Raw genomic sequence first — 66,986 nt, forward strand, 5'->3', positions numbered from 1 at the left:
TCAACTTGTTTTTTTTATGTGAGGAATAACAAGCTAAGTAATTCTATTATTAATACCTGCATTAATTTTCTAGATTTCCTGTAGTTTATTTGATATACATTATTAAGCATTCATCTAATTTAACGATTTTTTTATCGTTTGGAATTTATATCGAAATGTAGAAACTTATCGGTTACATGTATTGATAAAGTTTTATTTTAAATGAAAAGCTGTTCAACCAAGTTGAAAATATGAAATGTAAATTAAATTATTAGTAAATTGAAAAAATTACATACCTAAAATTCGAAATAAAACAATGAAATACTAAAGATATTAAGAAATATCATTACATACATATATTTTCATATGAATATTCAGCGTATACATTTAATACCAACGTGACATTAATGCATGAGCATGCAGCAACATGAGTGAACATGGGGCAATAAATGGTCTAACTCCATTAGCATGCAGCAACATGAGTGAACATGGGGCAATAAATGGTATAACTCCATTAGCATGCAGCAACATGAATGAGCACATGAAGCAGTTAATGGTCTAACTCCATTAGCATGCAGCAACATGAGCGAGCACATGGAGCAGTAAATGGTCTAACTCCATTAGCATGCAGCAACATGAGCGAGCACATGGAGCAGTTAATGGTCTAACTCCATTAGCATGCAGCAACATGAGCAGGGAGACCGTAAGCCGTTACTCATCTCTGTCATAACTTTTAAACCTCGAGTTTTAGTTTAAATTTACAGTTCAAGATTCTTCTCCTTATTTATAAAGATGAAAATCTTCATAATGCGTTTTAATAAGCATAATTTTAAAAATAAAATTCATAATTATGCATTTTAATAAGCATAATTTACGAACTTTTCTTACGTTATTTGTGCAACGGTGAAAAGCATCGCAGTCTTTGCAGCAAAAACTATTCGAATATTAAACCTTAATTTATATAATACAAATGTAAATTTAATTAGATAACCTAAATTATCTTTGCTAAGACTAGATGCATTGATGATATAGTTCAAATTAAACTCCAACATTAGTGAACTATAAGGAATATTTTCGTAAATTTATACCTCATACCAAATCTTTTCGAAAATACGACATTCCTTTTAAATTATGATAGTATAATTGTTGTATTTTATTATTATATTATTTTATTTTTATTCTGAATATGAAAATATGAGCAGGATTATTGTACGAAAAGCCACCATCCGAAAATCAGGATTTTAAAAAGCGGGAGTTCCGGTTGACAATTCTGTGAATAAAAAAATAATTCCTGTTCCGGTTAACATAGTTCTGTGATATATATACAATTCCGAAATTTAATATATAATTTCGAAAGTTACTTCGGAACAAGAAGCTGCAATCGGGAAAAATATTCATAAAGATACCGAAAATTGGAAGACATTCGTGTTACAATTGAAATATAAAAGACATTTGAAATGTATATTATATTTGAATGTATAATTACATTTCAAATTTGATTAAAATTTATAATTTGGACCCGTTGTTCTAGATGGTTATCATGTAGTCATCAATTGGTGAATGAATATTCATTTATTCATGAATATTCATTAAACTATTCGATTCTGATGATTGATGGCAGACCAGATGCACTGATGGCAGACCAGATGCATTGATGGCAGACCAGATGCATTGATGGCGGACCAGATGCATTGATGGCAGACCAGATGCATTGATGGCAGACCAGATGCATTGATGGCAGACCAGATGCAACAGATGCACTGATGGCAGACCAGATGCACTGATGGCAGACCAGATGCACTGATGGCAGACCAGATGCCATCGATTAATGCCTGATCAGTCCTGCCATTCAGTGGCATGTCTGTTGCTCACACAAGGGAGCTGTTCAACCTCGAGGCGAGGGCTGTTGTGTTGAATATTTGGGCGATTTATCGGCGGCCATCGTTGTTGAAATATTTGTTCGATTTACCGGCGGCCATCGTTGTTATAATATTTGGTCGATTTATCGGCAGCTATCTTTGCTGGAATATATGGGCGATTTATTGGCGGCCATCAAATTTAGTTGATTTATCGGCTGCCATCTATGTTAAATATTTGGGCGATTTATCGGCGGCCATCATTGTTTGAATATTTGGTTGATTCTTCGGCGGCCATCGTTGTTGAAATATCTGGTCGATTTATCGGCGCCCATCTGTATCAAAATATTTGGTAGATTCATCGGCGACCATCGATGTTAAAATATTTGTTTGATTTTTCGGCGGTCATCGTTATTAAAATATTTGGACGATTTATCGGCGGCCATTTTTAACTACGGTGACAATTAATAACAATAGGTGCAAGTGGTGTAACAACAGATACGCGCGTTCTAGAAAAACAGCCACAACGATAAATGTGTGTGCAATGTGTACCAATTGTTATAGAATAGAATAGAATACAAGTGTCGGCGTATATATGTTTATGATCACACATTATGCCACACATCACACATGTCATCACACATAATGCCACACATCACAACACACATCATACATGTCATCACACAATATGCCACACATCACACATGTCATCACACAATATGCCACACATCATACATGTCATCACACAATATGCCACACATCACACATAAAATCACACAATATGCCACACATCATACATGTCATCACACATTATGCCACACATCCCACATGTCATCACACATTATGCCACACATCACACATGTCTTCACACATTATACCACACATCACACATGTCATCACACATTATGCCGCACATCACACATGTCATCACACATTATGCCACACATCATACATGTCATCACACATTATGCCATACATCACACATGTCATCACACATTATGCCACACATCACACATGTCATCACACAATATGCCACACATCCCACATGTCATCACACAATATGCCACACATCACACATGTCATCACACATCACACATCACCACCCTCGTGTGAAGCCTGTATATGTGTGTATAAATATGTATACATCCGGCTGGCTGGGTGCCAAATTCACAAGCATGCGCTTGTTGGTGCCTGTGTGCTTCTGTGTGTTCTGTGTGTTGTGTGGTGCTGTGTGTTGTGTGGTGCTGTGTGTTGTGTGCTGCTGTGTGTTGTGTGGTGCTGTGTGTTGTGTGGTGCTGTGTGTTGTGTAGTGCTGTGTGTTGTGTTGTGCTGTGTGTTGTGTGGTGCTGTGTGTTGTGTGGTGCTGTGTGTTGTGTGGTGCTGTGTGTTGTGTGGTGCTGTGTGTTGTGTGATGCTGTGTATTGTGTAGTGCTATGTGTTGTGTGGTGCTGTGTGTTGTATGGTGCTGTGTGTTTGTGTTACTACTTCGTATAGTGTATAGTATACAAGCACCAGCCTGATCAATTAATTATCTTCTCAGAGTTGCGAAATTAAAAAATTTTCATTTAAATCTTTGATATGCTAAGCTAAGATATTCTCTAATTACTGCGTGCTTTAAATTATCATTGCGTATTTAAATTAATATATCGGAGAGCATATGGAATAAAATTTGTATTAATATAATCATATTATCAGGGGATTATAATATAATCCTGCATTGATATTTCCCATTGTGTAGGCATTATAAATTGTTCAATTATTATTTATTACAAATGTATTTTTTTAAGTATTTGCTTTGTTTTTTGCAGGTCTAATGTTGCTGAAGGAGAACCTGGAGACAAAGAAGCTGGCTCCTCAAAACCAAAGAAAAATAAATTCAAAATTAAAGTTAAAAAGAAAACTTCAAAAGAAAATACAAATTCAGGCTCAAAAGATGGAAATAATAAATCCGGAACAAATAATATGGGATGTTCAGAAAACTCTGAAAATTTACCAAATGAAAGTAACGATGAAATGCAGGAAAAAGAAGAAAAAGACGAAATTACTAGAAAAGAGAAAATTACAATTTTAAATCCCGGTGATCAACTTACATTTATTGACGAAGAAACTGAGAGTAATAAAGGCACTCTGGGTACTCAAGATCGAGGGCTAGGTAACTTTAATAAGAATCAGGGCACTCTTTCAAACTTAAACTCAGTTTCGGTTACGTTCAGTGACGAAGAAACTGGTCCTCAAGTTCCATCGTCCACTGTAGGTACTTCTGGTACTCAACTGTACGCCCAGTCTACTGCTGCGTCCACTGAAGGTACTTCTGGTACTCAACTGTACGCCCAGTCTACTGCTACGTCCACTTTAGGTACTTCTGGTACTCAACTGTACGTCCAGTCTACTGCTACGTCTGAAGGTACTTCTGGTACTCAACTGTACGCCCAGTCTACTGCTACGTCCACTTTAGGTACTTCTGGTACTCAACTGTACGTCCAGTCTACTGCTACGTCCACTGTAGGTACTTCTGGTACTCAACTGTACGCCCAGTCTACTGCTACGTCCACTGTAGGTACTTCTGGTACTCAACTGTACGCCCAGTCTACTGGTACGTCAACTGTAGGTACTTCTGGTACTCAACTGTACGTCCAGTCTACTGGTACGCCCACTGAAAGTACTGTTGGCACTCAAGATCCAGGAAATTCGCTAGATACTCGGGGTACGGTTCCAAATTTAAATTCAGTATTAAAGAACGTTCCAGAAGGTCCGCAGGGTTCGTCGGCATATGATCAAAGAGATAGCGTAATGTTCCAGGAAATATACGCTGAACAATGGTGGGATGCTGTATCTACGAACGCTGAAAACAAACTTGGAAACTCTGAACGAAAATGCGTAAAAGATTTCAACATTAATCAGCCTACTCCCGATGAGCCGCAAATCGATTATCAGAAACGGTCCGAAGAAAAAGGAATTGTTGCTAACAATCAGCCATCTTTGTTCAAAATGGCTGTTCTCGGCAATGGCCAGCCTAAAATTCAAGGGGAAGTGATATTAGAAAATAATTCAGAAAATGTACAAACTGGGAACGATGCTACAAGTGAAGATTTGCCTCGACCATCTTCCAGAAACATTATCCAAGTTAACGGAAAAGTTCCTGAACACGGACTCCATTTGTCTAGTCAAGTTCACAGTGAGTCTGATTCTTCAGAAAATTTCCAGGATCTTATTAAAGATCTGGACGAAATTTTACCGAAAGTAAATGCAACCATGAACGAAAAATCTGGACATGAAAATTCAATCCGGGGACACTCTCCTGGCTTCAGAGATTCTTTTCATGCTGTTTGCGTGAACAATGAAGGGAAACCGAATTCAATGAATGAAAATATTAGCACAATTGAGGAAAATGCAGACAAAAAGAAATCCAATCAAAATGATATTACTCCCAAGGTGTCATCGAATATGTCTGCTTCGGAGAAAGCGAGAGCTTGGGTTAAAAGCTACGACGAATCCGAGAAGATCGTATCAGATCATGTGTATCACCTGAATGGAATGTCCCGCTCCCGTTCTGAAGAGAAATTAAACGAATCCGAGGGATGTTGGGCCCATAATAAAAATGAAATTGTACTCAATTCGCACCAGGAATCGATCGGCAAGGTACTCAAATCAAATACTTCTAATAGAGAATCCGGGCTTCTTAACTCACAATCGGAAAAGCTAAGTTCCGCAACCTTCGTACCTTCAAAAAATGCGGACGATCCGTTGAAATTAGCCCAACAAGAGAGCTTGGAAAAAACATTAAACACTACCGTTTTGAAGCCGGAATATTCTGGGAATCATAATGATTTAAAAGCAATCCCTCCGACGGCCGAAGAGAATCTAAATTCAGAATTACCCAACCACAACGCGCAGCACGTTGAAAATATTTCACCTAAATTGAATAATGCTACTGAAGTTACAGTCATTCCCTCCATTTCAGTTCAAGCTATTCGCAATGCAGAACTTAAAAAGAAAGACGCAAAAGATGAAATTGCAAACATTATTGAAGAATTTGAAGACTATATGGAGAATGTGAAAGGTAAAAACAACGTTGATTTAATAGACGACGGGAACACGATGAGTCGACAAACGAGTGACAGCGTTCAAGATGAGGCTTGCATCGTCATGGACGAAGAAGAAACCACATCCCAGTACAATTTTGGTAACGGTGGTGTTGAAAACGAGCCTGAAGAACCATGCGAAACTATTTCACAAACTGAAACTGATAAAAAACTTAAAAGGAAGTCAACTGGTATGAATATTTCAGAGTCTATAAAATCTTTCGCCGGATCTCTGTTTTCAGATTCAAAAAAAGAACAATCGTCGCATGGAAATTGTCGTTATGAGAAAAAGAAATCGAAGCTTAAGGTTAAAGATATAATAGTGAATAAATTCTCCGGTTTCAGAGGCAGTAAAGAAAACTTGTACAATGATAAGAGAAAAGGTCCACTTTTGCCAGCTCCAAAGATAGTGATCACTGGCAGCAGCTTCGAGTATCTCCCTGAAGCGGATGGTGAACATACAAGTAAGGAAACTATGGAGGCTACAGGCATCCATGAAGCCTGTGATAGTGAATCAAAGGTCTTTGATTATCAACCGAAAGCCTCTGATTGTGAATCAAAAGCCTTTGATAAAGAACCAAAAGCCTTTGATTGTCAACCCAAAGCCTATGATTGCGAACCGAAAGCCTTCGATTGTGAACCAAAAGCCTTCGATTGTGAACCAAAAGCCTTTGATTGTGAATCACTAGATAAACAATTACTTGAACCAAAAATTAACAGGAAGGAAATTTTACCTGATTTCTCTAAAATTGCCGATGTAGACTCACAAAGAACAGTTGACGATCGCTCAACGTACGTGTTTGAGTCTCTGCCTGACCGCGATGACGGTGCGGAATCCAATTTCGGCGAAACAGATCGTGGAGACGAGGATGCCACAGTTTACTTCAGCATTCGAACGAACGGAATTCGGTCAAAATCTAACTCTTTTTCTGCTGATGAAGAAGATATTGACCTTTTGCGTAAGGTTGGTATCATTAAAACCGATGCTGAAGAAAAAGCTTTAAGAAGGTTAGCATCTGGCCACGTAAGAACAAACGATTCATTGACAGTGAGTGGAAATGAGTCTTCAATGTCCTCGAATCAGTCAGAAATCGATGACCGAAGCGTTTTAGTTGATGATTCTTGTGATACACTACAAAATAACTCACCTTCTTTAACACTCACTGGTACTCCAATAATGTCATCTATAACAGGAAGACATAGTCCAAATAATGACATGAATTCCACTGGTCAACAAAATCCGGATGCATCAGAGCTTGAGGTGAAAACTACACTATCTCAGAACGAGTCCGATAATATTGTTTCCAGAGATTTTGTTCCTTCGGTAGATTCACATGAAAGAGAAGTTACCCGTGATGACAACACCCCGAAACCTGTGCCGCGGGCCAGAAAGAGTAAAACATCAGGTCCGTCTAAGACTTTAGCTTCGTCCTCTTTGGACATTGTCTCGAACGAAAGAAGAGGTTCTCCGAACACATCGAAAGAGTCTTCCACAACGAAACTTCCAGAAAATAGTGTTGAAACTAACCATGCAGCAACTCCAGACAGTAATGAAATTGTTGGAACGCCTAACGTTGCTCTTAGGCGATCGCCTGAAAAAAGAAATGAGTATTTCGAAGCTAGAATTCCGAAACAATCGGATTATCTCCTTGACCCTTCAACCGGTGAACATATTTATTGTGAAATAGGTGATTTTGAAAGCCCTATTCCAAAACCTAAGCCTCGAGAGAGAAAAAACAAAAAGACAGTAACTATCCAAGAATCTGCTTACACTACATCGATAAATGGAGGAAAAGATATGCTTCAGAGAAGTCATTCTACTCAACCAGACTCTGATCGTTCAGCATCAGTGACTTCCAGCCAGAAATCAATTCCCGTTTGGATGCAAAATCGTAGCCCCATACCTAACCCGAGGAGGCAGAAGCCAGCATCCTTACAGTGCATCCCGGCAGTCGTGAACGGAGTTCCTGAACAACATCGACCAAACTTAACACTTAAAGGATCCGATCCTTTATCTTGGGAGGGGGAAAACTTCTACGAGGGAAAAGCTGCGTCAATAGCATACGGTATCTCCTCTCATCATGGTTCACCTATAATTGCATCAAAATCAGAACAAATCAAAACACCACTTCAAGCTGGAGCCAACGGAACTAATGTACAAAAAATCCCTGAACGTGTCCTGACTAAAGAACATCTCAGAACTGCCAAAGACAGAACGGGTTATACGACAACCCCTAGCAACCCTTTTGAGGTGAGCACCACACCAAGCAACCCCTTTGAGGTAAGTACAACACCGAACAACCCTTTTGAAGCGAGTACAACAGCGAACAACCCTTTTGAAGTGAGTTCAACACCAAGCAACCCTCACGAGGCAAGTTCAACATCAAGCCGCCCGCATGTTTCCAGTTCTGTAACGAAGGATCCTCATTCGAGCTCAAGGCTGGACAGCCATGCTACAGAATGTGACATTAGTCGAGATGGCAGTTCTTTTGAAGAGGATTACAGTCAATTGCCTGGTCAAAAGCCGGCTAGGAGACGGAGGAAAAGCAACGTGACTGATGCCGGTGTCGGTCGGGCGAAGTCTGCTGGTGAAAAAGAAGCGGGTTCTGTTTCACTCACAGAGAAGGTAAAGTTATGATATATGTATAACCTTTCGATACTTAACCTATTCTAGAAATGAGATTTTTTCCATAAAAATTTCAACTTTTCTTTGAAATTATTGACCATCACTTCTCTCTCTTGATACAATTTACCGCTAGAAAATCATAGTTATTAATTTCAACTCCTCTGGCATTCTTCGTGGAGCATTTTATCAAAATTTTTGGAAAACTTGTCGAATTATAATTATTTTATACATCAAGCATATTAACCATTTTGAGAGTGTGTTTCAAATCTATCTCATAAATTAAAAATTATTTCATACAATTCCGATTAGAAATTCAATGTAAGATAAAATTGCAACTACTGTTTCTACTGAACAAGTCTCCATCTAATTAATAACTATTTGATTTTCCCATAGATGGTTTCTTTCAATATTTATTTGCATATTAAATATATAGTTTCAATACCTATTACATTTTACATTTACTTTTTGTATTATATTAATAAAATATGTATTATAATATTAAAAACCAGTAAATTTATAATTTTATAATTCAAAATTTATATTCAGCTCGAAATTATCTTATTACCAGTAAATTGAAAAAATTTTTAATTTAAAATTTACATTCAGCTCGAAGTTATCTCATTACCATGAAATTCTTTGAACGCTCAGAAATTCGTGTTACCATGTCAACGTGAGATTACTTCGTGATACAAACCTGTAAATAGTACATGTACATTACACAATTTCAATTCAATTTGGAATTAAATCTGCCACATGGATTTTTTCAATGGTCGAAAGTTCGGTTTCAAACTAATGTTTTCCGAAAAAAAACCTTGGCAGGTGGTTAAAATTTATTTGAAGTTTTCCTATTTTCAATAATATAACTTACTATTGTACCTGATTTTATCCAATAAGACAATATTCCGAGGTAAGTAATAATATTTAGCTATTTTCTAATTTCTATTTTAAATATTATTACATAATATTCTATCTATTATTAGATATTCTATTAAATATCTATTTTAAATATTATTAAATTAACATTATTGTATTATAACATAAAATCTTAACATGCATCGGCAGTACTATTAACTCAATTCTCACTGCATTAAATCACGGTTTAGGATACCTAGGATACCAGATCCTAAACAAATAGTTTAACTGCTCTAGGAATATGAGGATATCCTGCAGCTGGCAGCAACCGCATTGCGAAACGATGCCACATGCCACTAGACGTTCAATTAATATGACCTCGACACTCAATTAGTATGAGTGTTTATGTAATAACTGTCCACGCGTTTATAAGGCAGTAAACATGATGGCTTTGTTACATCTTTAAATGTGATAATAAAAGATATAAATTGTTGCTGGAATTGAGGTTATTAAGCATTGCTGTTTTTGTAGAGATGCTCTTATTATATAATTTAAGTCATAAGTACACGACTGTAATATTATTAATATATAATATAACAGTCGTATGTGGTAGAACATCGTGAGCCGAACTGAACGTGATTCTTCCTAAAGTTATACTTACAAATATTGTTTGAAATACAACGTACTATATTTAAATACTTAATGCTACATGTATATCAATAATTTACATACAAAAGTTATATACATATCTTACAGCATTGATGGTAATAAGTTTGGAACTACCATGCTTCACACAAAAAATTTTATTAGCGGATAAAATTGGGTTCGTTGTAGGGGAATACATATATATTAATGTTCTTATACGCCATTGTTTCGTACGTGGGTTGTTTTTACGATTAGATAATAACTGTGTATAATAATCCATGATACGATTAGATAATAACTGTATAATAATCCATGCAATAGGCGGATTATTTTCATGATCCGAAGATAATTGCATGAAGTCATTGCAAAAAGTAAGAAATTACGTAGCAGTTCGATAAAGTTTGTCGGTACTGTTTTAAAAATTTTATACCCAATACAAAATGATTTATTACATTTATTTATTAGACTCCGTATATGTATAAAGTTGTTTTTTAGCTTCAATGTTCAGTCAAAGAATCAAACAGAACTGGTTTTACATATTGGCCACGCTTTGTTGATGATTTGTTGACAATTTTTATATGAATTGCTGCTTTCTTATAAAAAAAATAAACTTTAAGAAATATATTACAATTGGATCTATTTGCATATTTCAGTTTATTATTATTTGAGCTATAATGCTCCCCATTAATCATTTAAGTAAGACGTAATCTGTTTTGCGAATATTTTTACTTATTTCAATTGTAAGGAAAAAAATTAAAAATAAAAAATGTACAATACTAAAAATTTATAAGAATTTTGCCTCGTTCGAGAATTCTGCCTTATACGTGTATAGCAGTTATTATTTTACCCGTCCGTTCATAATTATGATTTGAAAATAATTTTAGAAATTATTACGTAATTGAATTCGCACGTTGAAATGATCAACTTGGGCCGGATTATTATTTAAACTGATAGATAAAATTGAGTTCGGAAATATACTTCACCATCTGACCATTTCTAGACCGCGAAACTACTTGACCATTTGTAGACGTAGACATTTGACTAACTGCATACGTAGAGACAATTGACCATTTGACTATTTAACCCTAAATTGACGTAGGGACCATTTGACCATTTGTAAGCTTATAACCATTTAGCGACCAGCTAACGTGCGAGTGCAAAATACTACATTGCATCTATATCATTAAGCTGAAATGTATTGATTGAAAAAAAATTCACACATTGAAAATTTATTCTTTGAAAAAGAACATGACAAGCGACAAAACCGAACCGGGCATAACACAGCCTGGAATTAAAGCCAATGTATTTGTTCAATTGGACACATGAGCTTCAAATGTAAGCAAAAATCGCCCTTATTAAAGGCGACAGATATGTACAGCTAGACAATATAAGGCTAGATACCATCAGACAATTTATATACCTAAAGACCATTTGACCATTTGTATGCGCAGAAACTATTTCACAATTAGTATACCTAGAAACTAATCGACAGTTTGTATGAGTATGCCTATAGACCAACTATTTGGCTATTTATAGGCGTAGACCACTTTTAGAGGTATATACCATTAAACCATTTGACAATTCGACCCTATGACCATTCATAAACGTAAAGATTATTTGGCACTGAGACCATTTAACCATTTTTAGACGTAGAGAGCCTTAAACCGTTTGGCCATTCAACCATTTGACCATTTGTAAACGCAGACATCATTTAGCCATTTCTAGAAAAAGAATTAAAGACCGTTTAACCATTAGTAGCCTACAGGCCATTTACTAGTATACCTCGAGACCATTTAACTAGCCTGCCAAGAGACCATTTCACTAGTCTGCCTAGAGACCATTCAACTAGTCTCCCTAGAGGCCATTTAACTAGGCTGCCTCGAGACCATTTAACTAGTCAGTCTAGAGACCGACTAATTTGTCTGCTTCGAGACCATTTAACTAGTCTGCCTCGAGACCATTTAACTAGTCTGCCTCGAGACCATTTAACTAGTCAGCCTCGAGACCATTTAACTAGTCTGCCTCGAGACCATTTAAGTAGTCTTCCTAGAGGCCATTTAATTAGTCTGCCTCAAGACCATTCAACTAGTATGTCTCAAGATCATTTTAGTCTGCCTCAAGACCATTTAACAAGTCTGCCTCAAGACCATTTAACTAGTCTGCCTCAAGACCATTTAACTAGTCTGCCTCAAGACCATTTAACTAGTCTGCCTCAAGACCATTTAACTAGTCTGCCTCGAGACCATTTAACTAGTCTGCCTCGAGACCATTTAACTAGTCTGCCTCGAGACCATTTAACTAGTCTGCCTCGAGACCATTTAACTAGTCTGCCTCGAGACCACTTAACTAGTCTGCCTAGAGACCATTTAACTAGTCTGCCTAGAGACCATTTAACTAGTCTGCCTCAAGACCATTTAACTAGTCAGCCTAGAGACCGACTAACTAGTCTGCCTGGAGACCGACTAACTAGTCTGCATGGAGACCGACTAACTAGTCTGCATGGAGACCGACTAACTAGTTTGCCTAGAGACCATGTAACTAGCCTGCCTAGAGACCCTAGTCTGCCTCGAGACCATTTAAATAGTCTGCTTCAAGACCATTTAACTAGTCTGCCTAGAGACCATTTAACTAGTCTGCCTCAAGACCATTTAACTAGTTTACCTCGAGACCGCCTAACTGTTTCCTGGAAGCTACCACAGCTCGCGAGCCTGGACAGCATAGCAGTGTAATGCTGGTTATGCCCAGGGCAGCGTGTGTGTGTGTGGGTACGGGCATCTCATTCATGTGTTCATGAATGAAAATGATCAAAAACACCCTGTGATTTTGCTATTTATATGATGGTTATATTTAACTTTGTTAAAAACTTTTAGTAAGTAGGTAAAAACCTACTACCTACCTACATTTTAGTAGGTTTAAACTTGGTTACAAACTTATTGTGATTGGGTACGTTCATTTCATTAATGTATTCGTGAATAAAAATTATCAAAAACTAAGTGAATAAGTAATATTTGATAATGGTTTCATTTAAATTTTACTATTATTGATGAAAAATACTTGAATTAGTGATGTGTAGCTCGGTAGCACGAAACGTGTGTAAATGTGATGAATTTAAAGACTTGGTGTTAAAATTCCGTGCTAGAATTTGTATTAATTAATTAACCTCAAATCGATTAACCTTCGAAATATATGTAAAACATTTATAAGCTTTAAGTACCATATTTTCCAGAATTAACAAGCTAATCTTTTTTTTCCGCTGTCTTGTCAAGTGTACATCAATTTAAAGCCAACCGCTGCCATGACCTTGAAAAAAATTCCTTAGTTTCTAGAGCTCAAGCAAGCGATCTAGGCATTACCAAGCTGAACATTTCTGTTGAACAATAATTATATAATATATATTTCTTGAGAAATGGATACGGATCAAGTTCTATTGAAGAGAAGAGCTGCAGTTAAGAAGGGGAAAACCAGACAGGAAGAACAGCGATGCGATGTCGCTGAAGCAACGTTCTGTGGTGACCTTGAACCGCAGCACAGACTGTGGTCAACCTGCGTGACTGCTAGCTCTGCCTGCTCTGCCAGCTCTGCCAGCTCTGGGAGCTCTGCCAGCTCTGCAAACTCTGTAAACTCTGCAATCTCTGCCATTTCTGCCAGCACTGATAGCTGTGTAAACTCAGTCAGCACTGTCAGCACTGCAAGCTTTGTAAACTCTGTCAGCTCTGTAAAATCTGCCAGCTCTGCCAGCACTGTAAACTCCGCCAACTTTACAAATTCTGCCAGCTCTGAAAGCTCTGCCTTCTCCGAAATTGCAGGGAAAAGAACTTCTCTGTATCCAATACTGGACGAGCAATTTGACGAGCAAGCTCTGAACCCAGAAGAATTGTCAGGAAACGAAACCCCGAAAATAGCACCTGAAAAACCTTTGATAAATTCCAACAGAAGTCATCTCGGTACCAATACGCGTTCAGACCAAATTATTTCACTCGCAGATCAGCCAAATAACAAAAATAACATCAATGTTGAAATTCAGCAAGGCTACGTGTCGAATATTGAAGCTGATTGCGAAAGAAAAACTCTGCAGTTTGCAGACGTGACGTACGGTGAGGTACCGCAAGCTCTAGGCGACCTGCGCAGTGCACCGCCCCAGGCCACGCTAGACCTTGAGGGCTCCATGACGCCTGGGACCGACTGCAGCTCAGCACGCGTTTCCCAAGGACACCTTCATCTAGGAGTTCCAAGGGATGATCTAGGAGTTCTAGGAGCAAATTTAGGAGTCCTAGGGGCTGTAAGGGCAAATCAAGGGGTTCTAGGAGCAGATTTAGGAGTCCTAGGGGCTGTAACGGCTGATCAAGGGGTTCTAGGAGCAGATTTAGGAGTCCTAGGGGCTGTAGGTCATCCAGGGCTTCTAGGAGCTGATCTAGGGGCTGTAGGGGCTGATCTAGGGGCTGTAGGGGCTGATCTAGGTGTTACAGGTGCTGATATAGGGGTTAATCAAGGAGAAATCGTAGGTAAACGTGAATATAAGGCGCAGTCAAGGAACACCGATGAAGCGATCGATCCATATTTTAATCGCGAGAAATACAATAAAGACGATCAAGTGCTCACTGATTATAGTAGTCAGAAGATATACGATCGCGGCAATCATGAGATAGAGGATCGTGAGGGCCAAGGGATCTACAAACATGACAATCAGGAAGAAATTAATCCTACCAATATAGGAGCAGTCCATATCCTGCTAGGTCGCGTTGGTGGAGATAATTTTGTCGGCAACGCAGACTTAAATTCTGGGACATACCTCGCTTCAGAGGAAACCTTAAATGGTGTCTATTTCCCTACTGGTGATGACCTGAAATCTAGGGAAATTAATGCATTTGATTATGTAAAGAAACGCGGCATTTTTGATCGATCAAACCCCCTAGAGTCTGGAAAATATACGACAAACGACCTCCACCTCATGTCAATCACGCAAATTTCAAATCAAAATGAGGATACAGGTTCCACTGGACCTGTTGAATATCAACGAAGTTTGAATTCTGTTATCGAAAATTCGGATTTAGGCAAAAATGAAGAAATCTTTGAACCCGTTGGCTCCGCCTCCGTGGCAGAGGAGAATGCCCCCTCGGCGGTTATTGGACTTAACGAGGCTGAATGGAGTTACATTAGGCGGAGGGCGATGAGGGTAGTTCCCAAGTCTGGTGGAGTGAGGGGTGACTACGCAGAGGGTAGGAGTGGTATTGAGGTGGTCGGTGGAGAGGCTGGTTGTTCAGTGAATCAGTTGGACGGTGGACATACTGGTGGTTCAGTGGATCAGGTGGCCGGTGGACAGACTGGTGGTTCAGTGGACCAGGTGGCCGGTGGACAGACTGGTGATTCAGCGGACAAGGTGGTCGGTGGACAAACTGGTGGTGCAGTGGACCAAGTTGTGCCTTTTAATGTTGAAGAAGAAAAGTTGAGACGATCAGAAAACGAAGAAATTGCTGAAAATATTTCGTGTTTGGACGCGAGTGTCACTGGCTACAAAAAAGGATTCCAAGAAACAAATGATAACAAATTTGATGACACGCTTGAAAAATCCCCCAAAAACTTAAAATATTTTACAAAATGTGAAGATTCAACTGGGGAACAACGTGACCTCATTGCCCCTAAAATTGTAGTTTGTAAACAAAGAAGCAAGTCTTTGGAAAATATTTCTTCGAAAATGAAAATCGAAAACAAGCTCGTCGGACGCCCGCCTAGTGGCATAGGCACGATCGAAGATCCGTTAGGCTCTGAATATTCGCAAAAAATCAATTCGGAAAAAGAAGATTCAAATTTCCCAAAATCGCAATCCCAAGGCAATTTATTTTCATATTTTCATCGAAAATTTTCAAATACTACGAATCCAAACATCGAATCATCTCAGCCGTTTTCATCCAGCGCGGAATCTTTTCAAATTCCTGGTCTTTCAAACGAATACGAATTTGTGAAACCCAGAAAATTCTTCTACTTACCCACTGAATCCGTGGATGAAAGCGAGAACCAAAATTCATTTTCAACGGATGACACCAGAAATTATTTATACCCAAATATAAATTTCGAAGCAGAACGTGCTGCTATTGGTCAGATTCCAGCCAATAGGAATGACCAGAAATATGATGATCAAAAAACGTCCGTCTCGTCGCCGATGGCGTTGTTCTTCAATAAATTGGTTAAAGATGCAGATATTATGCGAGACGCCATATTTGATTCCACTTCTTCAGAACAACGATTAATTGATGAGCTATCGGCAGAAGAGGTGAGTATAGATTAAAGTTTAAATCGATCTTTAATTTAAATACTTTATTTTAGTTTATCTAAGTTATATTCAAAATATATTCGATACGCCTATGCATGTACTGTGTAAGAAAAATTTGAATATAAAATGGCGAAACAAACTCAAATAATTGCGTAAAGTGTGCCAAATTTTAAGGAGTGTATTCACACGCCCATGAATTAATTCAAATAGAAGATTTTCAAGTAATATTGTATGGGATTACCGTATAACATAATCATTTCATTCGTAATTTAAATCAGGAAATCTACAATGCAGTGTTGTGGGCTCATTGTTAATATAAATACCAGACGCTCTATAGCATTCCTCAACTGTATAGTCGACAACTGCAATGCTATTCCTACCTGATACAACCTGCAATGTTATTCCTACCTGATATAAGCTGCAATGTTATTCCTACCTGATACAACCTATAATGTTATTCTTACCTGAAGTGTTTATTAGTCATCAGCTCATGCTGAAAAAAACTTATATTCATTTAAACCTAATTTTACCCTTGAAAATTTGCCACAGAAATTCGAAAATTGCCAATTAAGTTGGAAATTGAGATAACTATATATTGCCTTCTCAGAAAATTAAGATAATTGTTAATTACATATCGTATTTGTAATAACCTTGGGGAATCGGCTAGCGAAGTTGGAACGAGTTTTGAAAATTTGATTCACTTGTATACGTTTGTGAAGAAATTTCATGTTCACCTTTGTTTTTTTCAGCTCGAATAAAGGCATTCATTGTTGGTTTAACCCTTTTTATACTCTCGAATTTTACACCGTTATAATCGTATCGAGTTAAGTACAAATAGTTTAGGCGAGTTTTTATTATATATTTGTTATATCTGAAAAAAAAAATTATAACAGAAACGGCAGATTTTTTATGTAAGAAAAGGCTGATATTTTTATCAGGTGGACTTTTCTTATCAAATTTTTTTCTCGAAAAAAGGCAAATAATTCTAATCATTTATAGAATAATCAAAAACTCTGTCTTGTTGACAAGTTATTTATTATTATCGTTTCTATCGTTATTTATTGCCGGTTATTTTACGTCACAAAAAGCGCCCTCTGACGCACCGTTATTTTACGTCACATAAAAGAGCCTTGTGACGCACCGTTATTTTACGTCACATAAAAGAGCCTTGTGACGCACCGTTATTTTACGTCACATAAAAGAGCCTTGTGACGCACCGTTATTTTACGTCACATAAAAAAGCCTTGTGACGCACCGTTATTTTACGTCACATAAAAGAGCCTTGTGACGCACCGTTATTTTACGTCACATAAAAGAGCCTTGTGACGCACCGTTATTTTACGTCACATAAAAAAGCCTTGTGACGCACCGTTATTTTACGTCACATAAAAGAGCCTTGTGACGCACCGTTATTTTACGTCACATAAAAGAGNTGCTCTGACAGACCAAATCAGTGCTCTGACAGACCAAATCAATGCTCTGACAGACCAACTCAATGCTCTCACAGACCAAATCAATGCTCTGGCAGACCAAATCAGTGCTCTGACAGACCAAATCACTGCTCTGACAGACCAACTCAATGCTCTCACAGACCAAATCAATGCTCTGACAGACCAAATCAATGCTCTGACAGACCAAATCAGTGCTCTGGCAGACCAAATCACTGCTCTGACAGACCAAATCAGTGCTCTGGCAGACAAAGAAAACTTAAGTTGCCGTGACCATAGCCGCCCAAACTTTGATGTTTTCCCGCTACTTTAAAGGTCATGTGATGTCAGCAACACGATCGGATGGCAACACCGAGGATGCGCTCTATATGGCAACACTGCTTGACAAATGTCAAGAGCTTTAATCCGGCAACGTTTATTATATTATATGATTATATATTATTTATATATTTATATATATTATAACAATTATAATAATATAATTTATTTAAACGGGGAAATATATTAAAAAATAATTATTTTCTAAGTGCATTTAATTAGTTATTAAAGTTAAATGGCAAGAACTCGAATCCGGCAACGTTATAATTATAATAATATAATTTATTTAAAAGGGGAGATAAATCAATTTGTAATTATTTTCAAAGTGCATTTAATTAGTTATTAAAGTTAAATGTCAAGAACTTGAATCCGGCAACAATTATAATTATAACAATATAATTTATTTAAACGGGGAAATATATTAATATAGGATTATTTTCTAAATGTGTTTAATTATTTATTAAAGTATAATGGCAAGAACTTGAATCGGGCAACGTTATAATTATAATAATATAATTTATTTAAACGGACAAATAAAATAATTTATTTATATTTTCTAGGTGCACTTAATCATTGATTGGTGTGATTTATAAATGATGATGATTGAATAAAAGTTATATGAATAAATATATATTAATATATTAATATATATTTATCTTGACTAACTCGGGGATAGTCCCGGGTTAGATAATGTTAAGGATACAGTATGAGAAATAAGTGCGATATTGTCTAAATAACGGTCATCAATTAACAATTTTTACCTTTTTACAATTTTACAATAACAATTTTTTACCTTTTTTGATAATCTTGACCCAGTTTGACACGGCATAAGAGCGTATCAGTGCTACCTACAGAAAGCAAGTCACTATTTGGACAATGAGACTCATAAATCCTTGAGTGTAGACCTGGAGGATGAGCGCCAGATAAGCTATAAATAAATAAATATAAATTAAAGCAAACACATAGAATAGATATATGAATATATAAATATAGATATATAAATGTATCTATCGAATTGATTACTGGTAAGGAAAAAATGCATAAAATATATCCCTTTAGAACATTTTTTTGTTTCACTAACGCGTCATCTTTCAAATTTTGGCATATCATGAACTAGAAAAAAAATTTCCCTTGATTTAAAAAAAATCGCCTTTTCACTAATATTAATTTCGTGCGGTGAACAATATCTACTTACTGATGCATTATCAATATCTATAGACTACAGATATAGATAACGCATTTATATAATAATATAGTTATTGTTATCTATATATAGATAACAATATTTATTTATCAATGCTCTATTATTTATTTAATAGCATCACAATTGGGGAAGCTTCGACAAGTCCTTTCACTATCACATGTCACGCTTGCGTGCGTATCATTTCACTATCACATGTCACGCTTGCGTGCGTATCATTTCACTATCACATGTCACGCTTGCGTATCTTTTCACTATCACATATCACGCTTGCGTATCTTTTCACTATCACGCGCCGCGCGTGCGTATCTTTTCACTATCACATGCCACGCTTGCGTGCGTATCTTTTCACTATCACATGTCACGCTTGCGTGCGTATCTTCTCACTATCACGCACCACGCTTGCGTTCGTATCTTTTCACTATCACATGCCGTGCTTACGTTCGTATCTTTTCACTATCACTTGCCACTTATCTCTACCGGACGGAATAGATTCTCGAGCGCCTAGCGTTATCGACGTTGCTTGTTAACGTTGTGAAATTTTTTTATCGCGCGGGTTTTTTCCGTTTTATGTTTTTTTTCATTTTATACGTACAATTTTGCTTTCGGCGAATTTTAGCGTTTACGTTTGTTGAAAATTTGTGGTCTTTCTTTTTATAACTCTTTGAAATTTTTACAATGCAACTTCATCGATGCTATGTAAAAAATAAGGTTGGGTGTCGATAGATTTAGTTCTGTGATCGTTATATATTTAAAATTGTGTTTGTTATACTGTTATACGTATTTTAAGTTATAAATTTTACTTGTTATATAAAATATATTATTATATATCAGTCAACACAGTCTCAAAGTCAGCAAGGATCTTAAATCAGCCCATGCTAGAATTCAACACGGTGTCCGGAAGTCAACTTGCAGCAGAATTCAACAAGGTCCTAAAATCAACTGAACTCTGATATCAACACAGGTGCAAAGTCAACACAGATGCAAACTCAACACAGGTGCAAAGTCAACACAGGTGCAAAGTCAACACAGGTGCAAAGTCGACACAGGTGTAAACTCAACACAGGTGCAGATTCAACACAGGTGCAAAGTCAACACAGGTGCAAAGTCAACAGGGTGCAAAGTCAACACAGGTGCAGATTCAACACAGGTGCAAAGTCAACATAGGTGCAAAGTCAACACAGGTGCAAAGTCAACACAGGTACAAAGTCAACGCAGGTGCAAACTCAACACAGGTGCAAAGTCAACACAGGTGCACACTCAACACAGGTGCAAATTCAACACGGGTACAAATTCAACACAGTTGCAAAGTCGACACAGGTGTAAACTCAACACAGGTGCAGATTCAACACGGGTACAAATTCAACACAGGTGCAAAGTCGACACAGGTGCAAAGTCGACACAGGTACAAAGTCAACACAGGTGCTAACTCAACAAAAGTGCAAAGTCAACACAGGTGCAAAGTCAACACAGGTGCAAATTCAACACAGGTACAAAGTCAACACAGGTGCAAAGTCAACACAGGTACAAAGTCAACACAGGTGCAAATTCAACACAGGTACAAAGGCAACACAGGTGCAAAGTCAACACAAGTACAAATTCAACACAGGTACAAAGTCAACACAGGTGCAGATTCAACACAGGCTTGAGTTTCACACGACGCTGAGGGTCGATAGCAACGAGGGGAGGCAGGGAGGCCTGATCGATGCCCTCGGCCAGTCCCTCACTCGAGGGTAATGTCAGCGCCCTGAGGGCTGGTCCATGAAATATCCCCTCTTTCAATTAATAAATAAATGGTATTTTGATATTCTCAAGTAATTATAATCAGTAATGTATATTGAAAACTATATATTTATAATATATCTGACGGTGGTAATATACATAACACAGTATTATATTACCCTCTTTCAATTAACAAATAAATACCATTATATTCTCAATTAATTATAATCAGTAATATATATTGAAAACTATAGATTCATAATATAACTGACGGTGGTAATATACATAACACAGTATTATATTAATTTGAATTGTAAATTATAGAATGATAATTATATTCATTATTATGAATATAATTCATAAACTGATTCGTTATATAATTCACATATATATATATATATATCAGTTTAATCTATTTGTTAATTTCTAAGTTATTAGAATCGAATACCTGCCGTTGCCTGTCCATTTATACGTCAATGACCGAACAAGATGTTTTCTGAACTTCTGTTTAATTTCACGACATACCTCAAACCTGTCGGTTATATTTAAAACTCGGATTATATACATGATACTTTTATGCACCATACATGAATGATACTTTAATACATCTTATTCAAATGATAATTTAATGCAACTTATTCAAATGATACTTTAATGCAACTTACCCAAGTGATACTGTAATGCACTATATTAAAAGGATACTTCAATTCATCGTAGTCATATGATACATTAATGCACCATATTTGATCGATACTTCAATGCACCATATTCAAACGATTAAACATAAATTATTATACTTACACTACTACATATTCCTGAGGATGCAGACAAGTATTCTCTAACAACCCTTGTAATTATAGGGACGTTTTCATCACAATTAGTCTCAGTAGCTCGCGAGCTTCGGTGGCGTGCGGTGTGTGGCGCTCCCGGCGGCGCTTGTTTATTTTTGTATCGAACGAGGCAGGAAATAGATTTTTTTTACGGTTCTGGGAGGTTGTTGTTAGCGTGCAACATTCCGTGAACTTGTTCTGACGAACTTAAATTCCCAGCAATTTCCGATTTGTTTTGATCTTTTCTTTGTTTAATATTTGTCATATTATCTGTATGGTTATTAAATATTGTTAAGATTTGTATGTGACAAAGAAAGAAAACTTGTTTTTTTTTTAATTCTCAGCAACTTCCGATTTGTTTTGACCTTTTCTTTGTTTAATATTTGTCATATTATTGTATGATATTAGATTTTGTTAAGATTTATATGTGTCAAAGTAAAAAAATTTAATGATTATTAACAATAATCATTTAGCATTTTTATAATTTATAGTCTAAATTTAATTATTTACTCACGGAATAAGAAACAAAATATTATAACTCAATGCTTATTTTCTTAATTAGATCGTGCTCTTAACACTAGATTCGTACAATTAATTAATTGTATGTTTCCCCTTCTTTTCAATCTATTAAAAACCTAAAAATTTATCGTTCGTCTCCTTTCATCAGAAATTTGATTTCAAATCAGATATTATCCTAATTTCATATACTTTTATTAATTTTAATTTGATTACTTTTAATTGAAATTTTACATTTTGATTGCAGATGTTGCCGCATCGTGCGGAACATTTTTTGTAAATTCCAGCTGAATTTTAATTATTTATGTTCAATTTTATGTTTAATTAAAATAAAGTAAAATTATATTAATTGAAAGTAGCATTTAAAATTAAAACTTCTTATTTATATGAATTTCGTATAATTAATGTTAAAATCTTTTAATTAAACATTAAAATCTCTAAATAATTTTGACAAATTTTGTTTATTAGTTTTTGATTAGTTCAGGCCGTTTATCGCTTATGTAGTCGTCTTATACTGTTTTATTTAGTTTCAATTGAACGTTTAATTAAATTTTAATTTGTATAATAAAAGTTAGTTCAATTGTAATTAGTTCTTAAGTTATCTACATTTTATTTACTTTTATATTCGTAAAATTTCCTAAAAATTCTACAAAGAAATTCACTTCAATTATATTTTTCTTGCATCATCTTATGAAGAAATTTAAGTTGAAGGTTGAACTTAATTTTATCTTTCCGAGACCATCATTTACTATAATTTAAATTACTGTAAATTTTGATTTTATTTTACCTTAGATAAAATAGTAATGACACGTCGTCAAAAATTAGCATTAGCCATTAGGTATTAATTAAAAAATCACAAAATTTTTCATTAAAATATAATATAATTATAAATATAATTTTTCAGTTACTGTACGAGTGAATGTCATCCTAGACCGAGCAGGCATTGCGTGTTGACTTCATATGTCATTTGATACTAGTTACAGGTCTTTTAATACTAGTTACAGGTCATTTGATACTAGTTACAGGTCATTTGATACTAGTTACAGGTCATTTGATACTAGTTACAGGTCATTACATGACTCACTTGTGACGTCAAATCTCTTATGACGCCGCCCGTAGCATGGATACGTAGTTAGCATCTGGGCGTCAGAGTGATTTAACGCCCCAAGTGAGTCATGCTTGAAATTTAATGGGTCAGTATGACCCACAAATGGGGCAAGTGAGTCGAAAAAGTGCATCGATTTTCGGACGCGGTTGACTCATCAAAGCGGGTCATCCAGACCCACCCATTTCTCTCAGTGTACCTAATAAATTGGTTTGTCGTCTTGTTATTTTAATAGACAATATTTGATGAATTAATGAAAAAATCAACCTCGAATTATTAATCTTAAGTTTTTTCTAAGATAGGAAATTAGTTAAACAAAACTTTTTCATGAAATGAATAGGTATTTTTTAATATCAGTACATATATTATATACATATTTGAGTAACTGTGACCTTTTAGATTTTGTTCATATATCTCAATGCCAAAGTTTAAAATGAAGCAACGTGTAATGAATACATAATTGTATAACTAATGCAATACATTTTATCAAATGTCTAAATGAATCGGTTTATAACATTAACTTTACGTTTAATATTTAAAAGTTTTATTAATATTTACGTATTTTACAGATAATATCATCTGTAACTGCGTATACTTTTAAAAACGCTGAATTTTTATAGATAACGATACAATTTACATAATATCTTTCAAATAAAATACCAATTGTCTAAATAACAGCATCATTCATAGAATAACTTAGATTTAATATGCATTTTATTGCTATATAAAATTATTTCTCCAAAGAAAATAATTATTTAGATAAAACATGACGTCGATTCTTGCTGAAGCTGCGTTACGAGTAGAAACATGCATTTTCAAAGACATTTCTGGAATCGCGATACCCGAAAATTTGAACGATCAAGAATTAGGTGAGAAAAATATTCCTGAAATCGAGACAGAAATTCCTGTTGAAAATAATCGAGTCAATTGTGAAAACAATGACAATGCCGGTGATACTAACATCAATAATAATGATATTATTAATGAAAATGATGACATCAATAAAAGCGATACTAAAATCAACAACAATGACATCATTAATGAAAATGATGACAACATTAATAACAGCGACACTATCATCAACAATAATGATGCAAACATCAACAACGGCGATAATAACGTTGATGATGAAGACCCCAATATCATCCACAGCGTTGAAACCGATGATATCAACATCGAAAACAACAGCAATAACAATGAAGGCAACAACACATCCGGCGTTTACGCGCTGCTGCGATGGATTAGAAAAACTTCAGACGATAAACATACGATAAATAACGACGAAATAACCATGACGGACGATAAACAAGCAGAGTTTATCGTGCAAAACAACCTTGAAGTTTTCGACGAAGTTCAAAGTTTAGAACAAAAAGAACTTGACAGGCTACGAGAACTTGAGGAATTAGAACGTGTCAGGGTGAGTTCAGGGCAAACAAGTTCTGATGGAGTTCTACCAGAACTTTAACTAATTTCTAGTTCATCTCTAGAACTAAAATAAATCTAGAGTTCATGTATATATTTATTATAAATTCATCTAGGCATTAGTAATATGAATTCATCTATGCATTAGTGACAGGAATTCATCTAGACATTAATTATGAATTAATCTGGGCATTAGTTATAGAAATTCATCTAGGCATTAGTTATAGGAATTCATCTGGACATTAATTATGAATTCATCTAGGTATTAGTTATATGAATTCATCTAGGCAAACGTTATAGGAATTTATCTAGACATTATGTATGAATTAATCCTATATCAAATAAGTGTCATTTTGCGGCTATGTGTTTAATTAAAGTTCCAATAGAACGTCAAGTGAGTGTGAGCGTTAAAAAATTTATTTGTGAAAAGGTTTAGCGAGCCTGAGGTTGTAATTTTGTAAAAATTAATTCTCGTGTACGAAATTTTTAGAAATGACAGTAAATGCATATTAATAATGTAGTAAATAATGTAATCAGAATAAAATGGAACGGTAATGGCAGCATTACGTGAAAAATCGGCAATTCGTGTACATTGTTCATTTCAATTAATTTTACAATGCTGTTGTTATTGAAGATTATTTCTAACGGAAATTACAGAAGCGAAATTGTATTAGAGCACTCAGATATTGGCAGAAATGAAAAAGACGTTGTCATTATAGCGATGTACTTTTTGCTCTTGTATGGGTTAAGTTGACACAGTTTGGCCCGGTAATAGGGCGTATCAGTGCTACGCGTCCGCGCTCAGGTCACGCTGTGGGAAAGAAAGTGTGTCAAGATTTGGATAATGTGACACATCTATTTTAGTGGATCTATTATTCATTTTCGCGGTTCTATCATTCATTTCAATGTTTACTCACCTTTTTAAATTCAATCGACTAACGAGTCACGCGGCTAAGGACTCCAAAAACTAGTATATCATACTATTTGTAAATATTGTTTGTTGAAAAGCAATTTATCTTCAGAAAAGAAAGCATGCCGGGTTAATTGAGTGGATTTTAGGTCGCGCTTTTGAACCTCCGCTGCTGAAGGAGGAAAATCGAAAGACTTTCTCTTCCGCATCCGCTGCTTTTGTGGCGCCCGAGTTTTGAAATTGAGATTAATCGCTACGGGATTTCACTTGAATTTTATACTTTTACTTTAATTTAATAAGCGATTTCAATTGAAATTATTTGAGGATTTTAATTTACTAGGTGATTTCACTTAACTTATTTGGGAATTTTACTTGAAATTTTTTAAGTTTTTACATTTCTACTTGAATCTACTAGGTGATTTTACTTAAATTTACCAGGTGATTTCACTTGAATTTACCAGATGATTTCACTTGAATTTACTAGGTGATTTTACATGAATTTACTATGCGATTTTCCTTATATTTACTATGAGATTTTACTTTGATTTATTAGGTGATTTGACTTGAATTTACCAAGTGATTTCACTTTAATTTACTAGGTTATTTTACTTGAATATATATTAAAATTTTACTCGATTTTACTAGGTGATTTTACTTGAATTTATTTGAGGATTTCAATTGAATTTGCTAGGTGATATCATTTGAATTTATTTGAGGACGTTACTAAAATTTACTAGGTGATTTCAGTTAATTTATTTTGTAGTTTTACTTGAAATTACCAGGTGACTTTACATGAATTTTTAGAGGATTTTACTTTACTTTACTATGGGATTTCAATTGAATTTTCTAGGTAATTTTACTTGAATTTGCTAGGTAATTTCATTTAAATTTATCATATGATTTTACTTTAATTTACTAGGTGATTTCACTTCAATTTTTTTGAGGATTTCACTTGAATTTACTAGGTGATTTCTGTTGAATTCACTTGGTTACATTAATTAAATTTATTTGGTTACTTCAATTAATTTAATTTTGCGATTTCACTTAAACTTCGTTTACTTCAAGATTTCATTTAGTTGATGCACGTTATATGTTCTTTCCAGTTACGTCTAAATATGTACTTGAATTCACGATGATTTAAATAAATGATTGGTAGAGTATAATTGTATGCGATTAATGTTTTAATAACGTGTATATTATAATTATATATAATTAGTATATAATTTTAATTGTTGCATAATTCATTTTAGTTACAATTAATTACTTAATTATAATTGCGTAATTCAGGCATTACCTACTGAGTAATTATAATTAATTATTCAATTATAATGAATAATGTAATTAATATGTAATAATAATATATTATAACATCTGTTATAATGTATAATGCCCTCTGTAGTAAATTAATTGGAAAGATTCTGCGATTCCACTTAATATCATAGCAACGTTTGCTGTGTAATTTAACGCACTTTATTATATTCAGTTGTATAGTTCAAATTGTTTATTTTAAATTGTAATTGTTACGTGTGATTGTTTGGCTTGAAACATTTCCTGCACTTTATTATATATTTAGTATGTATAAATAGCTTGATTTTTATAATTATTCAGCAATGCATGGTAACATTTATTCATTTAAAGTGAATGATGAACTTAACATATTTGGCTTTGCATTGCTGGGCTATGCTTATCAAAAGAATACATTCGTAACTTTCATTTTTTCCAAATCATTACTCTAAATTATATTATTACATTATACGTTAATACTATATATTTCGTTATTAATAATACTCCAGTCTAAATATTTTCCATCAATACAATTTACACTCAGAGAAATGAGTGAGATTTGTTCAAATATCGATGCACTTTTTGGCCCTTGCGTGGGTCATCCAGACCCACTTTGATCCGTCAGAAGGCGTATCAGTGCTACTTGCAGGAAGTTTGTCACTATTTCGACAATACTACCCATTAAATTTTCTGAGTTCATCTTAATAAGCAGTATATAAAATTTAATGCAATTTTATTATTATATAAATTAAAATGTATTTTACGTGACATGAAATTATATACAATTATACAGGGTGTTTCAGAATTAAGTAACCCTTTTAATTTGTTAATAAATAAAAAACTAAGAACGTTATGAAGTTGAAACTTGTTTTATTTAAAAGAAGAACATTTTTATGGTAATATTGTATCCTAGTTTTTAAATATAATATCTTTTAAATACTTTTAAATAAAACAAGTTTCAACTTCATAACGTTCTTAGTTTTTATTTATTAACAAATTAAAAGGGTTACTTAATTCTGAAACACCCTGTATTATTATATAAATATAAAGGTGTTATACATTGTATAAAATTATATTATATCGTCCGCATTTATTTATCAATCCGTATTATCATAATCAATATTTTTAATGAGTGTAATTTGTGTTTTATATTAATATCTATAATATTTAATATGTATAGGTATAGGTATATAATTATATATTTTTCTATAATATATAATAATCATTGGTGTGGTTGTGGCGGGCAGAGCCTGGCGCTGCTGGCGGACGTGGCGGGTGGCGTCCACCACCTGGCGGGCAAGACGCCCGCCGCCAGCTGGCTGCTCCACACCACCTGCATCGTCGGTATGGCGGGTGAGTGGCGGGCGGTGGGGTGGCGGGTGAGTGGCGGGCGGCGGGGTGAGGGTGAGTGGCGGGCAGCGGGGTGGCGGGTGAGTGGCGGGCAGCGGGGTGGCGGGTGAGTGGCGGGCGGCGGGGTGGCGGGTGAGTGGCGGGCGGCGGGGTGGCGGGTGAGAGGCGGGCGGCGGGGTAGAGGGTGAGTGGTGATGAGTGTTCTTGTGATGATGGATACGGCGGGGTGAGGGTGAGTGGCGGGCAGCAGGGTGGCGGGTGAGTGGCGGGCGGCGGGGTGGCGGGTGAGAGGCGGGCGGCGGGGTAGAGGGTGAGTGGTGATGAGTGTTCTTGTGATGATGGATGATGTTTCGAGTGCCGGATGTGATGAGGGACTGAGAATGAGGGTATTGGGTGTTTGTATGGATGAAGGGGAGAATATAATTTTGGGTGAAATTAATAATGAATTTAGGTGAAATTGATGATTAATTTGGATTATATTAATGATGAATTTAAGTGAAACTAATGATGAATTTGGTAAATTAAAGGTAAATATGCGGAAAATTGAGGATGAAATTGGGTGAAATTGATGTTGAATTTGGGTAAAATTAATGGTAAATTTGGGGAAAATTGAGGATGAATTTGGGTAAAATTAATGGTTAATGTGGGGACAATTGATGATGAATTTGGGGAAATTGATGATGAACTTCTCCGCTTATAAACATAGCTTCTGATGATGAAAGGAATTCCAAAAATTAAAAAAAATCCAAGGATTACGAAATTATAGATATTCTCTGACTAAAATTCTCTGATTTTAATGTTCCTATAAATTCAACCTTAAAATGTACATAAAAATAAAATTACTTCATACATAAATTTCCGTAATTGGGTAACCACATGGAAATTTTAACATATCTATATATGAAAATTTACTTTGAACCCAAATAAAGTCGGAAAAAACGTTAATTTCTAAAAGATATTTTTTCATACATTTTTGAATATAGTATTAAAGTTTTATTTTGTTGAATCGCAAAAAATTTAGTAAGAACATTCAGTTTTTTAATTAATATTAATTTTTTCATCATAAGGAAAAAAATCAACTTATTTCAACAGAAGGAGAAAAAAGTGCGGAAAATGGAACAACGTCACCAACGGAGGTGAAATTTTCCGACGTTTTAGCAGAGCTGAAAAAAGTTTTTGACGTCGATGAAGAAACGCTGCAGGAATGCCTGAAAAATGCGCAGGTTGTGAAGGTACGTACGAAATTTGAATTTAGTCAAATAGACATAAAAAATTATTATTTATTATGAATTTATTCAGCTCATTCTAAATTTCGTGGCTAGCATCGCGAAACATATATATGAGAACATATAAACATATGTATGAGAAGACATAAGCGTGTATATGAGAACATATAAACTTATATACCAGAACTTATAAACATATATGTGAGAACATGTAGAAAAGAAATATATTCTGCAGGTATGAAAAATCTGCAACTCTTGGGTGTTACTTCTAGCACATCGAAAAATTCCAGTTTTAAACATAAATCTTTATTAATAATTTTTGAATTATTAATCAATATTTTTGTAGCACTAAGCAGTGTTTAGGAAATTTTTTTTATGTAAGCAGCTAGGTATTTTTAATTGCAATTTTAGTACGTCAGTTACACGCGATTCACTTAATTTGTTGAGTAGAACACCGTGATCTGTGAACTTCATTTTTTCTATAAATTTCATACAAATTAACTGGTAATGTAAATAAAATATTAATAGGAACTTTTTCAGTTACGCAGCAGCAAAATATAAAGCATAAATAATTTCGATTCCATAATTGCAAAAATTATGGAATTGATGAATTATTTTTTTTATTATATTTAAAAATTAACATTTATCATGATTGCAATAATACAATGCGATGACAGGTAATAAAGTGGCTATTTCTAAATTATTCAAAAGGTCTGATTCTTCTGATAGCAATAATTATAATTTTTTTAACCTTTAGCTAAATAGAAACAATGCATACAATGAATTTATCGTTTCCAATCTTAAAATTTATTTAACTTGGAATTAAACTCCAACCAATCGTCGAACTTAGCTTCAACCTTGTATTTTTTTAATCATGTTGCATCTTCTCGACTAATCATACATTCCTATTTACAAAAAATATTCAATAATTTGGTTGTACCTTAGCTTCTTCGTATCAAAGTTAAACTTTCTAGTATTTATCACTCGATTATTTTTAATTATCATCGTGCTTTTAGATTTCAGTATTGAACTTTAATTATCAAATTACCAAATTCCTCGTTCCAGAGTTGATTAAAGTACGTAGAATTATTTCCTAGATGGGAATTTAATATACTTCAGACCAAAATTCTAACTGAACTAAAAATTTCCGTTCCTTTAATCTTCAACTCAAACTTGATTTGGTGTCAAAATATCACTTGGTTTCGGTCCTGATTTTGAAATGCAATTGTTTCTCGCGTCACAAACATGCAATTTGATTCATTATTTATATATTCAGGCATCCAGGAAGATCCGTTTGCACCTATAGCGTAACAAACGCACAATTTAATTTAAAACGTTATTCATTTCAGGACCTTAAAGATCCGTTTGCTCGAAGCGCCAGAAATACTGGATTAAATTTAGTCTCCTTTTTATTCTGGCATCTATGGAGATCCGTTTACATCTAGCGTCACAAAACGTGATAGGATTTAATCTTCCTAGAATTCCTAGATCCGAGATCTGTTCGTCAAAATCAAGCAATTTATTCAAAATTGAAGTCCTATCTGGACCCTCGAAGATCTGTTTGCACCGAGCGTCTTAAAACGGGATTAAATTTAATTTTTTTTTATTTTAGCATCTATAGAGATCCATTTATATGTAGCGTCACAAATCGTGATAAGATTTAATCTTCCTAGATCTGAGATCATTTCGTCATAACCAAGCAATTTATTCAAAATTTAATTCTTTCCTGGATCCGCGAAGTTCCGTTTGCAACGAGCGTCTTAAAACGTGATAGGATATAATCGTCCTAGAATTTCTAGATCTGAGATCTGTTAGTCAAAATCAAGCAATTTTATTCCCAATTTAATGCGTTCCCGGACCCGCCAAGATCCGCTTAGTTGCACCGAGCGTCAGCACAAGGCAATTTTATTCAAAATGTAATTCCTTTCTGGATCCGTTTGCACCGAGCGTCAAAATCATGAAATTTTATTCAAAATTCGATTCGTTCCCGGACCCGCGAATATCCGTTTAATTGCACCGAGCGTCAGCACCAATCAATTTTATTCAAAATTTAATTCGTTTCTGGATCCGTTAGCACAGAGCGTCAAAACCCTGAAATTTTATTCAAAATTCAATTCGTTCCCGGACCCGCGAAGATCCATTTACATCTAGCGTCAGCACCAATAAATATAATTCAAAATTTAATTCGTTCCTGGATCCGTTTGCACCAAACATCAGAAACACATGCCTATAGGATGCACGAGGATCGTGTTCATGCATCAAGTTGCCCACGCGATGTTTGTGTGTTTGTTACAAGACACGAGCCGCTGTCGGCGCTATGTTTGTGCTCGTTTGCTCACATAAATGAAGCTCATTAACCTAACTACTTAATGGAAACACGATCACTGGGATTTGTAACTTCATTATAGAGACTGGCTCCACGTTAGACAGACCAGAGATTCTTTAGAGATACTTGCACTCCCATTAGAAAGACTGGTACCCTATTAAAGAGACCGATACCCCCATTACAGAGGCTGGTACCCCATTAAAGAGACTGGTGCCCCATTAAACTGGTTGGTACCTCATTAGAATACTGGCACCCCATTAGACAGACCGGTATCCCATTAAAAAGACTGGTACCCCATTAAAGAGACTGGTACCCATTAAACTGGCTGGTACCTCATTAAAGAGACCTGTACCCATTAAACTGGCTGGTACCTCATTAGAATACTGGCACCCCATTAGACAGACTGTACTCCAATGAAAAGACTGGTAGTGCTCTAAAAGTGTTCTTATTGCATTAAAGTTACTCATTGTCTATTTAAAAGACTCCTATCCCATTCGCAATAGATCACGTTATTTATGAACACATTATTATGAACACAAATATTTTCTTTGATCAATATTTATAATTACTTTCATAAATCAAAATATATCAATACAAATTACTGACCCCCCTCCCCCCCAGGCCCCAGAAGTGGTTCTCCGCCTCCACATCCTCGAGGCGAAGGATCTCAAGATGAAGAGCGTCTCAGGTTAGTATATGAGGCCAGGAAAAGAGGCTCTTTAATTAACGCCCTTACTTGCCAACGCCCATGGCATTTGCATCTTTTTTCGGCATCTTTAAAACTCTTTTTGACGCATTTACATTGCTTTTTACGCCTTCGCACCTTTTTTCGGTGCCTTTACATCGCTTTTTGAAGCTTTCACATCGCTTTTCGGGGCCTTTAAAACTCTTTTTGACGCATTTACATCGCTATCTGACGCCTTTACATCGCTTTTTGACGCCTTTACGTTGCTTTTTGACGCCTTTACATCTCTTTTCGGCGCCTTTACATCTCTTTTCGGTGCCTTTACATCTCTTTTTGGCGCCTTTACATCTCTTTTCGGTGCCTTTACTTCTCTTTTCGGTGCCTTTACATCTCTTTTTGGTGCCTTTACATCTCTTTTTGACGCCTTGATATCTCTTTTTAACGCCTTTACATCTCTTTTCGGCGCTTTTACACCTCTTTACGGCGCCTCTACATCTCTTTTCGGTGCCTCTACATCTCTTTTCGGTGCCTTTACACCTCTTTTCGGCGCCTCTACATCTCTTTTCGGTGCCTCTACATCTCTTTTCGGCGCCTTTGCATCTCTTTTTAACGCCTTGATATCTCTTTTAAACGCCTTTACATCTCTTTTTACGCCTTTGCAACTCCTTTCGGTGCCATTAAAACTCTTTTTGCCGCATTTACATCACTTTTTGATGCCTTTTCATCTCTTTTCGACGTCTTTATATCTCATTTCGACGCCTTTATATCTCTTTTTAACGCCTTTATATATATTTTCGACGCCTTAATATCTCTTTTTAACGCCTTTATATATCTTTTTGACGCCTTTATATCTCTCTTTAACTCCTTTATAACTCTTTTCGACGCCTTTTCATCTCTTTTCGACGCCTTTTCCTTATAATTGAGATATTATTATACTGCTTCAAGTGAACGGACTCAAGCAATAGGTATTAATAATAAAATCTCACTTTATCATCCGTCATATTCATACTCAAGTAGTGAAAATAAGTAAAATTATTTATCCTTGCAAATAAATTTAAGTGCATGAGAAAATTTATTGGTTAAATGGCGAGACAAAATTTTTTATTTATTATAAACAAAATTATAAGACTTTTTAAATAACTTATATTAGAATTAACACAACATATAAATGAGTGGGACTTTGTCAAAATAATGATCTAATTTTTATCCCCTTGTGGGTCATCCTGACTCAGTTTGGCCCCACAAAAGGGCTTACTAGTCCCACTTTCAGTGAGTGCATCAATATTTAGACAATATATAAGTAAGTATGTACAATATATACGTAATAAGTATATAAGTGAGTGCATCACTATTTAGACAATTTTTAAGTAAGTAAGTATATACAATATATACGAAATAAGTATATACTTGAGTGCATCAATATTTGGACAATTTGATGCTTTATTTTTCTGAGTGCCTGTTTAGCCACCCCGCCCCTCAGATGAGCCTCAGCGCAGCCCACGCTAAAAGAAGGCTTTGTATATCAGACCATCAATAGACCCTTCAGACATGCTGCTTAGACCCTTCAGACATGCTGCTTAGATCCCTCAGACATGCTGCTTAGACCCCTCAGATATGCTGCTTAGACCCCTCAGACATGCTGCTTAGACCCTTCAGACCTGCTGCTTAGACCCCTCAGACATGCTGCTTAGACCCCTCAGACCTGCTGCTTAGACCCCTCAGACATGCTGCTTAGACCCCTCAGACATGCTGCTATTACTTTCCTACATAATTATTTCTCTTCTTACTTTCCTTCATTATTATTAATCCTGTTATTTTCCTACATTATTATTTATCCTGTTACTTTCTCACATAATTTTTTTCCTGTCACTTTCCTACATAATTATTTATCCTGTTATTTTCCTACATAATTATTTATCACGTTACTTTCCTACATCTTTATTTATCCTGTTACTTTTCTACATAATTATTTATCCTGTTCCTTTCCTACATAATTATTTATCCTGTTACTCTCCTACATAATTATTTATCCCGTTATTTCCTACATGATTATTTTTCCTGTTACTTTCCTACGTAATTATTTATCCAATTACTTTTCTACACAATTATTTATCCTATTACTTTCCTACATAATTATTAATCCTGTTACTTTCCTACATAATTATCTATCCTATTTCTTTCCTACATAACTATTTATCCTGCTACTTTTCTTCATTATTAATAATCCATCCTTGCAGGATCGACCAACCCGTACGTGACGGCCAGTCTGTCCCACAGCAGCCACAGGACCCGCCTCCTCCACCAGACCCGGTGTCCCAAGTGGGACCAGCGCTTTGACATGTGAGACCGCGACCGGGGACTAGATAAATAGGCGGTCTAATGAGATAAATATGTTATAAATAAATTAACGAATAAATGGTTTACTCCCTAAATGGTAATAAATAATGGGAGTGGTCTCTATTTCGGCCCTCTAAATGTTCATAAACAATAGGAGTGGTCCCTATTTCGGGACACGGATATTAGTGAGTCAACTATGGACCACTCCCTATAATTGGTGATAAATAATGGGAGTGGTCTGTATTTCGAGACATGGATATTAGAGGGTCAATTATGGAATTGATGAGTCAATTATGGACCACTCCCTAAATGTTCCTTAATAATTGGAGTGGTTTCTATTTCGGGACATGAATTTTAGTTAGCCAATTATGGACTTAATGAGGGGATTTAGCGGAACAAAAATGCTTGTGGGTCACTAATGGATCAAGTCAGGCATTATAAAAAGTCTTAAGTGCCTAAGGGGAATTATTGGCACTGATGCGTGAGAGAAATGTCTGCGTGATGCTATTGGACTTATGTCTACTAAGTCTACTACGACGTCTACGAATTACGTCTACTAATGTAGACGTAATGGCGGTAATCGGAAATGGTTCTTGTTTGTCTCTGTTTTTACAAATAAGTGATTTTTTCATTTACAAAATAATTTTTTGCGTACTTTTGACAGTGTTGTGAATAATTCAAACACTTTTTATTTGCAGGAAATTCCAAGACGTCCAGAAAGAAGTCCTGAAACTCGAAGTTTGGTAAGTGAGAAAACTGTAAATAATCAAGTGAATTTTAAAATTGTAAAACATTTTTTAATAACTAAGATCCGAGTTTCAATTTGTTGTTTATAATACGTTTTAAGGTAATTTGAAAGTCAAACATGAATGTATCAATAGAGGATAAAATATTTATGTATTAATTATTATCAAATACTTTCATAAAAATTCTCGTTATTATTTTATCAAATATTTTAAACTTAATTCATGTATGACATGTTGGTGAATATTATTTAAATTATATCGGAAAATATTATATATAATTAAAATTTCTACCAAGAACGCTCTTTTCTATTTTTATTTTCAGTGAAGTTCAAAAATTTCAAGATTACAGAGAAATAAACTGTATGGTTTGCAGCTATAAATTGTTGTATTCACTAATTTTTACGTTTATTCTCAGTGGACTTCAACAATTTCCAGATTTTCGATGAAACTTCAACCAGAAGTTTAGTGGTGTTTTTCTTTGAATTCTGGTATAGATTTTTTATTTATATTCCCATTTTCACCTAAAATTTTTCCAGAATTTTTAGAAATCATCCAGAAAAATTTCCTGATTTCAACCATCAACTAAAAAGCGCGTGGTTTGCCTGTACTTGTTTTAATTTCGTTATCAATTAATTTTCACTTCAATTGTCAGTGAACTTAGACATTTTCATTTGTTCTATAAAACATTACCGGTACCTATAATGTGTACTTACACATATTTATTTGTTGTATAAAACATTACCTTTGATGTGAACTTGCACATTTTTTGTTTGTTCTATAAAACATTACCTCTAATGTGAACTTACACATTTTTATTTGTTCTATAAAACATTACCTATAATGTGAACCTACACATTTTTAATTTATTCCAGAAAACATGTATAGTGTGAAAAACATTACCTATAATGTGAAAAACATTACCTATAATGTGAACTTACACATTTTCATTTCTTCTATAAAACATTACCTATTATGTGTATTGTTTTCCACCCCTACACGTCAGGCACGAGCACGAGCACCTGGGGGTGGGGGTGGTGCGGGACATCAGGGACCTGAAGGGGCTGGGGCGCCTCGTGAAGGGCAGCACCGCCCCCGACCACCTACTGCTGGGGGGCGTGCTGCTCCCCCTCAAGGTGGGGGGGATGATGGGGATGGGGGGAGGGAAGAGATGATGGGGGATCAGGGGAGGGAAGGAGGAGGGGAGGGAAGGAGTATGGGAGGGAAGGAGGAGAGGAGGGATGATGGGGGATGAGGGGAGATAAGAGAAAAATTAAAACAATTGCAGAGATTAATCGAAATTTATATAGCAATTTTGATCGTGAATTAGGCTAATCGTTAAGAAAGTTTTGCCTTCTCAAATTTTGCCTAATGTTAAAATTGTAATTTTTCGCGTAATGTTAAAATTGTAATTTTTGCGTAATTTTAAAATAGTAATTTTTGGCGTAATGTTAAAATTGTAATTTTTCGCGTAATGTTAAAATTGTAATTTTTGGCGTAATATTAAAATTGTAATTTTTCCGCGTAATTTGAAGAGACAAATTTTCTCCTGAAATTTTGTGTAATATTATAGGTACTATATTAAGAATAAAATATTAAATTCAACCTTCGTCAACAGGATATCCCGGAATCAGGACTAGAGAAATGGTATCCCCTCATGAAAGATGACTCCAACCCGTCCAACTCTTTGTCATCGTCTAACTCCAACTTATCAGTTGGTGGAACCCAACTTTCTTCAACTTCTAGTCACACTTTCAACCTCACTTCTCAACTCACACACTTGAAAAATACAGGGGCCGCCCTTATCCACTCAGGACACAGTCCGAATTCAACACACAAACAAAGAGGAGAGTTGAAAATTTCAGCTTCCTTTGGATGCGCTGAAAAATCTGAAGTTTACTCCATTAAAACCTACGAATCGCTGCTGGTGAAGTTCATCCTGCATTACGTTGAAAATGTGCCTGATGTAAGTTATATTTCTTAACAAAGATGTTATTATAGTTAGTTAATGTTTAAAAAATATAACTCAGTACTCACTGCAGTGAGTGACAGAAAGCGCATTTTCTCGTTGACAAAAACGTGAAATCACTGACGGACAGACAGACAGACAGACAGACGGACGGACGGACGGACAGACGGACATGGCGAGCACAATAGCGATTTTTTTCCATAAATGAGAAAATGCGCTAAAAAGGCCACATTAGTATTGGTAAAATTCCCTTTAAACGTGCCAAGTAAAAATAAGAATGAGATTTTCACGTTGAAAAGACATTGAACTCGCGTTTAAAACAAATATGGGATGAGATGGAGGCGGTATAAGGGCTAATTGATGTTTTTTACACATTTGTTTAATATGTCGTTTGATAAATATATTTTTAACGCATAACTATCTTTTAATAATATTTTAAACAAATAATCCCTAGCTTGAAGGGATAATATGAGCAGCATTTCACGTTGCTATTTTATTTGTACTTCCTCCTACTTTATTACTAATCTACTTTACTCTTGTTTTTAAAAATTATATTTAAAATTATAATCTTTCCAGTGCGGTTGCCGTGGTACTGCTAGCTGCCTCCAGAGGGAGAGGGTGACTGTGGCACCATGTTGCAATTTCATTTATGTTTAACCTACCTAGATTTTTTCATAGTAATATTTAAAATTAATTACCCTTCCAGAGAGCTCCATGGTGCGGCCAGCTTCCTCCAGAGGGAGTGGATGCCTTTGGCACCATGTTGCAATTTCATTTATGTTAACCTACCTCCACCTTTATCAAAATTATATATAAAATGAATTAACCTTCCAGAGGGCTCCATGGTGTGGCCAGCTTCCTCCAGAGGGAGTATGTGCACTGCACATCATGGCGCTGATGGCAGGGCTCACTGAGCACCATAAGCTGCTGGCCCTCTGGACCGCCGCCTGTAGGACCAGCAATGTGGACTGCGTGTGGCTGTCGCAGGTCCTACAGAACATCCTCAGCACAGACCAGGTCACGCCATTTTCTTTATCCATTGTATATAATTTAGTGGTTATATAAATAAAACACAGCTATCGGGGTTTATATAAATATAATTTGGGGTTTATATGAATAAAACTGCCTTTATTGTTTGTAAATTCCGAGTTGTAGAAATAGAATTTACTGCCTTTGTAAATTGTAATTTTCGAGTTGCAGAAATAAAATTTTCTGCCTTTTTAGTTTGTAATTTCTGAGTTGTAGAAATGTAATTTACCGCCTTTGTCGTTTGTACTTTCCGAGTTATGGAAATAGAATTTTCTGCCTTTGTAGTTTCTGATTTCCGAGTTGTAGAAATATAATTTACTGTCTTTGTAGTTCGTAATTTTCAAATTGCGGAAAAAATGTACCTACTCTCTTTGTAGTCTGTAATTTCCGAGTTATAGAAATAAAGTGTTATAATTCTACCCTACAAATATACTATAAGTGACTAAATCACAACTAAACTCGTTTTTCATGCCCCTACAGAGCGAGTTCACTGCAGACCAGCTGCAGAGTCTCCACGACTCCCTGCTGGCTTGGATGAGTCACGCTGAGGACAAACTCTGCAGCCTGCACAGCCACTACCCTGCAGAGCGAGGGGTAACTTCAGCACATCAGCTGGGCGGCCTGCTCAGGTAACTGGGATATTGCGAGGGTAACGGGTATTGCGAGGGTAACGGGTATTGCGAGGGTAACGGGTATTGCGAGGGTAACGGGTATTGCGAGGGTAACTGGGGTGTTGCGAGGGTAACCGGGGTATTGCGGGGGTAACTGTAGTATTGCGGGGGTAACCGGGGTATTGCGGGGGTAACTGGGGTATTGCGAGGGTAACTGGGGTATTGCGAGGGTAACTGGGGTATTGCGGGGGTAACTGGGGTATTGCGGGGGTAACTGGGTATTGCGGGGGTAACTGGGGTATTGCGAGGGTAGCTGGGGTATTGTGAGGGTAACTGGGGTATTGCGAGGGTAACTGGGGTATTGTGAGGGTAACTGGGGTATTGTGAGGGTAACTGGGGTATTTCGGGGGTAAATGGGGTATTGCGAGGGTAACTGGGATATTGCGAGGGCAACCGGGGTATTGCGAGGGTAACTTGAGTATTGTGAATAATCTCAGTACATTAATCACTGCACGGTGCCACTGTTACATATTAATTAATTAATATTTAATATTCCCAGTGCATGACATAAAATGTAGAACCTATATAGAAAATATATATAGTCACTACACGGTAGCTAGTATTGCATATTAATTTAATAATAAGTAATTTAGCAATATGTAATTACTTCTATAATATTGTCTATTTAAATTATTCCTCCAATTAGATGTTAATGACACTCTTAATTATTACATGGTATGATAGTTACATGGTATCATATTTAACATTTTTTTATTCCGTTTTAAAGTAAAAGTCAGAGCAAAAGTTTCATAAGCGATCGACAAGGCAAATGAGGACACTCGGTTTTGTAGTTATAGTTTATTTTCAATCATTTATGTCATCATTTATGTGTGGTTTAATTCATGGTATCTTTCAATACTTAACTAATTTTTGTCAAACAATCTGGTTATTTTTTGGTGTCCTAAAAGGTTTATTTATTTCATTTACTTAGATGTAATGAGGGTAACTCAATGAGGGCAATCTTATGAGGTTAACTTAGATGTAATGAGGGTAACTTTATGACTGTAACTTAGATGTTATAAGGGTAACTTTATGAGGGCAATCTTATGAGGTTAACTTAGATGTAATGAGGGTAACTTTATGACGGTAACTTAGATGTTATAAGGGTAACTTTATGAGGGGAAACTTAGATGTTATTAGGGTAACTTTATGAGGGTAACTTAGATGTAATGAGGACAACTTTATGGGGGTAACTTTATGAGAGTATCTTTATGAGGGAAACTTAGATGTTATGAAGGTAACTTTATGAAGGTAACTTATATGTAATGAGGGTAACTTTATGAGGGTAACTTAGATGTAATGAGGACATTTTTATGGGGGAACTTTATGAGGGTAACTTTACGAGGGTAACTTTATGAGGGTTACTTTATGAGGGTAACTTTATGAGGCTAACTTTATGAGGGTAACTTGATGATGGTAACTTTATGAGGGTTACTTTATGAAAGTAAGTTTATGAGGGTGACTTTATGAGGGGTAACTTTATGAGGGTAACTTCGTGAGAGTAACTTCATGAGGGTAACTTTATGAAGGTAACTTTATGAGGGGTAACTTTATGAGGGTAACTTCGTGAGGGTAACTTCATGAGGGTAACTTTATGAGGGTAACTTTATGAGGGTAACATTATGAGGGTAACTTTATGAGGGTAACTTTATGAGGATAACTTAGACGTATTGAGGGTAACTTTATGTGGGTAACTTAGATGAAATGAGGGTAACTTAGAAGCTATGAGGGTAATTTCGGTGTAACTAGGGTAACTTTATGAGGGTAATTTAGCAGTAATGACGGTAATTTGTGACCTGAACCACTGTCTCGCAGAGGCCTACGCCTGCTGTCCAAGTCTCGCCTCAGCGCCGAGTTTCTCGTCGACCGGAAAATTGACGTCGAGCAGATGGTCAGGAAAGCCGTCGAGAAACACACGTCGCAGTGGTCGGTTGAAATTAAATAATCAAATTCAATCAAATAATCAAATTAATCTTGACCACTCTAATTAGAACTTAAAATTATGAATTCAAATCTCGAAGTTAAATTCTCGAATAATTGTATAAGTATTAATATTCTTACAAAAGTGAATTCAAATCTCGAAGTTTAATCTCGAATAATAGTAGAAATTTTCTAATAATAATATTATTCTCACATTAATATACATACGAAAGTGATTTTGACAATTTAAATTAGGACTTGAAATTATGAATCAAATCTCGAAGTTAAATTCTCTAATAATAGTAGAAACTCTCTAATAATAATATTAATCTCACATTAATATACATACGAAAGTGATTTAGGCAATTTAAATTAGGACTTGAAATTATGAATCAAATCTTCAATTCAAATTCTACAATAATAGTAGTAATTCTCTAATAATAATTGTAATCTCACAATAATATTCTTACGAAAGTGATTTTGACATTTTAAATTAAGATTTGAAATTATGGATACTAAGTAAAAGTTTTAATAAATAATAATAATATTTAATAAATAATATTAATATAACAATATTATTCTAGGTGGCTAGCGCTCTTAGAGCGTGAGCTCAAGGACAGCTTGACTCCTGATGAACAAATTCTGCGCGTTATCAACATCACTGATGAATGCTACACATTCATTGAACTCGCAACATCCCTCTACAGTCCAGTCTTCGTCAAGTGAGTCACAGTTCAGTCATTGTCAAGTGAGTCACAGTTCAGTCTTTGTCAAGTGAGTAAACAATTTCAGTCTTTGTCAAGTGAGTCACAGTTCAGTCTTTGTCAAGTGAGTTACAATGCAGTCTTTAATAAGTGAGTCACATTTCAGCCTCTGTAAAGTGCGTCACAGTCCAGTCTTTGTAAAGTGAGTAAACAGTTCAGTTTTTATCAAGTGAGTAAACAGTTCAGTCTTTGTCAATTGAGTCACAGTTCAGTCTTTGTCAAGTGAGTCACAGTTTAGTCTTTGTCAAGTGAATCACAGTTCAGTCTTTGTCAAGTGAGTCACAGTTCAGTCTTTGTCAAGTGAGTTACAATGCAGTCTTTAATAAATGAGTCACATTTCAGCCTCTGTAAAGTGCGTCACAGTCCAGTCTTTGTAAAGTGAGTCACAGTTCAGTCTTTGTCAAGTGAGTCACAGTTCAGTCATTGTCAAGTGAGTCACAGTTCAGTCTTTGTCTAGTGAGTCACAGTCCAGTCTTTGTCAAGTGAGTCACAGTTCAGTCTTTGTCAAGTGAGTCACAGTCCAGTCTTTTTCAAGTTAGTCACAGTTCAGCCTTTATTAAGAGAGCCTTTATTTCTCTCTTTCTCCATTATTTTTTAACCTTTCAACCATACGGAAAGATCGCTTATCGATTAAAAAATTTTATTTCCCAAATTTTAAATTTGCTTATGTTAACCAAAAGTTTTATTTCAGAACTTTTTATTGAAATAAAAAATGTTCATTTTGTTCAAAATTTTCATATGTTCAAAATTTTCATTTGTTCCAAACTTTCATTTTGTTCAAAATTTTCATTTTATTCAAAATTTTAAATTTTGTTCATAATTTTCCAGCGATTTTGGACTACCTTATCTACGTATAGTCTACCTGTTCATCACGAAGAAGCTGAACCCCTGCGTACGGCCTCTACTTATGAATGTCTACAGCCGTCTACTTAGCAACCATGCCGGCAACAAGTGTCAAGACACTGGCAACAAAAACGTACCAACAGATGCTAAAAACCACTATGCGCTCAATGCTGGTACGAGCCTCTGGCAACTATACATCAACCTTGGTAGAATACACAAGTAAGTATCGATATTCATGTTCTAAAATTGAATTAGTCCTTTTAAACAATTTATATTGAGTATAGTATTCAAATTGGTGCTGCCAAACAAATTAAATTGAGTATTTAAATTGGTCCTATCTAACAATTTATATTGAGTATGTAAATTGGTCCTATCAAACCATTTATATTGAGTATTAGAATAGGTCCTATCAAACAATTTATATGGAGTATTTAAATAGGTCCTCTCGAAAAATTTACATTGAGTATTTAAATAGGTCCTATCAAACAATTTAAATTGAGTTTTTAAATTTGTCTTATTAAACAATTTATATTGAGCATTTAAATTGGTCGTATTAAACAATTTATATTGAGTAATTTGCATAATAGCGATAGGGAATGAGGATCAATATTTTTTTCAATCCATAAAATATCATTTTTTCTGCGGTAAATTATAAAATGTTAGATTGAACAACAGATAGAAACTCTATCGGTGGAGATATCACTTTAATATTTAGGTAACCATTAAATATCAAAATAGATAATAAAATTGAATATTAAAATTAATAGATAAAATACACAAACACATTTCAATACTTGCATCCACCATAGACATATTTTTCGCTAAATTTCAAATATTTTTGTACCTTTTTTCCATAGTACTCGAAAACATGCCTATTTCCACAATCTAAGCACTCATTCCTCCTCCATTTGCTCCAATTAAAAATTCAGCTTGCACTTATCACGTAGATATGCTTTTTATTTTTGTATCCCCTTTACACTCAGTTTTGAACCCATTTTGCCCCCATTTGGAATACACTTTACACCAATTTTATACCCATTTCACACCTATTCTATACCAATTTTACACCCACTTTACTGTTACCATACCAATTTTACATCCACTTTACATCTATTCAATAGCAATTTTACAACCTTTATACTCCCATTTAACACACATTTTGAACACTCTGCATACGGTAGGTACTCATTTTTTACCCATTTTACAAACATTTTTAACCCTCTGTTACTCACTTTTCACCCATTTTACACCCTTTGTTTACTCACTTTTAACCCATTTTACACCATCTATTTACTCACATTTCACTCATTTTACACCCACTTTTCACCCATTTTACACCCTCTGTTTACTCATTTTTTACCATTTTACACCCTCTGGTCACTAATTTTTCACCCATTTTACACCCTCTGTTAACCCACTTTTCACTCATATAAGAGAATACCAAATTTTTACTCACTTTTCACCCATTTCACACACATTTTTAAATCTGTTTTCTCACTTTTCACCCATTTTACACCCTCTGTTTACGCACTTTTCACCCATTTTACACCGTCTGTTTACTCACTTTTCACTATATTTACACCCTCTGCTAACCCATTTTTCACTCATATTACACCGAATTTTTACTCACTTTTCGTCCATTTTACACCATCTGTTTACTCACTTTTCACCCATTTTACACACATTTTTAACCCTCTGCTTACTCACTTTTCACCTATTTTATACCCTCTGTTGTCTCAATTTTCACCCATTTTACACCATCTGTTGTCTCACTTTTCGCCCATTTTACACCATCTGTTTACTGACTTTTCACCCATTTTACACTATCTGATCACCCACGTTTCACCCATTTTACCCCGAAATCGCACATTTTTTCCCCCTTCCAATCATTTCACCCACCCTCGCCCCCGCAGACAGGGCTCTACGATGCCAGCTGAGGTGCGCAACGAGTCCGGGGTGCGTGAGTACCACAGATGGTTCTCCAAGGGCGTGATGCACTGGATGCAGGTGGCTCAGACCAGGATACACGGCATCATCAGTAACGCTGTCACTGCCGACCAGCTCGTGCCGTGTGATGAATACTGCAACTTTAGTTCATCTGCTACTGACGCAGTCACCGTCTTCTTGGGGGTGAGTTTATTGTGGTGACTAAGACAGTTACTGTTTTAATTGTTGAATATGAGGTGATTGTGGTGACTAACGAACTTACGGTCTTTTTAGGGGTGAGTTTATAGTAGTTAATTTACAGTTACGCTTTTAATTGGTGCGTGTTGGGTGATTGTGGTGGCTAACGCAATCACTATTTTAATTGATGAATATGAGGTGATTGTGGTGACTAACGCAGTCACGGTATCCTGGGGGGTGAATTGATAATGACTAAATTGTGACTAACGGCGACTAACGCAGCCACTGTTTTCCTGGTGGTGATTTGATGGCTAATTTTTCAATTATTATTTAATTTTAAGTTAATTTATTCTCTATGGATAACTGGATGCGAAACCGACTTGAATTCAGTGAATGTTTTATAATTTAATCCATAATTTGGAAGAAGATTTTCAATTTGTTTAAGCTATGATGCGTGTGTATTTCGATAAGCATTACGTTGTTATATATCAGAGATTGTTTGAAAAATTTGTGGTTTCCGTGAAAGTGATTAGATAGAAAACGTTCATGAAAATATTCGATTGTAGAACATTCATTTTCCTCAAGATCGTTGTTAAATTGAAAAGTTTGTTGTACTCTCAAAAGACATTTAACGGCGAACATTCATTTTTCTCATGAAAGTGCTTAAATGGAAAATATTTCTTTCAAAAATTATCTTAAAATACGAGTAAATACTATTACAAAAATGAAAATATTAATATAATTATTAATATTAAAAGGAAAAAATATTTTAAAATTACCATAAAATACGAGTAAATACTATTTAAATAACATAAATAATAATATAATTATTAGTATTAAATGGCAAATATTTACTTAAAAAATTACCATTAAATACGAGTGAATACTACTAATATACAAAAATAATAATATAATTATTATTTATAATAATATTAAACTTGTATCCAGGTTCGCAATTGGTGGCTGGAGCTGGCGTGGCCGGACCCTCAGAACAGCGGTGTTCTGCTGGGCAAAATATTAGAAGATTTGTGCTGCTGTGCGACGTATTACTGCGACCTGCTGCGGCACAAAGTTGACTCGATTTACGTCGCGCAGCAGGGCGAGGGAAAAGTCTTCATTACCAAACAGGTGCGTAATCTTTGCCCTAGATATATGTTAAAAGTTCCCTAGATAAACGCTAAAAGTTCACTTGATATACGTCAAAAGTTCCCTGGATATACGTCAAAAGTTCCCTAGATGAACATTAAAAGTTCCCTCGATAAACATCAAAAGTTTCCTCGATATGCCCTTTTTTATCCCTGTCTTGATATCAATTCCTGAAATATTTTCGATTTCTTTTCGCAAACTTGCAATCTGATTCTTGAATCTTAATTATCTTAAATACTGAAATACTCCTACTTATACTTATCTTAAATACTTAAATACTCTTACTGAAATACTGAATTATCTTAAATACTCGCTAAAAAGTCGTTAAAAGTTGGTATGTTGTTAATATTTGTTTTAAAATTCAATAATAAATTAATAGAACTTTCGTAATAAATAATTCAGCTTCGAATTACTTAAATTACCCGAAATACTTCTACAAATTCAAAAGATAATGATAAATGAATGAAACTTATTAACTTTCAGATCTGCATTGGTCTTAACAACATAGAACGAGTGCGGGATGAGGTGGCCAAACTGCCTGAAGTCTTCCGAGTTTCCGATTTATTAGAAACCATCAGCAAAGGCACTCCGGATTCAACAAATTCTGAAGCAAACAGAGCGGCCGCTGAACAATTCAAAGGGACTTTCCAGCGACTTATTTCCAGCGCTATGGAAAATATGGAGACTAAGCTTACAGAGTTTGTTGATTCTGTTGTTGATAAGGTGAGCGTTGAATAAGAGTTAAAGATATTAAACCAATATGATATAGTTTAAAATATAAGTGAATATTAATATTAGTTGATACGAATTTATTTTATAGAAGTTGGCGATATAAAAATATTTATTTCAAATATTATAGCACTGCTTTTTCTCTAATGATGTGGTGCGAATCTTATCACTGAGTTAAAAATTTAGAGATAGTGTGAAAATTAAAATAAAATTATTTCGATGATTCAATCCGTTCGTAAAATAAATTGAGAACGCAAACATGAATTTTGACAACCCATGAGTCAAAAATTTTCGTCTTTAGAGCTATTTGTTTCATTTTTAGAATAATAATCATCTTAAACTCAATATTCCGTTAACTATACTACTTTTCCATTGTTTAATTTCGTATTAAAACTGGAAACTGAAATCAAAATTATCGTTTTCTCTAATTCGGATCAAATTGACTCTCAAATTTTACGCATTTTGCAGAACGTATATGATATTTGAAAATTTTTACAGTGTAGTTTTTTTATGCCCGGTCGATAGAATTGCCATTTCAGTCGCGTTTGATAGATACGGTCACATCAGTTAATCGTCCTAGAAAAACTAAAATTTTGATCCTAGTACGTTCTAAGTAAAGTATTTATTTAACTCATGTTATACATGAGAAATTATCAAAAACCTTGAAGGAATGAACAGAGAGCAAAAAATTTACTTTACATTTTTTAATATTGAATATAAATTAATTGTAATTTAATTAATTATATTATTTGTAATACGAACACATTAAGTAAAATTAATAAATCAAAAACTACAACACAAATTTTATAATGTAACTAAAATTACAGTGTTCAATAATAACGTAAAATATTGAATGTTACATTAGGATAAGATGATTATTGTTTTAAAATATATATAAATATAGCACATTTTTGTTGCTACGTTTGGTCTTTCTGTCAGGTTGTTACAAATTTTTAGCATGCACCTAGTCACGTATTCCTATATAAGTTAAACGTAATATATTATTAACCAATATAAATTATTATTATAGATTCACTCATATAGTCTTATGCCAAAGTTAAATGAGTACACCAGAATACAATAAGAATACAGTGTGTTTAATTCCAAGATTTCGGGATTCTACTAGTTTAAAGAATTCCAATTCTAGAATTACAATTGAAGAATTTCAATTCTAAAATACCAATTCTACCAATTTCGTGATTCTACTAATTCTAGGATTCTACCAAATCCAGGATCCCATTAATCCAGGATCCTACTAAATCCGGGATCCAATTAAGTCAGAGATTCTACTTAATACAGGGTCCTACTAAATCCATGATCTTACTGAATCCAGGATCCTACAAAATCCAGGATCCTACAAAATCCAGGATCCTACTAAATCTAGGATCCTATTAATTCCAAGATCTTATTAAATTCAAGATCTACTAAACCATGATCCAACTAAGTCCGAGAACCTACTTAATACAAGATCCTACTAATTACAGGATCCTATTAAATCCAGAATCTCACTAAATCCAGGATCTTACTAGATCCAGGCTCCTACTAAATTTAGAATCCTATTAATTCATGGATTCTAATAATTATACCAATTTCCAGGTGCCCGGGATCCTACTAAATCCAGATCCTATCAATTTCCGGATTCCAATAATTCTAGTAATTGCCCAGTGTCCGGTATCCTAATAATTCCGGAATTCCAATAATTCGACCAAAGCCCATACTCATGTGAGGCTCAGTTCAGGGCATGGATATTGCAACTAACTGGGCTGGGAATTTTATTTTATTCATTAACTTTCTTACTGTTGATTCCTTCATTTTTTTATATATATATTCTTTTTTATTATTTTCATTTTAAGTAATTTAGTATTAAGACATTGCTTGAAACCCTCGATTTCATGAATAATATTATTATTACAAAAGATTTTTTGCGGACCTGCTCTGTTTCTCGGCCCTGTCGTGTTCCGCGGCTTCACCGTGGAGTGTTCTCTTCAACAGGTGCTAGGGAGAGTTCGAGTCAGGCAGGCAGATTAAGTTAGGCAGGATTTTAAAGATTAATGATAAAGAGCCAATTAATTAAAGTGATTGATTAAAGTAATTAAAGTGACCGAAGTGATTAATTAAAGTGATTAACAATTATAACTCAAAACTCAGTCGTGGGGCCGCATTGGACTGGTCTTCAGAGGCCCCCGCAAATTTGAAAGAAAAAAAAAACAGGTGTCCAGGATCCAATTTAATCTGGGCTTCCAATAATTCTAACGATTTCCAGGTGTCCGGGATCCTACTGGCCGGACTCACGGACGCGTGTGAGGCCCACAAGCCCGAGCTGCTGCTGGGGGAGGTGCTGGACCCCGGGCTGGCCCTCATGAGGGAGGTCCTGCAGGATACAAACTTCAGGAGGTTCCTACTCGCCCTCTGGAGGTGTCTGCTCGAGCTCATCAGGACTCTTGTCCTTAGGAGTGCTGAGGTTGGTCCTATATCCTCTATTATGTCCTTTTTTCTTCTTTTATTTTTCTCATGTCATTCCAGGACGCTTATCCTTAGGAGTTCAGAGGTTGGTCCAATATCCATTGTAATGTCATTTTTTCTCCTTTTTTCTTTTCTTTTCCTCATGTCATTTTTTTTTTGCTCACTATGACCTCAAAATACAGTCGAACAAACCGCCATGATAATTGCTTTATAGAATAATAATTATTTTTTTGGTTCCTATACACACTAATTCTATATTGTTTTTCGTCAGAGATAATAACTTTTATTGTACAGTATATTTTTCTATTCTTTTGCTACAGAAAATTTACCATTTATTGGCATATACTAGAAAAATATTCGACTTTTTGTTGAGAACATTATAAGTTGACCTTTTCATGAAAATTTCTTTCGGATTTTTGTTATACCTCAATTACGTTATGAACTTTATAACATTATTAAATACTTACTTATAGCAATAAGTACTTACTTATAGTATTAAATACTTATACTTAACTTATATAAAAGAATAATATATTGTTATATTTTTATAATTATAATATAAAATATTACTATTAGTAGTATTTTTTATAGTATAAAATACTAATACTATAACATTTTAATACTCATAGTATTAGATACTACTTATAATAATAAATATTTACTTATAGTATTAAATACTTATAACTTATATAGAAGTATAACATTTTGTTCTCCACAGCGCCGTAAGCCGGAGTTCTTCCAAGCGGTCCACGATGTCCTCTGCAGCAGCCTGCTCTTCTTCACGCCTCTAGGAGGCCTAGAGCAGGAGGAGGCCATCACTGATGGTGTGTATATCTAGAGCAGGAAGAGGCCATCACTGATGGTGTGTATATCTAGAGCAAGAGGCCATCACTGATGGTGTGTATATCTAGAGCAAGAGGCCATCACTGATGGTGTGTATATCTAGAGCAGGAGGAGGCCATCACTGATGGTGTGTAGGAGGCCATCAGTGATGGTGTGTATATCTAGAGCAGGAGGCCATCACTGATGGTGTGTATATCTAGAGCAGGAGGAGGCCATCACTGATGGTGTGCATATCTAGAGCAGGAGGAGGCCATCAGTGATGGTGTGTATATGTACAATATATAGCCAACCACTATTTATTTTTAATTTTTCAAACACAAATAATTAAGTATATTATCCTTCACATGCATTACATTACTCATTTATATTTTTTTTGTCACAATCTAATTACAAGACTCATTTTAAACACTATAATCACTCATTTTTTTAACAATGAATACACTTTTTTCCCATAATACAGACTGTACAAGTCTGCTAGAGCTGCTCTCGACGCTGCTGCTATCTACCAGCCACACATTATATTTTATTACTCAATTAAATACAAATAGTTAAGTATAGCATCCTTCACATGCATTAAAATACTCATTTTCATTATAATAATCACTAAATTTTTATTAATATAAATTACACTTTTTTCCCGATAATATAGACTACACAGTCTACAAGATCTGCTCTCGACGCTGCTGTTATCAGTATAGTATCTCTCATTTATATTACAATATTCATTTTAAACACAATAATCCCTCATTTTATTAACAATAAATACATTTTTCCCCCATAACACAGACTACACAAGTCTCCTAGAGCTGCTCTCGACGCTGCGGTTATCTAGTAATCAAACATGCATAATTAAGTATAGTATCCTTCACATGCATTACAATACTCATTTTAACACAATAATCCCTCATTTTTTAACAGTAAATACACATTTTCCCCCATAACACAGACTATACAAGTCTACTAGAGCTGCTGTTTTCTACCAGTCACACATTATATTTTATTAGTTAATTAAAAACAAATAATAAAGTATGGTATCCTTCACATGCATTACAATACTCATTTTAAACATAATAATCACCAAATTTTTATTAATATAAATTACACTTCTTCCCCCATAATATAGACTACACAAGTCTGCTAGAGCTGCTGTCGACGCTGCTGTTACATACCAGCATCCATTATATATTATTAATTATTCAAACACAAATAACTAAGTATGGTACGGTATCTCTCATATACAATACAATATCAAATTTTTTTACTAAATTCACTATTTTTTAACAATAAATACTTTTTCCCCATAACACAGACTACACAAGTCTGCTGGAGCTGCTCTCGACGCTGCTGTTATCAGTATAGTATCTCTCATTTATATTACAATATTCATTTTAAACACAATAATCCCTCATTTTATTAACAATAAATACATTTTTTCCCCCATAACACAGACTACACAAGTCTCCTAGAGCTGCTCTCGATGCTGCGGTTATCCAGTAATCAAACATGCATAATTAAGTATAGTATCCTTCACATGGACATTACAATACATTACAATACTCAAACATTAAAATACTCATTTTTAACATAATAATCACTCATTTTTTAATAATAAATACATTTTCCCCCGTAACACAGAGTACACAAGTCTGCTAGAGCTGCTGTCGACGCTGCGGTTGTCCACGTCTCAGCTCATCGGCCGCTACTACCAAGAGCGCGCCGAGGAGCGACAGCTGCTGTCGGTCACGTCACGGGGCGACCTTTTCGTCAACGTCAGTGACCGTTTGTGTTGTTATAGCTTATGCGTGACCATGTAGCCATGTCTGATTCGTGACTATGTCTTTTTTGTGACATGTCTTTTTCGTGACCATGTCTTATTCGTAACCATGTCTCGTTTTTAGCCATGTCAGATTCGTGACTATATCTTATTCGTGACTATATCTTATTCGTGACCATGTCTTTTTTGTGACATATCTTTTTCGTGACTGTGTTTTATTCGTGACCATGCCTTATTCGTGGCCAGATCTTATCCATGACAATGTCTTTTTATTGACATGTATGAGTTGTGACCATGTATTATAAATCTTGACCATGTTTTATTCGTCATCATGTCTTATTCGTGAACATGTCTTTTCCGCGACCATTTCTTATATGAGACCATGTCTTATTCATGACCATGTTTTATTCGTAGCCATTACGTTTAATTCGTAGCCATGCCTCGTTATTGACGTTGTTTCATTCGTGACCATGTCTAATTTGTGACTTTCCACAGGCCATTTATGAAATCATTAGATTTTTCTCATTTCAATGGCTAAATTATATTATTATAATCATTTATTATATATTACTTAATTATCATCATCCCATTACATCATTATTATCTATATATATTAATTTAGCATATTATATATACTAAATTATAATATATTATCAAGCCAGCTGAACTATCTTGAATTTTCAGATGTTCTTTATCATTATCATCATATATTATATATTAATTAATTGTCATCAATAATAATATAATAATAATAATATAATATATATAATATATTATTACATAATATATTAATTTAGTAAATTATATTATATTATTAAACCAGCTGAATTATCCTGAATTTTCAGATGTTTTTCACCCGAAGCTCGAAGCTCGTGGTTGAGGTGGTGATGTCCCGTGACATGCAGACCGATGATGACTCGTCCAGCCAGGGGTCCCGCAACAGTCACGGGAAGGCCCCCACCAGCCCCTCCCACGTGCCCGTGGACCCGTACGTCAAAGTTCAGCTCGTACCCAGTGACCTCTTCCCAGGCGCGGTCACTTACACCACGAAGGTTATGAAGAGATCTGATCCAGCGATATTCCAAGAAACTTTCACTTAGTGAGTTATGGGACTTTCTTTCGTGCAATAACTTTTACTTAGTGAGTAATAGGACTTTCTTTTATACAATAACTTTCACTTAGTGAGTCATGAGACTTTCTTTCATCATATAACTTTCACTTAGTGAGTTATGGAAGATATATACAATAACTTTTATGCAATAACTTTCACTTAGTGAGTTACGAGACTTTTTTTCATTCTATAGCGTTCACTTGGTGAGTTATGAGACTTTCTTTTATACAATAACTTTCACTTAGTGAGATCTGATCCCGCGATATTCCAAGAAACTTTCACTTAGTGAGTTATGGAAGATATATACATTAACTTTTATGCAATAACTTTCACTTAGTGAGATCTGATCCCGCGATATTCCAAGAAACTTTCACTTAGTGAGTTATGGAAGATAAATACATTAACTTTTATGCAATAACTTTCACTTAGTGAGATCTGATCCCGCGATATTCCAAGAAACTTTCACTTAGTGAGTTATGGAAGATAAANGCCTAGCTCCTTATCGAACCCGGTGGAAGTCTAGTAGCTACTTCAAACTATCGCCAGTCATGAAAAGATCCGATCAAATGATACGAGTTTAGATCTCTATGAACAAGGCACGAAAAGGAAAAGAATCGGCGACAGGCCACATCAGGCCTACACTTCAGCGCCGACATCACTATGTTATGTTATGTTATGTTATGTTATGAGACTTTCTTTCATTCTATAGCGTTCACTTGGGGAGTTATGAGACTTTCTTTTATACAACAACTTTCACTTAGTGAGATCTGATCCCGCGATATTCCAAGAAACTTTCACTTAGTGAGTTGAGACTTTCTTTTATATTATAACTTTGAATTAGTGAGTCATGAGACTTTCTTTTATACAATAACTTTCACTTAGTGAGTCATGAGACTTTCTTTCATCATATAACTTTCGCTTAGAAGATCTGATCCGGCGATATTCCAAGAAACTTTCACTTAGTGAGTTATATGACTTTCTTTTATACAATAACTTTCGATTAATGAGTTATTGGACTTTCTTTTATCCTAGCTTTCTTTTATCCTATAACTTTCACTAATTCAGATGTGAGACTTTCTTTCATCCTAACTTCTTTCATCCTATAACTTTCACTTAGTGAGATATGAGACTTTTTTCATCCAAACTTTCTTTAATCCTATAACTTTTGCTTAGTGAGTTCTGGGACTTTCTTTCAGGCAATAACTTTCACTTAGTGAGTTATGAGACTTTCTTTCATCGTAACTTTCTTTCATCCTATAACTGTCACTTAGTGAGTTATGAGACTTTCTTTCATCCTATAACTTTCACTTAGTGAGTTATGAGACTTTCTTTCATCCTAACTTTCTTTCATCCTATAACTGTCACTTAGTGAGTTATGAGACTTTCTTTCATCCTATAACTTTCACTTAGTGAGTTATGAGACTTTCTTTCATCCTAACTTTCTTGCATCCTATAACTTTCACTTAGGGAATTATGGCACTTTCTTCCAAGCGATATATTTTACCATATCATGAATTCCAGACGACAATTTCTTCCACATTGAGTCGCTAATGCAATAAAGTGAAATGTTTTTATCAAAAAGATATACTATATGATATTTTCTTTCACGTAGATTTGTGATACAGTAGAGCGGTTCCAATTACATTTCCTAATTCATCATTGAAAAGTATCCACTATCATTTTTTCCCGTTGAAAATGTAAGCCCCAAACTATTCTGTTTCCTTGCTGAATAGTTAAAAAGCTACCAATGCTTTTTTAAAAAGCTTGCTCAAAAACTATCTCAAACCATCTTATTTCCCCGTTCAAAAGCTACCACAAACCATCTTATTTCCCCGTTCAAAAGATACCACAAACCATCTTTTTTCCCCGTTCAAAAGCTACCACAAACCCTGTCTCTTATACACATCTAGATGTGTATAAGAGACAGCAGTAGAGGTGTAGCTCTGTGGGTTAGAACCTCTTATGGGGCCCAGCAAGTTAAGTTATATGCAGAGCATCAATCAGCTAGAGAATCAGTGTGGTGTGAACTTACTCTAAAAGGCAAAGATAGCCTTCTCNCAAACCATCTTATTTCCCCGTTCAAAGGTTACCTCAAACCATCTTATTTCCCCGTTCAAAGGTTACCTCAAACCATCTCATTTCCCCGCAGCACGTTGAGCGCTGAGGACCACAGCGTGCGGGAAGGGTACCTGCTGTTCACCCTCAAGGACCACAACTTGGCTCGCTCCAACACCTTCATTGGGGAGGCTGTGGTACCTCTGGCTGGGGTTGTGGTGGTGGAGAGTGAAGCTATTTCATGTCAACCAAAAACACAGCAACTGAAGCTCACACGTCCCGGCATCGAAGCAGGTAATGAGAAAACACTTTCTTAACAGGTTATTTATTATTTTCTTATTTGTATAGTATTATGATAATATTTTTTAATTTATCTTTATTTTATATCCGCCATTCAAGTTTTCCTAAAAATTGTTCATTTCTATTTTTTTATTTGAAAACAGAACATGACTAAATATGATACAAAATATCATTAATACCGTTTTTTTTAATTTTCATTCCTGCATGAGGACAATATATGAATAAATAATGATAAGGAATGACTAAATTAAGTTCTTAATGTCGTTAAAATTTATGGAGCTTTACACGTACAAAAGTCTGTATATAAATTGAAAGAGCGTATCATTTATGACGTGAACTATCAAGAAATATAAAGTTATGTAAAGTGACAGTTCATAACATAACATAACATAGTGATGTCGGCGCTGAAGTGTAGGCCTGATGTGGCCTGTCGCCGATTCTTTTCCTTTTCGAGCCTTGTTCACAGAAGATCTAAAATCGTATCATTTGACCATATCTTTTCATGACTGACGATAGTTTGAAGTAGCTACTAGACTTCCACCGAGTTCGATATGGTGCTAGGCATTTCAAATCTGAACATATATTTTTCAATAGCTTTACCTAGTCTGTTCTTGAACGCATATTCTTGAACATATTGAACGACCACTGGATAAAACCGACCAAAGAATGTCACTAAATATATATAACAGCATACATATCAAACTAAGGCTAGTGAAACTGATCGAAAAACAACTTGTCACTAAAAGAAAACCAACAGCATCATCCTAAAAAATTTTCTGTAATGTTTTCACCGTTGTGGGTTTAGTAGTTACTATATTAGGCAATTAATCTAAAAATTCTGCAAAATAACTTAAATATTAGCGTAAGTCAAAATATGCTAATTTTACAATTGTAATAACTTCCTACATGTGGATCTAGTTGAGTTAAAATGTCATTGCTGGATAAAAGCTTCATATTAAATTGAATTTCAACCAAACTCGAGAGAGATGTTAATTTTACAATTGCGCAAATGCCGTGATAATAGCATGTATGTTAGATTAGTAGTTTTGCAATTACGTAATTAGAGTTTAATTGCCGAAATAAAACTTGAATCCACCCAAAAAACGTAGAAAAAGTAATTTTACAACAACGAAGTGACAGTATTTATTTCAGAAATGTGGTTAACTATTTCTTAATTATGTAATTAAGGGATAACTGCCGCAAATGAACCTGGATCTCCACCAGATTCGAAAAACCAGTTAATTTACAATTACGCAGTGTATGTAATTCAGAAACTAATAAAACCCCAGGCCTAGATTTATTAACGTCACTGAGCAGCGAATAATGTAACATGTATCTCGAGTTTTTAGAAATTCAAGTTCATTAGCAGTACTTATTTTTTGGTAACTCAATATATCAAAGACTGAACCCACATAACTTAAATAATTAATATCACTGCGCTGTTGTGAAATAAATATATTTCTTTTGTTTGGCTGAGATCTGAGTTTATTTGCTGTTGTATCTCTAAATTACATAATTCAGTAACTACTGAACCCGCATCATTTTTGAATCCGTTAACTATGACTCATTTTTTAATCCGTTACCTATGACCCATTTTCTAATCCGCTAACTATGACCCATTTTTTAATCCGTTAACTATGACATATTTTTTGATCCGTTACCTATGACCCATTTTTCTAATCCGTTACCCATGACCCATTTTTTAATCCGTTAACTATGACCCATTTTTTAATCCGTTTACTATGACCCATTTTTTAATCCGTTAATCATGACCCATTTTTTTATCCGTTAACCCTGACTTTTTAATCCGCTAACCCTGACCCATTTTTTAATCCGTTAACTATGACCCATTTTTTAATCCATTACCTATGACCCATTTCTGAATCCGTTAACTATGTCCCATTTTTCAATCCGTTTACTATGACCCATTTTTTAATCCGTTACCTATGACCCATTTTTTAATTCGCTACTTATGACCCATTTCTTTAATCCGTTATTTATAACCCATTTTTGAATCAGTTAACCATGACCCATTTTTTAATCCGTTACCTATGACCCATTTTTTAATCCGTTAACTATGACCCATTTTTTTAATCCTTTAACAATTACCCATTCTTTACAGCCTACAAACCACTAGCAACCCTCCGCCTACGCAGAAGTGCTGACCACGTCGCTTGCACTTTTTTGAGAAAAATAGCTCCGAGATTCGCCGAGCCTCACGTCAGGAAAGAATCAAAAGACAGCAACGTTCTGCCAGTCCCTGACGAAGATAAAGCTTCGGAAAAGGGCGGAAGAAGCCCCAAGATTTTTGACCGACTTTTCGCATCTGCCGTTAAACACGACAGCTGAAAAAATTGTTACAGTAAGAAATTCCGGCATGGAATTTTATCAAAAGTCATGAGTTCTCGAAATAAAAAGTGCTCTAGATTTTTATAATAATCATTCAATATATGATGGTATTTGAGGCTTAGTTGACAAGTTTTCGCCGTGACTAAATAAATAATTTGCACTTTCAATAATGGGGAAAAAATTATCAATTTAACTAAACATGTATCATTTAAATATTAAATCACACATTATTACTATTGCTGGCTGATTCCAAACTAACACTCAACAAAATTTCAAAAAGTTTTCGTGTATTCAAACTCATTTTGAAAATTGTTGTTAATTTGAGATGGAAATAGGTAGGCATGAGGTAGAAAAATTGTAATTAGATTAATTAATTAAATAAATAATTAATTAATGTGTCATTAGACGTGATAAATTGAAGTAAATCAGCTTCAACTCGTGTATATTTGTATAATTTGGCATGAGATGTTTTTAATGAAAACCAAGGAGACATTTTTGGGCAAAGTTTTAATTTGTTTTCCTCAATTTTCTCGACTTATACTTTGTGCAGAAAATTGAAGAAAACATGAATGCCTACAGATATTTTTCCTTGGTCTTCAAAAAACCTGCATGAAACATGTTGTTTTATATGTATAATGTGAACAACATTTCTTCAGTTCTTATTAGTATTGTTGAGGATTTAAAGCCGTCACAATATAGGGTAAGTAGTAATAAATAAGTTGATTTTACCGTGTAATACTCCGATCTTCTTTTTATACTGTAGGGCTTCTAAATTTTTCAATTAAAGTCACAATATTTTTATATGATAGGAAAAAGTTTCAACTATTTCTTATTTAATTAAGTTTGTTAATTAACTGTTTCATTATTTCCAAATGTATAATCATCATGTTAATAGGGAGGGATCTGTCAACATTAGTTTTTTATCTTAAAACATATTTTAGAAAAAGTGTTATTTTTGAAACTTGTATACATGAATCATAATTATAATAACAGAAATTCTGAGGCGTTCAATGGACATTTCACACATGTTATTTCCATTTGTATTTCACTCATTCGTTATGCAGATTTGAATTATTATTTTTAGTTGATACAAGTCTTAAATATCACTATTGACGCATAACGATCGTAATGAGTGGTTCTCTCAATATTAAAAAAATTCTCAGAAACCTGTAATTTGGTTAAAATAATTAGGAAAATATTACTTCTAATGCATTTACTACAATCATCATTTTATAATTAAATCAGAATTAAATTCATTGTATTATGTAAATAAATATAATTTTAATCCACTAGATAAGTATGTAATATATATAATAATACTATATATAGTAGCAGTACATAGCATATATATAGCAGTAGTATATATATAAATATATAATACTGCAACTTAATAAGATATATTCAGTAGCAGTATACCGGCAGTAAAATAAATTTCACCCGAACTCTCTTGATAAAAATTTCAATATTCATCCGTCGAAATTAAAAAAAAATTTATGGTGTAAAATCGTGGAGTGGTAATCTTTTTTATCGGTTTTGTTTAAATCATGATACGATGTAGTGTTATTATTGCATGAATATAACGTACACACATATTACATACAAATATTGATAAATTTAATCAAATTCACGAAACCCCTTTTAACCAAATACTCAGGAAGACATGATTAATGGATTACAGGGATTAGGCAATGGTAAAATTAGAACTAAATAAATTAAATGAGAGTATTTTGTGAATTTTTATTTAATTTCTAGATCACTTACTTAGGAATTTAGAAGTATGAAATAAATTACATCATAAAGTTTCTCCCAGCCTTTGACCGCTCCATATTTTTTTCTTTTAACAGGAAAAGTCAAACATTTTCCTCGGTCATTAACATGAATCTAAGCTCTTGTTTTTTGTTGATATCATCTAAAATAAGGCGGACTGATATTCTTTCATTATTGATAATTTTTTAAATTTTATTCAAGATATAAGAACTAAATTAAATCTCGCACAATTCATTCCCCCGTTCATCGTATTTTGATTCTTTCAAAATCAAGAAAAATAAAAACTTTTAGATATTAGGATATTGCGGTCTCATTCAATGTCCAATATTATTTAATCTATTATTGTCAAATATTCAATTAAATTGTAATGAGATTGGTTATAGTGATCTCTTCTATAGTAATTGGTATATATTCGAAAATATTGCAATATGTCAACGTAATATTTTTAATGAAATTTTTCTACGTACATGAAATTTTCATTTGCTGCCTTGGTTTTGTTAAATATATTCTTAGTAATTAGAAACATTTATTTATATTTATCTGCCTTACAGTAGACAATTAATAAATTAGTAGAATATTAGTGTACGTGAGTGTCCGCATTAGGCTGTGTCTTTTAATTAACATATTTTCTCAAGTGTAGTGCATTTTAGATTAATGATTTCTATTGTTATTGTAAATTGCTGTAAATGCATAAGGTTGCCTATTATTTTGCTCATTATCCTATTCTCAATATCATTAATTCAGCACACGAACGATAAGTGGTCAAAGCGTTAAAAGCGTATCGAATTCCATAGAGAAGCGTCTTGACAAATTTTCTACAGAATGAGATTTCTTTCGTACAAATGTAATGAAAAGTTTCATTAAACTCAAGAAAAATATTTTCAAAAGCCTGGGATTACATGAATGCGTTTTAACCGTTATTTTTAGATTAAATCCAATCCTTCACTAATGAGAAAAATAAAATATTTTGTCTGAAACAATAAATACATTCGCTTCCTTATAAGATGAAGTCCTAGAACTAGTAACAGAAAAATATTCAACTGGTTATATATTTATGAATTTCGTTACACATTCTACTCAACACTGATAGTCGTGGAAAATTTTCGGAGCATATTATAATTTATTTTATAACTCCTAATAATAAATACTAGATATGACATAAAATTCCTGCAGAATCTAGGAAAGAATGAAAAAATGGGCCAAAATGTTACGCAGAATACTTATGTTTGAATGAGAAATTCAAACTTGTGCCTCACAAAATTAACTCAAAAAATGACCGATTCCGGGGAGAAAGATAAATATTTCAGAGAATTGAAATTTAAGACCAGTTTTAATCTCTTTTTTCAGATTATCTACCGGTTCTATTTCTAATTTTAGAAGATAATATATTTATTATATATTTTTGAGAATGATTACAGTATAATTCATTATATTTCGTTTTAGGTACACTTTTATGACACTACTTCTATTTTTAAATGTCGCACGAACTTTGGAAAAAATTCGTGCAATTCCGACATGTCACAAAATTGTAATAAAATTGAAAAAAAATACTATCAAATATTTTGGATTGAATGGCCTATAATTTGTTAAAATTAATGTTTTAATAATCGAAATCGATCATAATAAAAGAGGTCATATGATGGCAACAAAGAAAAGTAAAAAAATAGATCATTTGAATTTGTTTAATCTTAAATGATAGGTAAAAAAATTAAAGTAAAGTAAAAAAATACCAGGCTAAAAATTCCCCTTTCAGTAAAGATTATGAAAGAAGATTAAAATTACTTTGAAATTTTTGTGGCCTAATCTAGGATTCATATTATTAGCCAGCTATAAGGAATATGTTAAGAAACAGCAAGTGAACAGAACAAGCATGAAATTTTTTTAGTTCGGCATTTGAGCCTGAGCTCGAATATTATCTATTTTAAGATATCTAAAACAAAAATTTAAGCAAAAATTACCAGATAAAGCTAAAAATTTGTCTGATACTATTTACTAATCGATTTCACCTTCAAATAATTCTAAAGTCTTACTTCATATTGTTGAGAAATCAATAAAAAATATAATAATAATAGAATATATGATTATAATAGAAAAAGTATAAGAAAAAATATAATTATACAGAAATCAGATATAAAAATGTGCAGAATAACTCGAAAGTATTTAGAGCGATATCTAGTTTGCTTCTGAAAATGTGCGCAAATAAATAATTAATAAGTTATATTATAAAATAACTTTATCATTATTGTTATGAAACACTCAGTAAGTCGTAATAATGTAGACTCGTGCGGTGGTCATGCTTACGCTCTGATTCCTTCGAGATGATTTATTAGTTACCCTTCAAATTACACCGCCGATTTGATGTCAGCAGCTGGTGAACTGAATCCTGGATACCGTAATATCAACCTGGATACTCACAATTGCGGGTGATTACTGACAGAGTCTTCAGTGCTCCGGCACCCGTCTTTGGAGGAGGAGGTATGTTGGTGCCGCTCTCAATCATCACATTTATCTTGAATAGATTTAATTTATTTATGAACGAAATATTTTGAAGGGGTTTCTTGATGAAAATAGAAGGCAGCCTTCTTTGGAGGAGGTGTGTTGGCTCAGCTCTGGAATTGAATCTGATTATTTCCTAAATAAATTTGGGATTTACCTATTAAAGAACTATTTTGTCGGGTTTTCTGTGCATTGTCGATCCAATAATTAAATTATTTTTGTAATATTGTTTGGAAACACTTTACGTTGTTGTCATTATGCTATGATTAAAAAATTATAATTCAGAATTATTTTTCCACAGATCCAACAACAGAATCCAACTTCTTCCAATCAGGAATCTGACGGCTAGAGAAAATAACGTCTATCCAATTCAAAATGGGAAAGAAAATGGTTCCTCGAGTTGAATTGAAAATTAGCTCCTACCTGTAAAATAATAATTTAAAACTCCTTAAGTAGATTGAAACTCCATGATAATATCAATAGACTTTAATTTTTTTCCAGAATGAGAATTTTAGTAAATTTCATATTTCTTCTTTATTTAGCAGCCGTTACAGGAACTTTATCAAAAGTTGAAAATAAAATGCCTGACATTCCGTCACTGCTAATTAATGGAATTTATCAATATTCATCCCAAGTTGACAACCCAAATTTTCTCAAAAAAGTTCCTCCTGTGAACTCGACGCTCAAGAATGCCTCTACTGAGCCGGAGAATAACGGCAATATTTGGAGTAATAATATTTTTAGCTACAATAACCTCAGCTCAGAAAATGCAAAAATCGGCAAAATTAAATCAAATCCCACTTTTAATCTTGAAATAAATTCCACTTATCCTGCATCCTCAATCCTAACAAAATTCCAAACAGTAATAACCGATTCATCGAAATTTACTGATCCAACAGAAAATATTTATTCAACGAAAAATATTGATTCAACGGAATCTACTGATTCAACGGAATCTACTGATTCAACGGAAATTATTGATTCAACGAAATTTAAATCAAATTTCTCGGAAACAAAATTAAATGTAACGGATCTACTGCCACAAAAACAACCAGACATGGTCGATGACCGTAGCATAACAACGGTTCTATTTCCAACCATAAGCTTGAGAAGCATTGAAGGAATTTCAGTGTTGACTTTGCTTACATATTTAGTACGTGTGTTTGTATCGATTATTCAGATGCGGACAGGCAGGAAGAAAAGAGCATTTCAGACACGATTTTTTCTCGAGGACGAACAGAAATTCGATGAAATTGTTTTTGGAGCCATTGATAATTTCGACAATACATTCAATTTGCATCACATTACATGAATATTGAATTTTTTGTTGAAATATTCAGCCACAAAATTGAATCAAACGCACTAGTAGTGATTCGTACTTCCAAAAAATTATGTTGAAGTAGGTAATATGGCTTAAAATTATCTGTAAAATATGATGTTAATTTTAAAGTACAATATTTACTTTGTAAATTATATTAGCTGCCAAGTAAAATATGAGTTTAAGGACTATTTGAGGTATGTACGTATCACGTCCAATTAAAGAAAAATAGGTTGACGATAAAATATCAAATTAAATGATTTTTCAATACAGAATATATCCAAATAAATTAATATGGAGTTGAGGTGATTTTCAACTGAAAAATTGCATGTTTTGTACATTCGAAACAGGAATAATTTTGACTTTCATTCATCATTTAGTGAATGAACTATAATCGTTTCTGGGTACACGTATACTATTAATTTATATCGTTATTACAATTTAAATTGATTATATGCCTAGGTTTTCATTGTCAAAGAAGATAACATTTGCTTAAATTAATTCATATCGGAAAATCAGACAATTTATTGCTAGATATATTAATACTTTTCTAATTTGGCACATCATAAGAAATTTATTGCTATGATGAACACGAATGATAGTGATTGTTTTCGTCGCACCACGCCGTAGAAAACGTAGTCTGTTTATTCATTAAATTTGAACACACTTGTGCAATTAAATTTTATAACAATGTCTTATCAATTCCATATTAGTTTGTATTTCGAACTTTCGGATAAAATTTTTCCTCATAAGAATCGCTTTTTAGAGGCAATAATTTTGTAGTCCCAAAATTTAGACTTTGCATAGGTTTTTACATTGTCTTTCTCGTTTACGAAAAAAAAAATCCCGTATTAGTTCGTATTTCGAACTTTTGTAGAAAATTTTTCATCGTAATAATAGATTTTTCGATAAGCAATACGTTTTTTAGTCCTAATATGGAGACTTTGCATAGGTTTTTACATTGTCTTTTTCTGTTTACGGAAACAAATCCTTTTGAAAATGATTTCGATGCCAAATCTCTTTTGTAAATTATTCCGAAAAGGTATAAATGCAATATTCTAACTAGCACTCACGTATTAAGTAGGTTTCCACTTGAACATGTTGAAAATATTTTATTTCAATTAAAAATTAAAAACTTCACAATTTCTGAATTTTTGATGAATATTCTCAAACAAAATTTTCAAAAATGTTTTTTCAAAATCGTCATCGCTTCGAAAACAATTCGGCTATAAGTTGTCATGTTTATCTATTTGCTGCGCAGGTCCGAAAGTTTACCATAATATTGTTATAATTAACCAACTCCAACTACCTTAACTCATTCAGTCGCTAACGAAACACTTATAACGAGTTCTAGCTTATAACGACATGGCGAATAAATACTTGAATTATTGTCCTACATATTATTTTAAAATATCTATTACTATATAATAGACAATGATTGACTAAGAACCTAGATTTATTGCTATTAGAAGATTTATTATTGCTATTTATTACTACTAACAACCTAGATTTATTGATATTAGAACTTGAACGGATTAACACACACCGTTCGATCGGCGATTAACAGGCGATGTTTCCCTATATTTTGTAAGTATTATTCTGCATTTGGTTGAACTTGTTAATAAGTTAGTCAACTCTTGGTCTACTGAGAAAATTTAATGTTTATGTTTCTAACAATTGATTGCTCCTACAGTTTAAAAACAACAATTGAGCTTAAACTGTCGTGAATGTAATAAACATTCACTACAGTTTCAGCTCACGTGGCTTAGGATGGCATACTTGGCATAGAATATCATATCTGTTATAAAATAGCATACCTAGAATAGGATAGCATAACTGTTAACAGATAACATAACTGTTAACAGATAGCACACCTGTTACAGGACAGCATACCTAGCATATGATAGCATAGCTGTTAACGGGTAGCATACATGTAAACGTATAGCATAGCTGTTAACGGATAGCATACTTGTTATAGGATAGCATACTTGTTATAGGATAGCGTACCTGTTATATGATAGCATACTTGACATGGGTTGGCACCTAACGCCCACTTCTTCCATTGATAAGTAGATGATTGCATCTAACGCCTACTTCTTCCATTGATATGTAGATGATTGCATCTAACGCCTACTTCTTCCATTGATATGTAGATGATTGCATCTACCTCCCACTTCTTCCATTGATAAGTAGATGATTGCATCTACCTCCCACTTCTTCCATTGATATGTAGATGATTGCATCTACCGCCCTCTTCTTCCATTGATATGTAGAGGATAGCATCCAATAGCTTTCAAAAGAAAATTTTCATAGCCCGAAATGAATATCACATTAAAAAAACTTCCAATAAAATCAAACAAACTTCGTGGGTTTCTATATGCTATATGCTTCATGCGTACCTGAAAATATTCGATTTTTCAAGGTTATTATTTTACATTAATTGCTTGAATTAGCAAGCATTCCTTAATATCTTATGTAGCGATAACATATCTTCATATATTCTATGGGTACAGGCATTTACTGCGCATAGATTAATAATTTATGTAACTATGGAAATAGTAAATAATTATCATAATAACCATATATTTATTTCGAGTTTCAACTTCATTAATTTGTTTTTTACTTTTTTTCCGCGTGCAGAGAGCGTCAGTTACGGACAGTTTGCGTTCATATAAATTTATGTATTTGGATTAAAATTATCTTGAAATTACCAAAAATACTCTAGGAGCAATATTTCAAATATTTGCTGTACATTTTTGTGACTGGGCACTCGCAAATCAGAAACTATTCGCAATAAAGATGGTGTCGTCGTAGCCAAGTTGGTCCTCGCCGATTTTTGTGAATTTCGTGACTATTAATGCATGCAATGGGACCTCTACTACCGTTCCACAAATGGCGTTCCAGGAGTGCTTTTATGCGTTTAAATAAGTCTGGACACTAGTGAGGAGATAATTTAAATGGAATTCAAGCCTATAGCATCTAAATCATTAAGATTAGCATGTCGACCACCGATTCGATCATTTTTTTTAACACACCCAATTCCTTTCTTACAGTACAGTACTTGAACTTGATTCAAGGGTTGACATGATACTAGATACAAATTTCTAGATAAAATCAATTCAAAGGAATCGAAATCTAAGACAATTTCCAACAGACTGTTCTTTTAATATTTATATTGCATAGCAGTAAACACTCAAATATATTATTGCTGCTTAAATTTTCAATCAACAACGTATTAATTCTAATACTAAATCAAATTTAATATCTTTTTCTTGTCCAATCTTGAAACTTTAAACTATCACAGCGAACAGTAGTCGTTCTTCTACATACTTTGAAGATTAAGAATTATTAATATTTATACATTTGCCGTAGGTTTTCAGTTTTAAGGGTAGTTTTCACAACATTGTATCTTATCGCTGAGGACAATAATAGAAAACAATATGTTTCCAGAGCTGAACTATTTGCTATAAGAAATTCCGAACAAGTTATGATGCTATTACTACCGAAATCAAAAAACTGATAGGGCAGTTAATTTTTCTGGCTAAAACGCTGTTAATCGCTCCAATCTCATTGGATTTGCGATA

At 34.4% G+C, this 66,986-nt stretch overlaps 1 protein-coding gene across 1 annotated transcript; it reads left to right on the top strand.

The window, feature by feature from the left end:
- The first annotated feature begins 24,091 nt into the window (after positions 1-24,091).
- Positions 24,092-58,217, top strand: LOC108683250 (protein unc-13 homolog 4B). The gene is made up of 22 exons (XM_018172550.2): positions 24,092-24,865; positions 28,312-28,417; positions 29,507-29,646; positions 32,588-32,654; positions 34,889-34,991; positions 35,687-35,731; positions 36,738-36,867; positions 37,350-37,697; positions 38,535-38,717; positions 39,210-39,358; positions 41,216-41,326; positions 41,905-42,042; positions 42,913-43,146; positions 44,841-45,057; positions 46,000-46,179; positions 46,681-46,920; positions 49,190-49,387; positions 50,108-50,213; positions 51,868-52,001; positions 52,852-53,105; positions 55,267-55,466; positions 57,595-58,217. Exons 1-22 carry the CDS (start codon positions 24,215-24,217, stop codon positions 57,819-57,821), a joined length of 4,161 nt encoding a protein of 1,386 aa, XP_018028039.2. The 5' UTR covers positions 24,092-24,214; the 3' UTR covers positions 57,822-58,217.
- The last annotated feature ends 8,769 nt before the right edge of the window (positions 58,218-66,986 follow it).

Source organism: Hyalella azteca, unplaced genomic scaffold (assembly GCF_000764305.2).
Source record: "Hyalella azteca isolate HAZT.00-mixed unplaced genomic scaffold, Hazt_2.0.2 contig11821, whole genome shotgun sequence".
NCBI lineage: Eukaryota > Metazoa > Arthropoda > Malacostraca > Amphipoda > Hyalellidae > Hyalella > Hyalella azteca.

Excerpts from the sequence above, each read along its gene's own strand:
- LOC108683250 (XM_018172550.2), top strand. The coding sequence starts at position 24,215 with ATGACGTCGATTCTTGCTGAAGCTGCGTTACGAGTAGAAACATGCATT. Across the intron at positions 28,418-29,506 it reads CTGCATCGTCGGTATGGCGG|AAGGAGAAAAAAGTGCGGAA; the intron begins GTGAGTGGCGGG and ends TTATTTCAACAG. Across the intron at positions 41,327-41,904 it reads GAGAAACACACGTCGCAGTG|GTGGCTAGCGCTCTTAGAGC; the intron begins GTCGGTTGAAAT and ends ATATTATTCTAG.